Source organism: Vanacampus margaritifer, chromosome 3 (assembly GCF_051991255.1).
Source record: "Vanacampus margaritifer isolate UIUO_Vmar chromosome 3, RoL_Vmar_1.0, whole genome shotgun sequence".
Taxonomy (NCBI): Eukaryota; Metazoa; Chordata; class Actinopteri; order Syngnathiformes; family Syngnathidae; genus Vanacampus; species Vanacampus margaritifer.
Genome location: NC_135434.1, coordinates 29917089 through 29989177, shown reverse-complemented (window position 1 = coordinate 29989177; position 72089 = coordinate 29917089).

Here is a 72089-nt window from a genome sequence, read left to right as displayed (position 1 = left end):
CGAAATCCCCCATTGAAATGAATGGCGGGTGCCCTGGGGTCGAAATCCCGCAATGAAATGAATGGCGGGCTACCAGGGGTCGAAATCCCCCATTGAAATGAATGGCGGGCTACCAGGGATCGAGATTCCCCCATAGAAATGAATATTGGGCTCCCAGTGGTCGAAATCCCCCATTGAAATGAATGGCGGGCTACCAGGGGTCGAATATCCCTATTTAAGTGAATGGTGGGCTCCCAGGGGTCGAAATCGCCCATAGGAATGAATTGCAGGTTACCAGGGGTTGAAATCCCCCATTGAAATGAATGGCGGGCTACCAGGGATAGAGATTCCCCCATAGGAATGAATGGCGGGGGCGCCTAGTGGTCGAAATCCCCCATTGAAATGAATGGCTGGCTCCCAGTGGTCGAAATCCCCCATTGAAATGAATGCCGGGCTCCCAGGGGTCGAATTCCCCCATTGAAATGAATGGCGGGCGCCCAGGAATCAAAATCCCCCAATGAAATGAATGGCGGGCTACCAGAGGTCGAAATCCCCCATTGAAATGAATGGCGGGCGCCCAGGGGTCGAAATCCCGCAATGAAATGAATGGCGGGCAACCAGGGGTCGAATGCCCTTATTGAAATGAATGGCGGGCACCCAGGGATCAAAATCCCCCAATGAAATGAATGGCGGGCTACCAGGGGTCGAATTCCCCCATTGAAATGAATGGCGGGCTACTAGGGATCGAGATTCCCCCATAGAAATGAATATTGGGCTCCCAGTGGTCGAAATCCCCCATTGAAATGAATGGCGGGCACCCAGGGATCAAAATCCCCCAATGAAATGAATGGCGGGCTACCAGGGGTCGAATTCCCCCATTGAAATGAATGGCGGGCTACTAGGGATTGAGATTCCCCCATAGAAATGAATATTGGGCTCCCAGTGGTCGAAATCCCCCATTGAAATGAATGGCGGGCTACCAGGGGTCGAATTCCCCCATTTAAATGAATGGTGGGCTCCCAGGGGTCGAAATCTCCCATAGGAATGAATGGCAGGTTACCAGGGGTTGAAATCCCCCATTGAAATGAATGGCTGGCTCCCAGTGGTCGAAATCCCCCAATGAAATGGATGGCGGGCTACCAGGGGTTGAAATCCCCCATTGAAATGAATGACGGGCGCTGAGGAATCAAAATCCCCCAATGAAATGAATGGCGGGCTACCAGGGGTCGAAATCCCCCATTGAAATGAATGGCGGGGGCACCTAGGGGTCGAAATCCACCATTGAAATGAATGGCTGGCTCCCAGTGGTCAAAATCCCCCATTGAAATGATAAGCGGGCGCCTAGGGGTCGAAATCCCGCAATGAAATGAATGGCGGGCACCCAGGAGTCGAATTCCCCTGTTGAAATGAATGGCGGGCACCCAGGGATCAAAATCCCCCAATGAAATGAATGGCGGGCTACCAGGGGTCGAAATCCCCCATTGAAATGAATGGTGGGCTCCCAGGGGTCGAAATCCCCCATAGGAATGAATGGCGGGTTACCAGGGGTGGAAATCCCCCATTGAAATGAATGGCGGGCTCCCAGTGATCGAAATCCCCCATTGAAATGAATGGTGGGCGCCTAGGGGTCGAAATCCCCCATTGAAATGAATGGCTGGCTCCCAGTGGTCGAAAACCCCCATTGAAATGAATGGCGGGCTACAAGGGGTCGAATTCCCCCATTGAAATGAATGGCGGTTACCCAGGAATCAAAATCCCCCAATGAAATGAATGGCGGGCTACCAGGGGTTGAAATCCCCCATTGAAATGAACGGCGGGCTACCAGGTGTCGAATTCCCCCATTTAAATTAATGGTGGGCTCCCAGTGGTCGAAATCCCCCATTGAAATGAATGGCGGGCTACCAGGGGTCAAATTCCCCCATTTAATTGAATGGTAGGCTCCCAGGGGTCGAAATCCCCCATAGGAATGAATGGCGGGTTACCAGGGGTTGAAATCCCCCATTGAAATGAATGGCGGGCTCCCAGTGGTCGAAATCCCCCATTGAAATGAATGGCGGGCGCCTAGGGGTCAAAATCCCCCATTGAAATGAATGGCTGGCTCCCAGTGGTCGAAATCCCCCATTGAAATGAATGGCGGGCTACCAGGGTTCGAATTCCCCCATTGAAATGAATGGCGGGCGCCCAGGAATCAAAATCCCCCAATGAAATGAATGGCGGGCTACTAGGGGTCGAAATCCCCCATTGAAATGAATGGCTGGCTCCCAGTGGTCGAAAACCCCCATTGAAATGAATGGCAGGCTACCAGGGGTCGAAATCCCCCATTGAAATTAATGGCGGGCGCCCAGGAATCAAAATCCTCCAATGAAATGAATGGCGGGCTACCAGGGGTTGAAATCCCCCTTTGAAATGAATGACGGGCGCTGAGGAATCAAAATCCCCCAATGAAATTAATGGCGGGCTACCAGGGGTCGAAATCCCCCATTGAAATGAATGGCGGGGGCGCCTAGGGGTCGAAATCCCCCATTGAAATCAATGGCTGGCTCCCAGTGGTCAAAATCCCCCATTGAAATGAATGGCGGGCTACCAGGGATAGAGATTCCCCCATAGGAATGAATGGCGGGGGCGCCTAGTGGTCGAAATCCCCCATTGAAATGAATGGCTGGCTCCCAGTGGTCGAAATCCCCCATTGAAATGAATGCCGGGCTCCCAGGGGTCGAATTCCCCCATTGAAATGAATGGCGGGCGCCCAGGAATCAAAATCCCCCAATGAAATGAATGGCGGGCTACCAGAGGTCGAAATCCCCCATTGAAATGAATGGCGGGCGCCAAGGGGTCGAAATCCCGCAATGAAATGAATGGCGGGCACCCAGGGGTCGAATGCCCTTATTGAAATGAATGGCGGGCACCCAGGGATCAAAATCCCCCAATGAAATGAATGGCGGGCTACCAGGGGTCGAATTCCCCCATTGAAATGAATGGCGGGATACTAGGGATCGAGATTCCCCCATAGAAATGAATATTGGGCTCCCAGTGGTCGAAATCCCCCATTGAAATGAATGGCGGGCACCCAGGGATCAAAATCCCCCAATGAAATGAATGGCGGGCTACCAGGGGTCAAATTCCCCCATTGAAATGAATGGCGGGCTACTAGGGATCGAGATTCCCCCATAGAAATGAATATTGGGCTCCCAGTGGTCGAAATCCCCCATTGAAATGAATGGCGGGCTACCAGGGGTCGAATTCCCCCATTTAAATGAATGGTGGGCTCCCAGGGGTCGAAATCTCCCATAGGAATGAATGGCTGGCTCCCAGTGGTCAAAATCCCCCATTGAAATGAATGGCTGGCTCCCAGTGGTCGAAATCCCGCAATGAAATGAATGGCGGGCACCCAGGAGTCGAATTCCCCTGTTGAAATGAATGGCGGGCACCCAGGGATCAAAATCCCCCAATGAAATGAATGGCGGGCTACCAGGGGTCGAAATCCCCCATTGAAATGAATGGCGGGGACCCAGGGGTCGAATTCCCCCATTTAAATGAATGGTGGGCTCCCAGGGGTCGAATCCCCCCATAGGAATGAATGGTGGGTTACCAGGGGTTGAAATCCCCCATTGAAATGAATGGCGGGCTACCAGGGATCGAGATCCCCCCATAGGAATGAATGGCGGGGGCGCCTAGGGGTCGAAATCCCCCATTGAAATGAATTTCTGTCTCCCAGTGGTCGAAATGCCCCATTGAAATGATTGGCGGGCTACCAGGGGTCGAAATCCCCCATTGAAATGAATGGCGGTTACCCAGGGGTCGAAATCCCGCAATGAAATGAATGGCGGGCTACCAGGGGTCGAAATCCCCCATTGAAATGAATGGCGTGCTACCAGGGATCGAGATTCCCCCATTGAAATGAATGGCGGAAGCCCAGGAATCAAAATCCCCCAATGAAATGAATGGCGGGCTACCAGGGGTCGAAATCCCCCATTGAAATGAATGGCGTGTACCCAGGGGTCGAATTCCCCCATTTAAATGAATGGTGGGCTCCCAGGGGTCGAAATCCCCCATAGGAATGAATGGCGGGTTACCAGGGGTGGAAATCCCCCATTGAAATGAATGGCGGGCTCCCAGTGGTCGAAATCCCCCATTGAAATGAATGGCGGGCGCCTAGAGGTCGAAATCCCCCATTGAAATGAATGGCTGGCTCCCAGTGGTCGAAAACCCCCATTGAAATGAATGGCGGGCTACTAGGGGTCGAATTCCCCCATTGAAATGAATGGCGGGCGCCCAGGAATCAAATTCCCCCAATGAAATGAATGGCGGGCTACCAGGGGTTGAAATCCCCCATTGAAATGAACGGCGGGCTACCAGGTGTCGAATTTCCCCATTTAAATTAATGGTGGGCTCCCAGTGGTCGAAATCCCCAATTGAAATGAATGGCGGGCTACCAGGGGTCGAATTCCCCCATTTAATTGAATGGTAGGCTCCCAGGGGTCGAAATCCCCCATAGGAATGAATGGCGGGTTACCAGGGGTTGAAATCCCCCATTGAAATGAATGGCGGGCTCCCAGTGGTCGAAATCCCCCATTGAAATGAATGGCGGGCGCCTAGGGGTCGAAATCCCCCATTGAAATGAATGGCTGGCTCCCAGTGGTCGAAATCCCCCATTGAAATGAATGGCGGGCTACCAGGGTTCGAATTCCCCAATTGAAATGAATGGCGGGCGCCCAGGAATCAAAATCCCCCAATGAAATGAATGGCGGGCTACTAGGGGTCGTAATCCCCCATTGAAATGAATGGCTGGCTCCCAGTGGTCGAAAACCCCCATTGAAATGAATGGCGGGCTACCAGGGGTCGAATTCCCCCATTGAAATGAATGGCGGGCGCCCAGGAATCAAAATCCTCCAATGAAATGAATGGCGGGCTACCAGGGGTTGAAATCCCCCTTTGAAATGATTGACGGGCGCTGAGGAATCAAAATCCCCCAATGAAATGAATGGCGGGCTACCAGGGGTCGAAATCCCCCATTGAAATGAATGGCGGGGGCGCCTAGGGGTCGAAATCCCCCATTGAAATCAATGGCTGGCTCCCAGTGGTCAAAATCCCCCATTGAAATGATAGGCGGGCGCCTAGGGGTCAAAATCCCGCAATGAAATGAATGGCGGGCACCCAGGGGTCGAATTCCCCTGTTGAAATGAATGGCGGGCACCCAGGGGTCGAATTCCCCCATTTAAATGAATGGTGGGCTCCCAGGGGTCGAATCCCCCCATAGGAATGAATGGTGGGTTACCAGGGGTTGAAATCCCCCATTGAAATGAATGGCGGGCTACCAGGGATCGAGATCCCCCCCATAGGAATGAATGGCGGGGGCGCCTAGGGGTCGAAATCCCCCATTGAAATGAATTGCTGGCTCCCAGTGGTCGAAATCCCCCATTGAAATGATTGGCGGGCTACCAGGGGTCGAAATCCCCCATTGAAATGAATGGCGGGTACCCAGGGGTCGAAATCCCGCAATGAAATGAATGGCGGGCTACCAGGGGTCGAAATCCCCCATTGAAATGAATGGCGGGCTACCAGGGATCGAGATTCCCCCATTGAAATGAATGGCGGGCGCCCAGGAATCAAAATCCCCCAATGAAATGAATTGCGGGCTACCAGGGGTCGAAATCCCCCATTGAAATGAATGGCGGGTGCCCTGGGGTCGAAATCCCACAATGAAATGAATGGCGGGCTACCAGGGGTCGAAATCCCCCATTGAAATGAATGGCGGGCTACCAGGGATCGAGATTCCCCCATAGAAATGAATATTGGGCTCCCAGTGGTCGAAATCCCCCATTGAAATGAATGGCGGGCTACCAGGGGTCGAATATCCCTATTTAAGTGAATGGTGGGCTCCCAGGGGTCGAAATCGCCCATAGGAATGAATTGCAGGTTACCAGGGGTTGAAATCCCCCATTGAAATGAATGGCGGGCTACCAGGGATAGAGATTCCCCCATAGGAATGAATGGCGGGGGCGCCTAGTGGTCGAAATCCCCCATTGAAATGAATGGCTGGCTCCCAGTGGTCGAAATCCCCCATTGAAATGAATGCCGGGCTCCCAGGGGTCGAATTCCCCCATTGAAATGAATGGCGGGCGCCCAGGAATCAAAATCCCCCAATGAAATGAATGGCGGGCTACCAGAGGTCGAAATCCCCCATTGAAATGAATGGCGGGCGCCCAGGGGTCGAAATCCCGCAATGAAATGAATGGCGGGCACCCAGGGGTCGATTGCCCTTATTGAAATGAATGGCGGGCACCCAGGGATCAAAATCCCCCAATGAAATGAAAGGCGGGCTACCAGGGGTCGAATTCCCCCATTGAAATGAATGGCGGGCTACTAGGGATCGAGATTCCCCCATAGAAATGAATATTGGGCTCCCAGTGGTCGAAATCCCCCATTGAAATGAATGGCGGGCTACCAGGGGTCGAATTCCCCCATTTAAATGAATGGTGGGCTCCCAGGGGTCGAAATCTCCCATAGGAATGAATGGCAGGTTACCAGGGGTTGAAATCCCCCATTGAAATGAATGGCTGGCTCCCAGTGGTCGAAATCCCCCAATGAAATGAATGGCGGGCTACCAGGGGTTGAAATCCCCCATTGAAATGAATGACGGGCGCTGAGGAATCAAAATCCCCCAATGAAATGAATGGCGGGCTACCAGGGGTCGAAATCCCCCATTGAAATGAATGGCGGGGGCGCCTAGGGGTCGAAATCCCCCATTGAAATGAATGTCGGGCTCCCAGGGGTCGAATTCCCCCATTGAAATGAATGGCGGGCGCCCAGGAATCAAAATCCCCCAATGAAATGAATGGCGTGCTACCAGAGGTCGAAATCCCCCATTGAAATGAATGGCGGGCACCCAGGGGTCGAATTCCCCCATTTAAATGAATGGTGGGCTCCCAGGGGTCGAATCCCCCCATAGGAATGAATGGCGGGTTACCAGGGGTTGAAATCCCCCATTGAAAATAATGGCGGGCTCCCAGTGGTCGAAATCCCCCATTGAAATGAATGGCGGGCGCCTAGGGGTCGAAATCCCCAATTGAAATGAATGGCTGGCTCCCAGTGGTCGAAATCCCCCATTGAAATGAATGGCGGGCTACCAGGGTTCGAATTCCCCCATTGAAATGAATGGCGGGCGCCCAGGAATCAAAATCCCCCAATGAAATGAATGGCGGGCTACTAGGGGTCGAAATCCCCCATTGAAATGAATGGCTGGCTCCCAGTGGTCGAAAACCCCCATTGAAATGAATGGCGGGCTACCAGGGGTTGAAATCCCCCTTTGAAATGAATGACGGGCGCTGAGGAATCAAAATCCCCCAATGAAATGAATGGCGGGCTACCAGGGGTCGAAATCCCCCATTGAAATGAATGGCAGGGGCGCCTAGGGGTCGAAATCCCCCTTTGAAATGAATGGCAGGAGCGCCTAGGGGTCGAAATCCCCCATTGAAATGAATGGCTGGCTCCCAGTGGTCAAAATCCCCCATTGAAATGATAGGCGGGCGCCTAGGGGTCGAAATCCCGCAATGAAATGAATGGCGGGCACCCAGGGGTCGAATTCCCCTGTTGAAATGAATGGCGGGCACCCAGGGATCAAAATCCCCCAATGAAATGAATGGCGGGCTACCAGGGGTCTAAATCCCCCATTGAAATGAATGGCGGGCACCCAGGGGTCGAATTCCCCCATTTAAATGAATGGTGGGCTCCCAGGGGTCTAATCCCCCCATAGGAATGAATGGTGGGTTACCAGGGGTTGAAATCCCCCATTGAAATGAATGGTGGGCTACCAGGGATCGAGATCCCCCCATAGGAATGAATGGCGGGGGCGCCTAGGGGTCGAAATCCCCCATTGAAATGAATTGCTGGCTCCCTGTGGTCGAAATCCCCCATTGAAATGATTGGCGGGCTACCAGGGGTCGAAATCCCCCATTGAAATGAATGGCGGGTACCCAGGAGTCGAAATCCCGCAATGAAATGAATGGCGGGCTACCAGGGGTCGAAATCCCCCATTGAAATGAATGGCGGGCTACCAGGGATCAAGATTCCCCCATTGAAATGAATGGCGGGCGCCCAGGAATCAAAATCCCCCAATGAAATTAATTGCGGGCTACCAGGGATCGAAATCCCCCATTGAAATGAATGGCGGGTGCCCTGGGGTCGAAATCCCGCAATGAAATGAATGGCGGGCTACCAGGGGTCGAAATCCCCCATTGAAATGAATGGCGGGCTACCAGGGATCGAGATTCCCCCATAGAAATGAATATTGGGCTCCCAGTGGTCGAAATCCCCCATTGAAATGAATGGCGGGCTAACAGGGGTCGAATTCCCCTATTTAAGTGAATGGTGGGCTCCCAGGGGTTGAAATCGCACATAGGAATGAATTGCAGGTTACCAGGGGTTGAAATCCCCCATTGAAATGAATGGCGGGCTACCAGGGATAGAGATTCCCCCGTAGGAATGAATGGCGGGGGCGCCTAGGGGTGGAAATCCCCCATTGAAATGAATGGCTGGCTCCCAGTGGTCGAAATCCCCCATTGAAATGAATGGCGGGCTCCCAGGGGTCGAATTCCCCCATTGAAATGAATGGCGGGCGCCCAGGAATCAAAATCCCCCAATGAAATGAATGGCGGGCTACCAGAGGTCGAAATCCCCCATTGAAATGAATGGCGGGCGCCCAGGGGTCAAAATCCCGCAATGAAATGAATGGCGGGCACCCAGGGATCAAAATCCTCCAATGAAATGAATGGCGGGCTACCAGGGGTCGAATTCCCCCATTGAAATGAATGGCGGGCTACTAGGGATCGAGATTTCCCCATAGAAATGAATATTGGGCTCCCAGTGGTCGAAATCCCCCATTGAAATGAATGGTGGGCTACCAGGGGTAGAATTCCCCCATTTAAATGAATGGTGGGCTCCCAGGGGTCGAAATCTCCCATAGGAATGAATGGCAGGTTACCAGGGGTTGAAATCCCCCATTGAAATGAATGGCTGGCTCCCAGTGGTCGAAATCCCCCATTGAAATGAATGGCGGGCGCCCAGGAATCAAAATCCCCCAATGAAATGAATGGCGGGCTACCAGGGGTTGAAATCCCCCATTGAAATGAATGACGGGCGCTGAGGAATCAAAATCCCCCAATGAAATGAATGGCGGGCTACCAGGGGTCGAAATCCCCCATTGAAATGAATGGCGGGGGCGCCTAGGGGTCGAAATCCCCCATTGAAATGAATGGCGGGCTCCCAGGGGTCGAATTCCCCCATTGAAATGAATGGCGGGCGCCCAGGAATCAAAATCCCCAATGAAATGAATGGCGGGCTACCAAAGGTCGAAATCCCCCATTGAAATGAATGGCGGGCACCCAGGGGTCGAATTCCCCCATTTAAATGAATGGTGGGCTCCCAGGGGTCGAGATTCCCCCATAGAAATGAATATTGGGCTCCCAGTGGTCGAAATCCCCCATTGAAATGAATGGCGGGCTAACAGGGGTCGAATTCCCCTATTTAAGTGAATGGTGGGCTCCCAGGGGTTGAAATCGCACATAGGAATGAATTGCAGGTTACCAGGGGTTGAAATCCCCCATTGAAATGAATGGCGGGCTACCAGGGATAGAGATTCCCCCGTAGGAATGAATGGCGGGGGCGCCTAGGGGTGGAAATCCCCCATTGAAATGAATGGCTGGCTCCCAGTGGTCGAAATCCCCCATTGAAATGAATGGCGGGCTCCCAGGGGTCGAATTCCCCCATTGAAATGAATGGCGGGCGCCCAGGAATCAAAATCCCCCAATGAAATGAATGGCGGGCTACCAGAGGTCGAAATCCCCCATTGAAATGAATGGCGGGCGCCCAGGGGTCAAAATCCCGCAATGAAATGAATGGCGGGCACCCAGGGGTCGAATTCCCTTATTGAAATGAATGGCGGGCACCCAGGGATCAAAATCCTCCAATGAAATGAATGGCGGGCTACCAGGGGTCGAATTCCCCCATTGAAATGAATGGCGGGCTACTAGGGATCGAGATTCCCCCATAGAAATGAATATTGGGCTCCCAGTGGTCGAAATCCCCCATTGAAATGAATGGTGGGCTACCAGGGGTAGAATTCCCCCATTTAAATGAATGGTGGGCTCCCAGGGGTCGAAATCTCCCATAGGAATGAATGGCAGGTTACCAGGGGTTGAAATCCCCCATTGAAATGAATGGCTGGCTCCCAGTGGTCGAAATCCCCCATTGAAATGAATGGCGGGCGCCCAGGAATCAAAATCCCCCAATGAAATGAATGGCGGGCTACCAGGGGTTGAAATCCCCCATTGAAATGAATTACGGGCGCTGAGGAATCAAAATCCCCCAATGAAATGAATGGCGGGCTACCAGGGGTCGAAATCCCCCATTGAAATGAATGGGGGGGGGCGCCTAGGGGTCGAAATCCCCCATTGAAATGAATGGCGGGCTCCCAGGGGTCGAATTCCCCCATTGAAATGAATGGCGGGCGCCCAGGAATCAAAATCCCCAATGAAATGAATGGCGGGCTACCAAAGGTCGAAATCCCCCATTGAAATGAATGGCGGGCACCCAGGGGTCGAATTCCCCCATTTAAATGAATGGTGGGCTCCCAGGGGTCGAATCCCCCCATAGGAATGAATGGCGGGTTACAAGTTGTTGAAATCCCCCATTGAAATGAATGGCGGGCTACCAGGGATAGAGATCCCCCCTCAGGAATGAATGGCGGGGGCGCCTAGGGTCAAAATCTCCCATTGAAATGAATGGCTGGCTCCCAGTGGTCGAAATCCCCCATTGAAATGAATGGCGGGCTCCCAGGGGTCAAATTCCCCCATTGAAATGAATGGCGGGCGACCAGGAGTCAAAATCCCCCATTGAAATGAATGGCGGGCGCCTAGGGGTCGAAATACTCCATTGAAATGAATGGCTGGCTCCCAGTGGTCGAAATCCCCCATTGAAATGAATGGCGGGCTACCAGGGGTCGAAATCCCCCATTGAAATGAATGGCGTGGGCGCCTAGGGGTCGAAATCCCCCATTGAAATGAATGGCGGGTACCCAGGAGTCGAAATCCCGCAATGAAATGAATGGCGGGCTACCAGGGGGTCGAAATCCCCCATTGAAATGAATGGCGGGCTACCAGGGATCGAGATTCCCCCATTGAAATGAATGGCGGGCGCCCAGGAATCAAAATCCCCCAATGAAATTAATTGCGGGCTGCCAGGGGTCGAAATCCCCCATTGAAATGAATGGCGGGTGCCCTGGGGTCGAAATCCCGCAATGAAATGAATGGCGGGCTACCAGGGGTCGAAATCCCCCATTGAAATGAATGGCGGGCTACCAGGGATCGAGATTCCCCCATAGAAATGAATATTGGGCTCCCAGTGGTCGAAATCCCCCATTGAAATGAATGGCGGGCTACCAGGGGTCGAATTCCCCTATTTAAGTGAATGGTGGGCTCCCAGGGGTCGAAATCGCACATAGGAATGAATTGCAGGTTACCAGGGGTTGAAATCCCCCATTGAAATGAATGGCGGGCTACCAGGGATAGAGATTCCCCCATAGGAATGAATGGCGGGGGCGCCTCGGGGTCGAAATCCCCCATTGAAATGAATGGCTGGCTCCCAGTGGTCGAAATCCCCCATTGAAATGAATGGCGGGCTCCCAGGGGTCGAATTCCCCCATTGAAATGAATGGCGGGCGCCCAGGAATCAAAATCCCCCAATGAAATGAATGGCGGGCTACCAGAGGTCGAAATCCCCCATTGAAATGAATGGCGGGCGCCCAGGGGTCAAAATCCCATAATGAAATGAATGGCGGGCTACTAGGGATCGAGATTCCCCCATAGAAATGAATATTGGGCTCCCAGTGGTCGAAATCCCCCATTGAAATGAATGGTGGGCTACCAGGGGTAGAATTCCCCCATTTAAATGAATGGTGGGCTCCCAGGGTTTCGAAATCTTGCATAGGAATGAATGGCAGGTTACCAGGGGTTGAAATCCCCCATTGAAATGAATGGCTGGCTCCCAGTGGTCGAAATCCCCCATTGAAATGAATGGCGGGCGCCCAGGAATCAAAATCCCCCAATGAAATGAATGGCGGGCTACCAGGGGTTGAAATCCCCCATTGAAATGAATGACGGGCGCTGAGGAATCAAAATCCCCCAATGAAATGAATGGCGGGCTACCAGGGGTCGAAATCCCCCATTGAAATGAATGGCGGGGGCGCCTAGGGGTCGAAATCCCCCATTGAAATGAATGGCGGGCTCCCAGGGGTCGAATTCCCCCATTGAAATGAATGGCGGGCGCCCAGGAATCAAAATCCCCAATGAAATGAATGGCGGGCTACCAGAGGTCGAAATCCCCCATTGAAATGAATGGCGGGCACCCAGGGGTCGAATTCCCCCATTTAAATGAATGGTGGGCTCCCAGGGGTCGAATCCCCCCATAGGAATGAATGGCGGGTTACAAGTTGTTGAAATCCCCCATTGAAATGAATGGCGGGCTACCAGGGATAGAGATCCCCCCTCAGGAATGAATGGCGGGGGCGCCTAGGGTCAAAATCTCCCATTGAAATGAATGGCTGGCTCCCAGTGGTCGAAATCCCCCATTGAAATGAATAGCGGGCTCCCAGGGGTCAAATTCCCCCATTGAAATGAATGGCGGGCGACCAGGAGTCAAAATCCCCCATTGAAATGAATGGCGAGCGCCTAGGGGTCGAAATCCCCCATTGAAATGAATGGCTGGCTCCCAGTGGTCGAAATCCCCCATTGAAATGAATGGCGGGCTACCAGGGGTTGAATTCCCCCATTGAAATGAATGGCGGGCGCCCAGGAATCAAAATCCCCCAATGAAATGAATGGCGGGCTACCAGGGGTTGAAATCCCCCATTGAAATGAATGACGGGCGCTGAGGAATCAAAATCCCCCAATGAAATGAATGGCGGGCTACCAGGGGTCGAAATCCCCCATTGAAATGAATGGCGGGGGCGCCTAGGGGTCGAAATCCCCCATTGAAATGAATGGCGGGCTCCCAGGGGTCGAATTCCCCCATTGAAATGAATGGCGGGCGCCCAGGAATCAAAATCCCCAATGAAATGAATGGCGGGCTACCAAAGGTCGAAATCCCCCATTGAAATGAATGGCGGGCACCCAGGGGTCGAATTCCCCCATTTAAATGAATGGTGGGCTCCCAGGGGTCGAATCCCCCCATAGGAATGAATGGCGGGTTACAAGTTGTTAAAATCCCCCATTGAAATGAATGGCGGGCTACCAGGGATAGAGATCCCCCCTCAAGAATGAATGGCGGGGGCGCCTAGGGTCAAAATCTCCCATTGAAATGAATGGCTGGCTCCCAGTGGTCGAAATCCCCCATTGAAATGAATGGCGGGCTCCCAGGGGTCAAATTCCCCCATTGAAATGAATGGCGGAGGACCAGGAGTCAAAATCCCCCATTGAAATGAATGGCGGGCGCCTAGGGGTCGAAATCCCCCATTGAAATGAATGGCTGGCTCCCAGTGGTCGAAATCCCCCATTGAAATGAATGGCGGGCTACCAGGGGTTGAATTCCCCCATTGAAATGAATGGCGGGCGCCCAGGAATCAAAATCCCCCAATGAAATGAATGGCGGGCTACCAGGGGTCGAAATCCCCTATTGAAATGAATGGCGGGATACCAGGGATCGAGATTCCCCCATTGAAATGAATGGCGGGGGCGCCTAGGGGTCGAAATCCCCCATTGAAATGAATGGCGGGTACCCAGGAGTCGAAATCCCGCAATGAAATGAATGGCGGGCTACCAGGGGTCGAAATCCCCCATTGAAATGAATGGCGGGCTACCAGGGATCGAGATTCCCCCATTGAAATGAATGGCGGGCGCCCAGGAATCAAAATCCCCCAATGAAATTAATTGCGGGCTACCAGGGGTCGAAATCCCCCATTGAAATGAATGGCGGGTGCCCTGGGGTCGAAATCCCGCAATGAAATGAATGGCGGGCTACCAGGGGTCGAAATCCCCCATTGAAATGAATGGCGGGCTACCAGGGGTCGAAATCCCCCATTGAAATGAATGGCGGGGGCGCCTAGGGGTCGAAATCCCCCATTGAAATGAATGGCGGGCTCCCAGGGGTCGAATTCCCCCATTGAAATGAATGGCGGGCGCCCAGGAATCAAAATCCCCAATGAAATGAATGGCGGGCTACCAAAGGTCGAAATCCCCCATTGAAATGAATGGCGGGCACCCAGGGGTCGAATTCCCCCATTTAAATGAATGGTGGGCTCCCAGGGGTCGAATCCCCCCATAGGAATGAATGGCGGGTTACAAGTTGTTGAAATCCCCCATTGAAATGAATGGCGGGCTACCAGGGATAGAGATCCCCCCTCAGGAATGAATGGCGGGGGCGCCTAGGGTCAAAATCTCCCATTGAAATGAATGGCTGGCTCCCAGTGGTCGAAATCCCCCATTGAAATGAATGGCGGGCTCCCAGGGGTCAAATTCCCCCATTGAAATGAATGGCGGGCGACCAGGAGTCAAAATCCCCCATTGAAATGAATGGCGGGCGCCTAGGGGTCGAAATCCCCCATTGAAATGAATGGCTGGCTCCCAGTGGTCGAAATCCCCCATTGAAATGAATGGCGGGCTACCAGGGGTCGAAATCCCCCATTGAAATGAATGGCGGGGGCGCCTAGGGGTCGAAATCCCCCATTGAAATGAATGGCGGGTACCCAGGAGTCGAAATCCCGCAATGAAATGAATGGCGGGCTACCAGGGGTCGAAATCCCCCATTGAAATGAATGGCGGGCTACCAGGGATCGAGATTCCCCCATTGAAATGAATGGCGGGCGCCCAGGAATCAAAATCCCCCAATGAAATTAATTGCGGGCTGCCAGGGGTCGAAATCCCCCATTGAAATGAATGGCGGGTGCCCTGGGGTCGAAATCCCGCAATGAAATGAATGGCGGGCTACCAGGGGTCGAAATCCCCCATTGAAATGAATGGCGGGCTACCAGGGATCGAGATTCCCCCATAGAAATGAATATTGGGCTCCCAGTGGTCGAAATCCCCCATTGAAATGAATGGCGGGCTACCAGGGGTCGAATTCCCCTATTTAAGTGAATGGTGGGCTCCCAGGGGTCGAAATCGCACATAGGAATGAATTGCAGGTTACCAGGGGTTGAAATCCCCCATTGAAATGAATGGCGGGCTACCAGGGATAGAGATTCCCCCATAGGAATGAATGGCGGGGGCGCCTAGGGGTCGAAATCCCCCATTGAAATGAATGGCTGGCTCCCAGTGGTCGAAATCCCCCATTGAAATGAATGGCGGGCTCCCAGGGGTCGAATTCCCCCATTGAAATGAATGGCGGGCGCCCAGGAATCAAAATCCCCCAATGAAATGAATGGCGGGCTACCAGAGGTCGAAATCCCCCATTGAAATGAATGGCGGGCGCCCAGGGGTCAAAATCCCATAATGAAATGAATGGCGGGCACCCAGGGGTCGAATTCCCTTATTGAAATGAATGGCGGGCACCCAGGGATCAAAATCCCCCAATGAAATGAATGGCGGTCTACCAGGGGTCGAATTCCCCCATTGAAATGAATGGCGGGCTACTAGGGATCGAGATTCCCCCATAGAAATGAATATTGGGCTCCCAGTGGTCGAAATCCCCCATTGAAATGAATGGTGGGCTACCAGGGGTAGAATTCCCCCATTTAAATGAATGGTGGGCTCCCAGGGTTTCGAAATCTTGCATAGGAATGAATGGCAGGTTACCAGGGGTTGAAATCCCCCATTGAAATGAATGGCTGGCTCCCAGTGGTCGAAATCCCCCATTGAAATGAATGGCGGGCGCCCAGGAATCAAAATCCCCCAATGAAATGAATGGCGGGCTACCAGGGGTTGAAATCCCCCATTGAAATGAATGACGGGCTCTGAGGAATCAAAATCCCCCAATGAAATGAATGGCGGGCTACCAGGGGTCGAAATCCCCCATTGAAATGAATGGCGGGGGCGCCTAGGGGTCAAAATCCCCCATTGAAATGAATGGCGGGCTCCCAGGGGTCGAATTCCCCCATTGAAATGAATGGCGGGCGCCCAGGAATCAAAATCCCCAATGAAATGAATGGCGGGCTACCAGAGGTCGAAATCCCCCATTGAAATGAATGGCGGGCACCCAGGGGTCGAATTCCCCCATTTAAATGAATGGTGGGCTCCCAGGGGTCGAATCCCCCCATAGGAATGAATGGCGGGTTACAAGTTGTTGAAATCCCCCATTGAAATGAATGGCGGGCTACCAGGGATAGAGATCCCCCCTCAGGAATGAATGGCGGGGGCGCCTAGGGTCAAAATCTCCCATTGAAATGAATGGCTGGCTCCCAGTGGTCGAAATCCCCCATTGAAATGAATGGCGGGCTCCCAGGGGTCAAATTCCCCCATTGAAATGAATGGCGGGCGACCAGGAGTCAAAATCCCCCATTGAAATGAATGGCGAGCGCCTAGGGGTCGAAATCCCGCATTGAAATGAATGGCTGGCTCCCAGTGGTCGAAATCCCCCATTGAAATGAATGGCGGGCTACCAGGGGTTGAATTCCCCCATTGAAATGAATGGCGGGCGCCCAGGAATCAAAATCCCCCAATGAAATGAATGGCGGGCTACCAGGGGTTGAAATCCCCCATTGAAATGAATGACGGGCGCTGAGGAATAAAAATCCCCCAATGAAATGAATGGCGGGCTACCAGGGGTCGAAATCCCCCATTGAAATGAATGGCGGGGGCGCCTAGGGGTCGAAATCCCCCATTGAAATGAATGGCGGGCTCCCAGGGGTCGAATTCCCCCATTGAAATGAATGGCGGGCGCCCAGGAATCAAAATCCCCAATGAAATGAATGGCGGGCTACCAAAGGTCGAAATCCCCCATTGAAATGAATGGCGGGCACCCAGGGGTCGAATTCCCCCATTTAAATGAATGGTGGGCTCCCAGGGGTCGAATCCCCCCATAGGAATGAATGGCGGGTTACAAGTTGTTGAAATCCCCCATTGAAATGAATGGCGGGCTACCAGGGATAGAGATCCCCCCTCAGGAATGAATGGCGGGGGCGCCTAGGGTCAAAATCTCCCATTGAAATGAATGGCTGGCTCCCAGTGGTCGAAATCCCCCATTGAAATGAATGGCGGGCTCCCAGGGGTCAAATTCCCCCATTGAAATGAATGGCGGAGGACCAGGAGTCAAAATCCCCCATTGAAATGAATGGCGGGCGCCCAGGAATCAAAATCCCCAATGAAATGAATGGCGGGCTACCAAAGGTCGAAATCCCCCATTGAAATGAATGGCGGGCACCCAGGGGTCGAATTCCCCCATTTAAATGAATGGTGGGCTCCCAGGGGTCGAATCCCCCCATAGGAATGAATGGCGGGTTACAAGTTGTTGAAATCCCCCATTGAAATGAATGGCGGGCTACCAGGGATAGAGATCCCCCCTCAGGAATGAATGGCGGGGGCGCCTAGGGTCAAAATCTCCCATTGAAATGAATGGCTGGCTCCCAGTGGTCGAAATCCCCCATTGAAATGAATGGCGGGCTCCCAGGGGTCAAATTCCCCCATTGAAATGAATGGCGGAGGACCAGGAGTCAAAATCCCCCATTGAAATGAATGGCGGGCGCCTAGGGGTCGAAATCCCCCATTGAAATGAATGGCTGGCTCCCAGTGGTCGAAATCCCCCATTGAAATGAATGGCGGGCTACCAGGGGTTGAATTCCCCCATTGAAATGAATGGCGGGCGCCCAGGAATCAAAATCCCCCAATGAAATGAATGGCGGGCTACCAGGGGTCGAAATCCCCCATTGAAATGAATGGCGGGCTACCAGGGATAGAGATTCCCCCATTGAAATGAATGGCGGGGGCGCCTAGGGGTCGAAATCCCCCATTGAAATGAATGGCGGGCTCCCAGGGGTCGAATTCCCCCTTTGAAATGAATGGCGGGCGCCCAGGAATCAAAATCCCCCAATGAAATGAATGGCGGGCTACCAGAGGTCGAAATCCCCCATTGAAATGAATGGCGGGCACCCAGGGGTCGAATTCCCCCATTTAAATGAATGGTGGGCTCCCAGGGGTCGAATCCCCCCATAGGAATGAATGGCGGGTTACCAGGGGTTGAAATCCCCCATTGAAATTAATGGCGGGCTCCCAGTGGTCGAAATCCCCCATTGAAATGAATGGCGGGCGCCTAGGGGTCGAAATCCCCAATTGAAATGAATGGCTGGCTCCCAGTGGTCGAAATCCCCCATTGAAATGAATGGCGGGCTACCAGGGTTCGAATTCCCCCATTGAAATGAATGGCGGGCGCCCAGGAATCAAAATCCCCCAATGAAATGAAAGGCGGGCTACTAGGGGTCGAAATCCCCCATTGAAATGAATGGCTGGCTCCCAGTGGTCGAAAACCCCCATTGAAATGAATGGCGGGCTACCAGGGGTTGAAATCCCCCTTTGAAATGAATGACGGGCGCTGAGGAATCAAAATCCCCCAATGAAATGAATGGCGGGCTACCAGGGGTCGAAATCCCCCATTGAAATGAATGGCAGGGGCGCCTAGGGGTCGAAATCCCCCATTGAAATGAATGGCAGGAGCGCCTAGGGGTCGAAATTCCCCATTGAAATGAATGGCTGGCTCCCAGTGGTCAAAATCCCCCATTGAAATGATAGGCGGGCGCCTAGGGGTCGAAATCCCGCAATGAAATGAATGGCGGGCACCCAGGGGTCGAATTCCCCTGTTGAAATGAATGGCGGGCACCCAGGGATCAAAATCCCCCAATGAAATGAATGGCGGGCTACCAGGGGTCTAAATCCCCCATTGAAATGAATGGCGGGCACCCAGGGGTCGAATTCCCCCATTTAAATGAATGGTGGGCTCCCAGGGGTCTAATCCCCCCATAGGAATGAATGGTGGGTTACCAGGGGTTGAAATCCCCCATTGAAATGAATGGTGGGCTACCAGGGATCGAGATCCCCCCATAGGAATGAATGGCGGGGGCGCCTAGGGGTCGAAATCCCCCATTGAAATGAATTGCTGGCTCCCTGTGGTCGAAATCCCCCATTGAAATGATTGGCGGGCTACCAGGGGTCGAAATCCCCCATTGAAATGAATGGCGGGTACCCAGGAGTCGAAATCCCGCAATGAAATGAATGGCGGGCTACCAGGGGTCGAAATCCCCCATTGAAATGAATGGCGGGCTACCAGGGATCGAGATTCCCCCATTGAAATGAATGGCGGGCGCCCAGGAATCAAAATCCCCCAATGAAATTAATTGCGGGCTACCAGGGGTCGAAATCCCCCATTGAAATGAATGGCAGGTGCCCTGGGGTCGAAATCCCGCAATGAAATGAATGGCAGGCTACCAGGGGTCGAAATCCCCCATTGAAATGAATGGCGGGCTACCAGGGATCGAGATTCCCCCATAGAAATGAATATTGGGCTCCCAGTGGTCGAAATCCCCCATTGAAATGAATGGCGGGCTAACAGGGGTCGAATTCCCCTATTTAAGTGAATGGTGGGCTCCCAGGGGTTGAAATCGCACATAGGAATGAATTGCAGGTTACCAGGGGTTGAAATCCCCCATTGAAATGAATGGCGGGCTACCAGGGATAGAGATTCCCCCATAGGAATGAATGGCGGGGGCGCCTAGGGGTGGAAATCCCCCATTGAAATGAATGGCTGGCTCCCAGTGGTCGAAATCCCCCATTGAAATGAATGGCGGGCTCCCAGGGGTCGAATTCCCCCATTGAAATGAATGGCGGGCGCCCAGGAATCAAAATCCCCCAATGAAATGAATGGCGGGCTACCAGAGGTCGAAAACCCCCATTGAAATGAATGGCGGGCGCCCAGGGGTCAAAATCCCGCAATGAAATGAATGGCGGGCACCCAGGGGTCGAATTCCCTTATTGAAATGAATGGCGGGCACCCAGGGATCAAAATCCTCCAATGAAATGAATGGCGGGCTACCAGGGGTCGAATTCCCCCATTGAAAGGAATGGCGGGCTACTAGGGATCGAGATTCCCCCATAGAAATGAATATTGGGCTCCCAGTGGTCGAAATCCCCCATTGAAATGAATGGTGGGCAACCAGGGGTAGAATTCCCCCATTTAAATGAATGGTGGGCTCCCAGGGGTCGAAATCTCCCATAGGAATGAATGGCAGGTTACCAGGGGTTGAAATCCCCCATTGAAATGAATGGCTGGCTCCCAGTGGTCGAAATCCCCCATTGAAATGAAAGGCGGGCGCCCAGGAATCAAAATCCCCCAATAAAATGAATGGCGGGCTACCAGGGGTCGAAATCCCCCATTGAAATGAATGGCGGGGGCGCCTAGGGGTCGAAATCCCCCATTGAAATGAATGGCGGGCTCCCAGGGGTCGAATTCCCCCATTGAAATGAATGGCGGGCGCCCAGGAATCAAAATCCCCAATGAAATGAATGGCGGGCTACCAAAGGTCGAAATCCCCCATTGAAATGAATGGCGGGCACCCAGGGGTCGAATTCCCCCATTTAAATGAATGGTGGGCTCCCAGGGGTCGAATCCCCCCATAGGAATGAATGGCGGGTTACAAGTTGTTGAAATCCCCCATTGAAATGAATGGCGGGCTACCAGGGATAGAGATCCCCCCTCAGGAATGAATGGCGGGGGCGCCTAGGGTCAAAATCTCCCATTGAAATGAATGGCTGGCTCCCAGTGGTCGAAATCCCCCATTGAAATGAATGGCGGGCTCCCAGGGGTCAAATTCCCCCATTGAAATGAATGGCGGGCGACCAGGAGTCAAAATCCCCCATTGAAATGAATGGCGGGCGCCTAGGGGTCGAAATCCCCAATTGAAATGAATGGCTGGCTCCCAGTGGTCGAAATCCCCCATTGAAATGAATGGCGGGCTACCAGGGGTTGAATTCCCCCATTGAAATGAATGGCGGGCGCCCAGGAATCAAAATCCCCCAATGAAATTAATTGCGGGCTACCAGGGGTCGAAATCCCCCATTGAAATGAATGGCAGGTGCCCTGGGGTCGAAATCCCGCAATGAAATGAATGGCGGGCTACCAGGGGTCGAAATCCCGCATTGAAATGAATGGCGGGCTACCAGGGATCGAGATTCCCCCATAGAAATGAATATTGGGCTCCCAGTGGTCGAAATCCCCCATTGAAATGAATGGCGGGCTAACAGGGGTCGAATTCCCCTATTTAAGTGAATGGTGGGCTCCCAGGGGTTGAAATCGCACATAGGAATGAATTGCAGGTTACCAGGGGTTGAAATCCCCCATTGAAATGAATGGCGGGCTACCAGGGATAGAGATTCCCCCATAGGAATGAATGGCGGGGGCGCCTAGGGGTGGAAATCCCCCATTGAAATGAATGGCTGGCTCCCAGTGGTCGAAATCCCCCATTGAAATGAATGGCGGGCTCCCAGGGGTCGAATTCCCCCATTGAAATGAATGGCGGGCGCCCAGGAATCAAAATCCCCCAATGAAATGAATGGCGGGCTACCAGAGGTCGAAATCCCCCATTGAAATGAATGGCGGGCGCCCAGGGGTCAAAATCCCGCAATGAAATGAATGGCGGGCACCCAGGGGTCGAATTCCCTTATTGAAATGAATGGCGGGCACCCAGGGATCAAAATCCTCCAATGAAATGAATGGCGGGCTACCAGGGGTCGAATTCCCCCATTGAAATGAATGGCGGGCTACTAGGGATCGAGATTCCCCCATAGAAATGAATATTGGGCTCCCAGTGGTCGAAATCCCCCATTGAAATGAATGGTGGGCTACCAGGGGTAGAATTCCCCCATTTAAATGAATGGTGGGCTCCCAGGGGTCGAAATCTCCCATAGGAATGAATGGCAGGTTACCAGGGGTTGAAATCCCCCATTGAAATGAATGGCTGGCTCCCAGTGGTCAAAATCCCCCAATGAAATGAATGGCGGGCTACCAGGGGTCGAAATCCCCCATTGAAATGAATGGCGGGGGCGCCTAGGGGTCGAAATCCCCCATTGAAATGAATGGCGGGCTCCCAGGGGTCGAATTCCCCCATTGAAATGAATGGCGGGCGCCCAGGAATCAAAATCCCCAATGAAATGAATGGCGGGCTACCAAAGGTCGAAATCCCCCATTGAAATGAATGGCGGGCACCCAGGGGTCGAATTCCCCCATTTAAATGAATGGTGGGCTCCCAGGGGTCGAATCCCCCCATAGGAATGAATGGCGGGTTACAAGTTGTTGAAATCCCCCATTGAAATGAATGGCGGGCTACCAGGGATAGAGATCCCCCCTCAGGAATGAATGGCGGGGGCGCCTAGGGTCAAAATCTCCCATTGAAATGAATGGCTGGCTCCCAGTGGTCGAAATCCCCCATTGAAATGAATGGCGGGCTCCTAGGGGTCAAATTCCCCCATTGAAATGAATGGCGGGCGACCAGGAGTCAAAATCCCCCATTGAAATGAATGGCGGGCGCCTAGGGGTCGAAATCCCCCATTGAAATGAATGGCTGGCTCCCAGTGGTCGAAATCCCCCATTGAAATGAATGGCGGGCTACCAGGGGTTGAATTCCCCCATTGAAATGAATGGCGGGCGCCCAGGAATCAAAATCCCCCAATGAAATGAATGGCGGGCTACCAGGGGTCGAAATCCCCCATTGAAATGAATGGCGGGCTACCAGGGATCGAGATTCCCCCATAGAAATGAATATTGGGCTCCCAGTGGTCGAAATCCCCCATTGAAATGAATGGCGGGCTACCAGGGGTCGAATTCCCCTATTTAAGTGAATGGTGGGCTCCCAGGGGTCGAAATCGCACATAGGAATGAATTGCAGGTTACCAGGGGTTGAAATCCCCCATTGAAATGAATGGCGGGCTACCAGGGATAGAGATTCCCCCATAGGAATGAATGGCGGGGGCGCCTAGGGGTCGAAATCCCCCATTGAAATGAATGGCTGGCTCCCAGTGGTCGAAATCCCCCATTGAAATGAATGGCGGGCTCCCAGGGGTCGAATTCCCCCATTGAAATGAATGGCGGGCGCCCAGGAATCAAAATCCCCCAATGAAATGAATGGCGGGCTACCAGAGGTCGAAATCCCCCATTGAAATGAATGGCGGGCGCCCAGGGGTCAAAATCCCATAATGAAATGAATGGCGGGCACCCAGGGGTCGAATTCCCTTATTGAAATGAATGGCGGGCACCCAGGGATCAAAATCCCCCAATGAAATGAATGGCGGGCTACCAGGGGTCGAATTCCCCCATTGAAATGAATGGCGGGCTACTAGGGATCGAGATTCCCCCATAGAAATGAATATTGGGCTCCCAGTGGTCGAAATCCCCCATTGAAATGAATGCCGGGCTCCCAGGGGTCGAATTCCCCCATTGAAATGAATGGCTGGCTCCCAGTGGTCGAAATCCCCCATTGAAATTAATGGCGGGCTACCAGGGGTCGAATTCCCCCATTTAAATGAATGGTGGGCTCCCAGGGGTCGAAATCCCCCATAGGAATGAATGGCGGGTTACCAGGGGTGGAAATCCCCCATTGAAATGAATGGTGGGCTCCCAGTGGTCGAAATCCCCCATTGAAATGAATGGCGGGCGCCTAGGGGTCGAAATCCCCCATTGAAATGAATGGCTGGCTCCCAGTGGTCGAAAACCCCCATTGAAATGAATGGCGGGCTACCAGGGGTCGAATTCCCCCATTGAAATGAATGGCGGGCGCCCAGGAATCAAAATCCCCCAATGAAATGAATGGCGGGCTACCAGGGGTTGAAATCCCCCATTGAAATGAACGGCGGGCTACCAGGTGTCGAATTCCCCCATTTAAATTAATGGTGGGCTCCCAGTGGTCGAAATCCCCCATTGAAATGAATGGCGGGCTACCAGGGGTCGAATTCCCCCATTTAATTGAATGGTAGGCTCCCAGGGGTCGAAATCCCCCATAGGAATGAATGGCGGGTTACCAGGGGTTGAAATCCCCCATTGAAATGAATGGCGGGCTCCCAGTGGTCGAAATCCCCCATTGAAATGAATGGCGGGCGCCTAGGGGTCGAAATCCCCCATTGAAATGAATGGCTGGCTCCCAGTGGTCGAAATCCCCCATTGAAATGAATGGCGGGCGCCCAGGAATCAAAATCCTCCAATGAAATGAATGGCGGGCTACCAGGGGTTGAAATCCCCCTTTGAAATGAATGACGGGCGCTGAGGAATCAAAGTCCCCCAATGAAATGAATGGCGGGCTACTAGGGGTCGAAATCCCCCATTGAAATGAATGGCGGGCTCCCAGTGGTCGAAATCCCCCATTGAAATGAATGGCGGGCGCCTAGGGGTCGAAATCCCCCATTGAAATGAATGGCTGGCTCCCAGTGGTCGAAATCCCCCATTGAAATGAATGGCGGGCGCCCAGGAATCAAAATCCTCCAATGAAATGAATGTCGGGCTACCAGGGGTTGAAATCCCCCATTGAAATGAATGGCGGGCGCCCAGGAATCAAAATCCCCCAATGAAATGAATGGCGGGCTACTAGGGGTCGAAATCCCCCATTGAAATGAATGGCTAACTCCCAGTGGTCAAAAACCCCCATTGAAATGAATGGCGGGCTACCAGGGGTCGAATTCCCCCATTGAAATGAATGGCGGGCGCCCAGGAATCAAAATCCCCCAATAAAATGAATGGCGGGCTACCAGAGTTCGAAATCCCCCATTGAAATGAATGGCGGGCGCCCAGGGGTCGAAATCCCGCAATGAAATGAATGGCGGGCACCCAGGGGTCGAATGCCCTTATTGAAATGAATGGCGGGCACCCAGGGATCAAAATCCCCCAATGAAATGAATGGCGGTCTACCAGGGGTCGAATTCCCCCATTGAAATGAATGGCGGGCTACTAGGGATCGAGATTCCCCCATAGAAATGAATATTGGGCTCCCAGTGGTCGAAATCCCCCATTGAAATGAATGGCGGGCTACCAGGGGTCGAATTCCCCCATTGAAATGAATGGTGGGCTCCCAGGGGTCGAAATCTCCCATAGGAATGAATGGCAGGTTACCAGGGGTTGAAATCCCCCATTGAAATGAATGGCTGGCTCCCAGTGGTTGAAATCCCCCAATGAAATGAATGGCGGGCTACCAGGGGTTGAAATCCCCCATTGAAATGAATGACGGGCGCTGAGGAATCAAAATCCCCCAATGAAATGAATGGCGGGCTACCAGGGGTCGAAATCCCCCATTGAAATGAATGGCGGGGGCGCCTAGGGGTCGAAATCCCCCATTGAAATGAATGTCGGGCTCCCAGGGGTCGAATTCCCCCATTGAAATGAATGGCGGGCGCCCAGGAATCAAAATCCCCCAATGAAATGAATGGCGGGCTACCAGAGGTCGAAATCCCCCATTGAAATGAATGGCGGGCACCCAGGGGTCGAATTCCCCCATTTAAATGAATGGTGGGCTCCCAGGGGTCGAATCCCCCCATAGGAATGAATGGCGGGTTACCAGGGGTTGAAATCCCCCATTGAAATTAATGGCGGGCTCCCAGTGGTCGAAATCCCCCATTGAAATGAATGGCGGGCGCCTAGGGGTCGAAATCCCCAATTGAAATGAATGGCTGGCTCCCAGTGGTCGAAATCCCCCATTGAAATGAATGGCGGGCTACCAGGGTTCGACTTCCCCCATTGAAATGAATGGCGGGCGCCCAGGAATCAAAATCCCCCAATGAAATGAATGGCTGGCTACTAGGGGTCGAAAACCCCCATTGAAATGAATGGCGGGCTACCAGGGTTCGAGATCCCCCTTTGAAATGAATGGCGGGCGCCAAGGAATCAAAATCCCCCAATGAAATGAATAGCGGGCTACCAGGGGTTGAAATCCCCCTTTGAAATGAATGACGGGCGCTGAGGAATCAAAATCCCCCAATGAAATGAATGGCGGGCTACCAGGGGTCGAAATCCCCCATTGAAATGAATGGCAGGGGCGCCTAGGGGTCGAAATCCCCCATTGAAATGAATGGCAGGAGCGCCTAGGGGTCGAAATCCCCCATTGAAATGAATGGCTGGCTCCCAGTGGTCAAAATCCCCCATTGAAATGATAGGCGGGCGCCTAGGGGTCGAAATCCCCCATTGAAATGAATGGCGGGCACCCAGGGGTCGAATTCCCCCATTTAAATGAATGGTGGGCTCCCAGGGGTCGAATGCCCCCATAGGAATGAATGGTGGGTTACCAGGGGTTGAAATCCCCCATTGAAATGAATGGCGGGCTACCAGGGATCGAGATCCCCCCCATAGAAATGAATGGCGGGGGCGCCTAGGGGTCGAAATCCCCCATTGAAATGAATTGCTGGCTCCCAGTGGTCGAAATCCCCCATTGAAATGATTGGCGGGCTACCAGGGGTCGAAATCCCCCATTGAAATGAATGGCGGGTACCCAGGGGTCGAAATCCCGCAATGAAATGAATGGCGGGCTACCAGGGGTCGAAATCCCCCATTGAAATGAATGGCGGGCTACCAGGGATCGAGATTCCCCCATAGAAATGAATATTGGGCTCCCAGTGGTCGAAATCCCCCATTGAAATGAATGGCGGGCTACCAGGGGTCGAATATCCCTATTTAAGTGAATGGTGGGCTCCCAGGGGTCGAAATCGCCCATAGGAATGAATTGCAGGTTACCAGGGGTTGAAATCCCCCATTGAAATGAATGGCGGGCTACCAGGGATAGAGATTCCCCCATAGGAATGAATGGCGGGGGCGCCTAGTGGTCGAAATCCCCCATTGAAATGAATGGCTGGCTCCCAGTGGTCGAAATCCCCCATTGAAATGAATGCCGGGCTCCCAGGGGTCGAATTCCCCCATTGAAATGAATGGCGGGCGCCCAGGAATCAAAATCCCCCAATAAAATGAATGGCGGGCTACCAGAGTTCGAAATCCCCCATTGAAATGAATGGCGGGCGCCCAGGGGTCGAAATCCCGCAATGAAATGAATGGCGGGCACCCAGGGGTCGAATGCCCTTATTGAAATGAATGGCGGGCACCCAGGGATCAAAATCCCCCAATGAAATGAATGGCGGGCTACCAGGGGTCGAATTCCCCCATTGAAATGAATGGCGGGCTACTAGGGATCGAGATTCCCCCATAGAAATGAATATTGGGCTCCCAGTGGTCGAAATCCCCCATTGAAATGAATGGCGGGCTACCAGGGGTCGAATTCCCCCATTGAAATGAATGGTGGGCTCCCAGGGGTCGAAATCTCCCATAGGAATGAATGGCAGGTTACCAGGGGTTGAAATCCCCCATTGAAATGAATGGCTGGCTCCCAGTGGTTGAAATCCCCCAATGAAATGAATGGCGGGCTACCAGGGGTTGAAATCCCCCATTGAAATGAATGACGGGCGCTGAGGAATCAAAATCCCCCAATGAAATGAATGGCGGGCTACCAGGGGTCGAAATCCCCCATTGAAATGAATGGCGGGGGCGCCTAGGGGTCGAAATCCCCCATTGAAATGAATGTCGGGCTCCCAGGGGTCGAATTCCCCCATTGAAATGAATGGCGGGCGCCCAGGAATCAAAATCCCCCAATGAAATGAATGGCGGGCTACCAGAGGTCGAAATCCCCCATTGAAATGAATGGCGGGCACCCAGGGGTCGAATTCCCCCATTTAAATGAATGGTGGGCTCCCAGGGGTCGAATCCCCCCATAGGAATGAATGGCGGGTTACCAGGGGTTGAAATCCCCCATTGAAATTAATGGCGGGCTCCCAGTGGTCGAAATCCCCCATTGAAATGAATGGCGGGCGCCTAGGGGTCGAAATCCCCAATTGAAATGAATGGCTGGCTCCCAGTGGTCGAAATCCCCCATTGAAATGAATGGCGGGCTACCAGGGTTCGAATTCCCCCATTGAAATGAATGGCGGGCGCCCAGGAATCAAAATCCCCCAATGAAATGAATGGCTGGCTACTAGGGGTCGAAATCCCCCATTGAAATGAATGGCTGGCTCCCAGTGGTCGAAAACCCCCATTGAAATGAATGGCGGGCTACCAGGGTTCGAGATCCCCCTTTGAAATGAATGGCGGGCGCCAAGGAATCAAAATCCCCCAATGAAATGAATAGCGGGCTACCAGGGGTTGAAATCCCCCTTTGAAATGAATGACGGGCGCTGAGGAATCAAAATCCCCCAATGAAATGAATGGCGGGCTACCAGGGGTCGAAATCCCCCATTGAAATGAATGGCAGGGGCGCCTAGGGGTCGAAATCCCCCATTGAAATGAATGGCAGGAGCGCCTAGGGGTCGAAATCCCCCATTGAAATGAATGGCTGGCTCCCAGTGGTCAAAATCCCCCATTGAAATGATAGGCGGGCGCCTAGGGGTCGAAATCCCGCAATGAAATGAATGGCGGGCACCCAGGGGTCGAATTCCCCTGTTGAAATGAATGGCGGGCACCCAGGGATCAAAATCCCCCAATGAAATGAATGGCGGGCTACCAGGGGTCAAAATCCCCCATTGAAATGAATGGCGGGCACCCAGGGGTCGAATTCCCCCATTTAAATGAATGGTGGGCTCCCAGGGGTCTAATCCCCCCATAGGAATGAATGGTGGGTTACCAGGGGTTGAAATCCCCCATTGAAATGAATGGTGGGCTACCAGGGATCGAGATCCCCCCATAGGAATGAATGGCGGGGGCGCCTAGGGGTCGAAATCCCCCATTGAAATGAATTGCTGGCTCCCAGTGGTCGAAATCCCCCATTGAAATGATTGGCGGGCTACCAGGGGTCGAAATCCCCCATTGAAATGAATGGCAGGCTCCCAGTGGTCAAAATCCCCCATTGAAATGATAGGCGGGCGCCTAGTGGTCGAAATCCCGCAATGAAATGAATGGCGGGCACCCAGGGGTCGAATTCCCCTGTTGAAATGAATGGCGGGCACCCAGGGATCAAAATCCCCCAATGAAATGAATGGTGGGCTACCAGGGGTCGAAATCCCCCATTGAAATGAATGGCGGGCTACCAGGGGTCGAATTCCCCTATTTAATTGAATGGTGGGCTCCCAGGAGTCGAAATCGCCCATAGGAATGAATTGTAGGTTACCAGGGGTTGAAATCCCCCTTTGAAATGAATGGCGGGCTACCAGGGATAGAGATTCCCCCATAGGAATGAATGGCGGGGGCGCATAGGGGTCGAAATCCCCCATTGAAATGAATGGCTGGATCCCAGTGGTCGAAATCCCCCATTGAAATGAATGGCTGGCTCCCAGTGGTCGAAATCCCCCATTGAAATGAATGGCGGGCTCCCAGGGGTCGAATTCCCCCATTGAAATGAATGGCGGGTGCCCAGGAATCAAAATCCCCCAATGAAATGAATGGCGGGCTACCAGAGGTCGAAATCCCCCATTGAAATGAATGGCGGGCGCCCAGGGGTCGAAATCCCGCAATGAAATGAATGGCGGGCACCCAGGGGTCGAATTCCCTTATTGAAATGAATGGCGGGCACCCAGGGATCAAAATCCCCCAATGAAATGAATGGCGGGCTACCAGGGGTCGAATTCCCCCATTGAAATGAATGGCGGGCTACTAGGGATCGAGATTCCCCCATAGAAATGAATATTGGGCTCCCAGTGGTCGAAATCCCCCATTGAAATGAATGGCGGGCTACCAGGGGTCGAATTCCCCCATTTAAATGAATGGTGGGCTCCCAGGGGTCGAAATCTCCGATAGGAATGAATGGCAGGTTACCAGGGGTTGAAATCCCCCATTGAAATGAATGGCTGGCTCCCAGTGGTCGAAATCCCCCATTGAAATGAATGGCGGGCGCCCAGGAATCAAAATCCCCCAATGAAATGAATGGCGGGCTAACAGGGGTTGAAATCCCCCATTGAAATGAATGACGGGCGCTGAGGAATCAAAATCCCCCAATGAAATGAATGGCGGGCTACCAGGGGTCGAAATCCCCCATTAAAATGAATGGCGGGCTCCCAGGGGTCGAATTCCCCCATTGAAATGAATGGCGGGCGCCCAGGAATCAAAATCCCCCAATGAAATGAATGGCGGGCTACCAGAGGTCGAAATCCCCCATTGAAATGAATGGCGGGCACCCAGGGGTCGAATTCCCCCATTTAAATGAATGGTGGGCTCCCAGGGGTCGAATCCCCCCATAGGAATGAATGGCGGGTTACCAGTTGTTGAAATCCCCCATTGAAATGAATGGCGGGCTACCAGGGATCGAGATCCCCCCTCAGGAATGAATGGCGGGGGCGCCTAGGGGTCGAAATCTCCCATTGAAATGAATGGCTGGCTCCCAGTGGTCGAAATCCCCCATTGAAATGAATGGCGGGCACCCAGGGGTCGAATTCCCTTATTGAAATGAATGGCGGGCACCCAGGGATCAAAATCCCCCAATGAAATGAATGGCGGGCTACCAGGGGTCGAATTCCCCCATTGAAATGAATGGCGGGCTACTAGGGATCGAGATTCCCCCATAGAAATGAATATTGGGCTCCCAGTGGTCGAAATCCCCCATTGAAATGAATGGCGGGCTACCAGGGGTCGAATTCCCCCATTTAAATGAATGGTGGGCTCCCAGGGGTCGAAATCTCCGATAGGAATGAATGGCAGGTTACCAGGGGTTGAAATCCCCCATTGAAATGAATGGCTGGCTCCCAGTGGTCGAAATCCCCCATTGAAATGAATGGCGGGCGCCCAGGAATCAAAATCCCCCAATGAAATGAATGGCGGGCTAACAGGGGTTGAAATCCCCCATTGAAATGAATGACGGGCGCTGAGGAATCAAAATCCCCCAATGAAATGAATGGCGGGCTACCAGGGGTCGAAATCCTCCATTAAAATGAATGGCGGGCTCCCAGGTGTCGAATTCCCCCATTGAAATGAATGGCGGGCGCCCAGGAATCAAAATCCCCCAATGAAATGAATGGCGGGCTACCAGAGGTCGAAATCCCCCATTGAAATGAATGGCGGGCACCCAGGGGTCGAATTCCCCCATTTAAATGAATGGTGGGCTCCCAGGGGTCGAATCCCCCCATAGGAATGAATGGCGGGTTACCAGTTGTTGAAATCCCCCATTGAAATGAATGGCGGGCTACCAGGGATCGAGATCCCCCCTCAGGAATGAATGGCGGGGGCGCCTAGGGGTCGAAATCTCCCATTGAAATGAATGGCTGGCTCCCAGTGGTCGAAATCCCCCATTGAAATGAATGGCGGGCTACCAGGGGTCGAATTCCCCCATTGAAATGAATGGCGGGCGCCCAGGAATCAAAATCCTCCAATGAAATGAATAGCGGGCTACCAGGGGTCGAAATCCCCCATTGAAATGAATGGCTGGCTCCCAGTGGTCGAAATCCCCCATTGAAATGAATGGCGGGCTACCAGGGGTCGAATTCCCCCATTGAAATTAATGGCGGGCACCCAGAAGTCGAATTCCCCTGTTGAAATGAATGGCGGGCACCCAGGGATCAAAATCCCCCAATGAAATGAATGGCGGGCTACCAGGGGTCGAAATCCCCCATTGAAATGAATGGCGGGCACCCAGGGGTCGAATTCCCCCATTTAAATGAATGGTGGGCTCCCAGGGGTCGAATCCCCCCATAGGAATGAATGGTGGGTTACCAGGGGTTGAAATCTCCCATTGAAATGAATGGCGGGCTACCAGGGATCGAGATCCCCCCATAGGAATGAATGGCGGGGGCGCCTAGGGGTCGAAATCCCCCATTGAAATGAATTTCTGGCTCCCAGTGGTCGAAATCCCCCATTGAAATGATTGGCGGGCTACCAGGGGTCGAAATCCCCCATTGAAATGAATGGCGGTTACCCAGGGGTCGAAATCCCGCAATGAAATGAATGGCGGGCTACCAGGGGTCGAAATCCCCCATTGAAATGAATGGCGGGCTACCAGGGATCGAGATTCCCCCATTGAAATGAATGGCGGGCGCCCAGGAATCAAAATCCCCCAATGAAATGAATGGCGGGCTACCAGGGGTCGAAATCCCCCATTGAAATGAATGGCGGGTACCCAGGGGTCGAAATCCCGCAATGAAATGAATGGCGGGCTACCAGGGGTCGAGATTCCCCCATTGAAATGAATGGCTGGCTCCCAGTGGTCGAAATCCCCCATTGAAATTAATGGCGGGCTACCAGGGGTCGAATTCCCCCATTTAAATGAATGGTGGGCTCCCAGGGGTCGAAATCCCCCATAGGAATGAATGGCGGGTTACCAGGGGTGGAAATCCCCCATTGAAATGAATGGTGGGCTCCCAGTGGTCGAAATCCCCCATTGAAATGAATGGCGGGCGCCTAGGGGTCGAAATCCCCCATTGAAATGAATGGCTGGCTCCCAGTGGTCGAAAACCCCCATTGAAATGAATGGCGGGCTACCAGGGGTCGAATTCCCCCATTGAAATGAATTTCTGGCTCCCAGTGGTCGAAATCCCCCATTGAAATGAATGGCGGGCACCCAGGGGTCGAATTCCCTTATTGAAATGAATGGCGGGCACCCAGGGATCAAAATCCCCCAATGAAATGAATGGCGGGCTACCAGGGGTCGAATTCCCCCATTGAAATGAATGGCGGGCTACTAGGGATCGAGATTCCCCCATAGAAATGAATATTGGGCTCCCAGTGGTCGAAATCCCCCATTGAAATGAATGGCGGGCTACCAGGGGTCGAATTCCCCCATTTAAATGAATGGTGGGCTCCCAGGGGTCGAAATCTCCGATAGGAATGAATGGCAGGTTACCAGGGGTTGAAATCCCCCATTGAAATGAATGGCTGGCTCCCAGTGGTCGAAATCCCCCATTGAAATGAATGGCGGGCGCCCAGGAATCAAAATCCCCCAATGAAATGAATGGCGGGCTAACAGGGGTTGAAATCCCCCATTGAAATGAATGACGGGCGCTGAGGAATCAAAATCCCCCAATGAAATGAATGGCGGGCTACCAGGGGTCGAAATCCTCCATTAAAATGAATGGCGGGCTCCCAGGTGTCGAATTCCCCCATTGAAATGAATGGCGGGCGCCCAGGAATCAAAATCCCCCAATGAAATGAATGGCGGGCTACCAGAGGTCGAAATCCCCCATTGAAATGAATGGCGGGCACCCAGGGGTCGAATTCCCCCATTTAAATGAATGGTGGGCTCCCAGGGGTCGAATCCCCCCATAGGAATGAATGGCGGGTTACCAGTTGTTGAAATCCCCCATTGAAATGAATGGCGGGCTACCAGGGATCGAGATCCCCCCTCAGGAATGAATGGCGGGGGCGCCTAGGGGTCGAAATCTCCCATTGAAATGAATGGCTGGCTCCCAGTGGTCGAAATCCCCCATTGAAATGAATGGCGGGCTACCAGGGGTCGAATTCCCCCATTGAAATGAATGGCGGGCGCCCAGGAATCAAAATCCTCCAATGAAATGAATAGCGGGCTACCAGGGGTCGAAATCCCCCATTGAAATGAATGGCTGGCTCCCAGTGGTCGAAATCCCCCATTGAAATGAATGGCGGGCTACCAGGGGTCGAATTCCCCCATTGAAATTAATGGCGGGCACCCAGAAGTCGAATTCCCCTGTTGAAATGAATGGCGGGCACCCAGGGATCAAAATCCCCCAATGAAATGAATGGCGGGCTACCAGGGGTCGAAATCCCCCATTGAAATGAATGGCGGGCACCCAGGGGTCGAATTCCCCCATTTAAATGAATGGTGGGCTCCCAGGGGTCGAATCCCCCCATAGGAATGAATGGTGGGTTACCAGGGGTTGAAATCTCCCATTGAAATGAATGGCGGGCTACCAGGGATCGAGATCCCCCCATAGGAATGAATGGCGGGGGCGCCTAGGGGTCGAAATCCCCCATTGAAATGAATTTCTGGCTCCCAGTGGTCGAAATCCCCCATTGAAATGATTGGCGGGCTACCAGGGGTCGAAATCCCCCATTGAAATGAATGGCGGTTACCCAGGGGTCGAAATCCCGCAATGAAATGAATGGCGGGCTACCAGGGGTCGAAATCCCCCATTGAAATGAATGGCGGGCTACCAGGGATCGAGATTCCCCCATTGAAATGAATGGCGGGCGCCCAGGAATCAAAATCCCCCAATGAAATGAATGGCGGGCTACCAGGGGTCGAAATCCCCCATTGAAATGAATGGCGGGTACCCAGGGGTCGAAATCCCGCAATGAAATGAATGGCGGGCTACCAGGGGTCGAGATTCCCCCATTGAAATGAATGGCTGGCTCCCAGTGGTCGAAATCCCCCATTGAAATTAATGGCGGGCTACCAGGGGTCGAATTCCCCCATTTAAATGAATGGTGGGCTCCCAGGGGTCGAAATCCCCCATAGGAATGAATGGCGGGTTACCAGGGGTGGAAATCCCCCATTGAAATGAATGGTGGGCTCCCAGTGGTCGAAATCCCCCATTGAAATGAATGGCGGGCGCCCAGGGGTCGAAATCCCCCATTGAAATGAATGGCTGGCTCCCAGTGGTCGAAAACCCCCATTGAAATGAATGGCGGGCTACCAGGGGTCGAATTCCCCCATTGAAATGAATTTCTGGCTCCCAGTGGTCGAAATCCCCCATTGAAATGATTGGCGGGCTACCAGGGGTCGAAATCCCCCATTGAAATGAATGGCGGTTACCCAGGGGTCGAAATCCCGCAATGAAATGAATGGCGGGCTACCAGGGGTCGAAATCCCCCATTGAAATGAATGGCGGGCTACCAGGGATCGAGATTCCCCCATTGAAATGAATGGCGGGCGCCCAGGAATCAAAATCCCCCAATGAAATGAATGGCGGGCTACCAGGGGTCGAAATCCCCCATTGAAATGAATGGCGGGTACCCAGGGGTCGAAATCCCGCAATGAAATGAATGGCGGGCTACCAGGGGTCGAGATTCCCCCATTGAAATGAATGGCTGGCTCCCAGTGGTCGAAATCCCCCATTGAAATTAATGGCGGGCTACCAGGGGTCGAATTCCCCCATTTAAATGAATGGTGGGCTCCCAGGGGTCGAAATCCCCCATAGGAATGAATGGCGGGTTACCAGGGGTGGAAATCCCCCATTGAAATGAATGGTGGGCTCCCAGTGGTCGAAATCCCCCATTGAAATGAATGGCGGGCGCCTAGGGGTCGAAATCCCCCATTGAAATGAATGGCTGGCTCCCAGTGGTCGAAAACCCCCATTGAAATGAATGGCGGGCTACCAGGGGTCGAATTCCCCCATTGAAATGAATGGCGGGCGCCCAGGAATCAAAATCCCCCAATGAAATGAATGGCGGGCTACCAGGGGTTGAAATCCCCCATTGAAATGAACGGCGGGCTACCAGGTGTCGAATTCCCCCATTTAAATTAATGGTGGGCTCCCAGTGGTCGAAATCCCCCATTGAAATGAATGGCGGGCTACCAGGGGTCGAATTCCCCCATTTAATTGAATGGTAGGCTCCCAGGGGTCGAAATCCCCCATAGGAATGAACGGCGGGTTACCAGGGGTTGAAATCCCCCATTGAAATGAATGGCGGGCTCCCAGTGGTCGAAATCCCCCATTGAAATGAATGGCGGGCGCCTAGGGGTCGAAATCCCCCATTGAAATGAATGGCTGGCTCCCAGTGGTCGAAATCCCCCATTGAAATGAATGGCGGGCTACCAGGGTTCGAATTCCCCCATTGAAATGAATGGCGGGCGCCCAGGAATCAAAATCCCCCAATGAAATGAATGGCGGGCTACTAGGGGTCGAAATCCCCCATTGAAATGAATGGCTGGCTCCCAGTGGTCAAAAACCCCCATTGAAATGAATGGCGGGCTACCAGGGGTCGAATTCCCCCATTGAAATGAATGGCGGGCGCCCAGGAATCAAAATCCTCCAATGAAATGAATGGCGGGCTACCAGGGGTTGAAATCCCCCTTTGAAATGAATGACGGGCGCTGAGGAATCAAAATCCCCCAATGAAATGAATGGCGGGCTACCAGGGGTCGAAATCCCCCATTGAAATGAATGGCGGGCACCCAGGGGTCGAATTCCCCCATTTAAATGAATGGTGGGCTCCCAGGGGTCGAATCCCCCCATAGGAATGAATGGTGGGTTACCAGGGGTTGAAATCCCCCATTGAAATGAATGGCGGGCTACCAGGGATCGAGATCCCCCCCATAGGAATGAATGGCGGGGGCGCCTAGGGGTCGAAATCCCCCATTGAAATTAATTGCTGGCTCCCAGTGGTCGAAATCCCCCATTGAAATGATTGGCGGGCTACCAGGGGTCGAAATCCCCCATTGAAATGAATGGCGGGTACCCAGGGGTCGAAATCCCGCAATGAAATGAATGGCGGGCTACCAGGGGTCGAAATCCCCCATTGAAATGAATGGCGGGCTACCAGGGATCGAGATTCCCCCATTGAAATGAATGGCGGGCGCCCAGGAATCAAAATCCCCCAATGAAATGAATTGCGGGCTACCAGGGGTCGAAATCCCCCATTGAAATGAATGGCGGGTGCCCTGGGGTCGAAATCCCGCAATGAAATGAATGGCGGGCTACCAGGGGTCGAAATCCCCCATTGAAATGAATGGCGGGCTACCAGGGATCGAGATTCCCCCATAGAAATGAATATTGGGCTCCCAGTGGTCGAAATCCCCCATTGAAATGAATGGCGGGCTACCAGGGGTCGAATATCCCTATTTAAGTGAATGGTGGGCTCCCAGGGGTCGAAATCGCCCATAGGAATGAATTGCAGGTTACCAGGGGTTGAAATCCCCCATTGAAATGAATGGCGGGCTACCAGGGATAGAGATTCCCCAATAGGAATGAATGGCGGGGGCGCCTAGTGGTCGAAATCCCCCATTGAAATGAATGGCTGGCTCCCAGTGGTCGAAATCCCCCATTGAAATGAATGCCGGGCTCCCAGGGGTCGAATTCCCCCATTGAAATGAATGGCGGGCGCCCAGGAATCAAAATCCCCCAATGAAATGAATGGCGGGCACCCAGGGGTCGAATGCCCTTATTGAAATGAATGGCGGGCACCCAGGGATCAAAATCCCCCAATGAAATGAATGGCGGGCTACCAGGGGTCGAATTCCCCCATTGAAATGAATGGCGGGCTACTAGGGATCGAGATTCCCCCATAGAAATGAATATTGGGCTCCCAGTGGTCGAAATCCCCCATTGAAATGAATGGCGGGCTACCAGGGGTCGAATTCCCCCATTTAAATGAATGGTGGGCTCCCAGGGGTCGAAATCTCCCATAGGATTGAATGGCAGGTTACCAGGGGTTGAAATCCCCCATTGAAATGAAAGGCTGGCTCCCAGTGGTCGAAATCCCCCAATGAAATGAATGGCGGGCTACCAGGGGTTGAAATCCCCCATTGAAATGAATCACGGGCGCTGAGGAATCAAAATCCCCCAATGAAATGAATGGCGGGCTACCAGGGGTCGAAATCCCCCATTGAAATGAATGGCGGGGGCGCCTAGGGGTCGAAATCCCCCATTGAAATGAATGTCGGGCTCCCAGGGGTCGAATTCCCCCATTGAAATGAATGGCGGGCGCCCAGGAAACAAAATCCCCCAATGAAATGAATGGCGGGCTACCAGAGGTCGAAATCCCCCATTGAAATGAATGGCGGGCACCCAGGGGTCGAATTCCCCCATTTAAATGAATGGTGGGCTCCCAGGGGTCGAATCCCCCCATAGGAATGAATGGCGGGTTACCAGTTGTTGAAATCCCCCATTGAAATGAATGGCGGGCGCCTAGGGGTCGAAATCCCCCATTGAAATGAATGGCTGGCTCCCAGTGGTCGAAATCCCCCATTGAAATGAATGGCGGGCGCCCAGGAATCAAAATCCTCCAATGAAATGAATGGCGGGCTACCAGGGGTTGAAATCCCCCTTTGAAATGAATGACGGGCGCTGAGGAATCAAAATCCCCCAATGAAATGTATGGCGGGCTACTAGGGGTCGAAATCCCCCATTGAAATGAATGGCGGGCTCCCAGTGGTCGAAATCCCCCATTGAAATGAATGGCGGGCGCCTAGGGGTCTAAATCCCCCATTGAAATGAATGGCTGGCTCCCAGTGGTCGAAATCCCCCATTGAAATGAATGGCGGGCGCCCAGGAATCAAAATCCTCCAATGAAATGAATGGCGGGCTACCAGGGGTTGAAATCCCCCATTGAAATGAATGGCGGGCGCCCAGGAATCAAAATCCCCCAATGAAATGAATGGCGGGCTACTAGGGGTCGAAATCCCCCATTGAAATGAATGGCTGGCTCCCAGTGGTCAAAAACCCCCATTGAAATGAATGGCGGGCTACCAGGGGTCGAATTCCCCCATTGAAATGAATGGCGGGCGCCCAGGAATCAAAATCCTCCAATGAAATGAATGGCGGGCTACCAGGGGTTGAAATCCCCCTTTGAAATGAATGACGGGCGCTGAGGAATCAAAATCCCCCAATGAAATGAATGGCGGGCCACCAGGGGTCGAAATCCCCCATTGAAATGAATGGCGGGCACCCAGGGGTCGAATTCCCCAATTTAAATGAATGGTGGGCTCCCAGGGGTCGAATCCCCCCATAGGAATGAATGGTGGGTTACCAGGGGTTGAAATCCCCCATTGAAATGAATGGCGGGCTACCAGGGATCGAGATCCCCCCCATAGGAATGAATGGCGGGGGCGCCTAGGGGTCGAAATCCCCCATTGAAATGAATTGCTGGCTCCCAGTGGTCGAATTCCCCCATTTAAATGAATGGCGGGTACCCAGGGGTCGAAATCCCGCAATGAAATGAATGGCGGGCTACCAGGGGTCGAAATCCCCCATTGAAATGAATGGCGGGCTACCAGGGATCGAGATTCCCCCATTGAAATGATTGGCGGGCTACCAGGGGTCGAAATCCCCCATTGAAATGAATGGCGGGTACCCAGGGGTCGAAATCCCGCAATGAAATGAATGGCGGGCTACCAGGGGTCGAAATCCCCCATTGAAATGAATGGCGGGCTACCAGGGGTCGAATCCCCCCATAGGAATGAATGGCGGGTTACCAGTTGTTGAAATCCCCCATTGAAATGAATGGCGGGCTACCAGGGATCGAGATCCCCCCTCAGGAATGAATGGCGGGGGCGCCTAGGGGTCGAAATCTCCCATTGAAATGAATGGCTGGCTCCCAGTGGTCGAAATCCCCCATTGAAATGAATGGCGGGCTACCAGGGGTCGAATTCCCCCATTGAAATGAATGGCGGGCGCCCAGGAATCAAAATCCCCCAATGAAATGAATGGCGGGCTACCAGGGGTCGAAATCCCCCATTGAAATGAATGGCGGGGGCGCCTAGGGGTCGAAATCCCCCATTGAAATGAATGGCTGGCTCCCAGTGGTCAAAATCCCCCATTGAAATGATAGGCGGGCGCTTAGGGGTCGAAATCCCGCAATGAAATGAATGGCGGGCACCCAGGAGTCGAATTCCCCTGTTGAAATGAATGGCGGGCACCCAGGGATCAAAATCCCCCAATGAAATGAATGGCGGGCTACCAGGGGTCGAAATCCCCCATTGAAATGAATGGCGGGCACCCAGGGGTCGAATTCCCCCATTTAAATGAATGGTGGGCTCCCAGGGGTCGAATCCCCCCATAGGAATGAATGGTGGGTTACCAGGGGTTGAAATCCCCCATTGAAATGAATGGCGGGCTACCAGGGATCGAGATCCCCCCATAGGAATGAATGGCGGGGGCGCCTAGGGGTCGAAATCCCCCATTGAAATGAATTTCTGGCTCCCAGTGGTCGAAATCCCCCATTGAAATGATTGGCGGGCTACCAGGGGTCGAAATCCCCCATTGAAATGAATGGCGGTTACCCAGGGGTCGAAATCCCGCAATGAAATGAATGGCGGGCTACCAGGGGTCGAAATCCCCCATAGGAATGAATGGCTGAATCCCAGTGGTCGAAAACCCCCATTGAAATGAATGGCGGGCTACCAGGGGTCGAATTCCCCCATTGAAATGAATGGCGGGCGCCCAGGAATCAAAATCCCCCAATGAAATGAATGGCGGGCTACCAGGGGTTGAAATCCCCCATTGAAATGAACGGCGGGCTACCAGGTGTCGAATTCCCCCATTTAAATTAATGGTGGGCTCCCAGTGGTCGAAATCCCCCATTGAAATGAATGGCGGGCTACCAGGGGTCGAATTCCCCCATTTAATTGAATGGTAGGCTCCCAGGGGTCGAAATCCCCCATAGGAATGAATGGCGGGTTACCAGGGGTTGAAATCCCCCATTGAAATGAATGGCGGGCTCCCAGTGGTCGAAATCCCCCATTGAAATGAATGGCGGGCGCCTAGGGGTCGAAATCCCCCATTGAAATGAATGGCTCGCTCCCAGTGGTCGAAATCCCCCATTGAAATGAATGGCGGGCTACCAGGGTTCGAATTCCCCCATTGAAATGAATGGCGGGCGCCCAGGAATCAAAATCCCCCAATGAAATGAATGGCGGGCTACTAGGGGTCGAAATCCCCCATTGAAATGAATGGCTGGCTCCCAGTGGTCGAAAACCCCCATTGAAATGAATGGCGGGCTACCAGGGGTCGAATTCCCCCATTGAAATGAATGGCGGGCGCCCAGGAATCAAAATCCTCCAATGAAATGAATGGCGGGCTACCAGTGGTTGAAATCCCCCTTTGAAATGAATGACGGGCGCTGAGGAATCAAAATCCCCCAATGAAATGAATGGCGGGCTACCAGGGGTCGAAATCCCCCATTGAAATGAATGGCGGGGGCGCCTAGGGGTCGAAATCCCCCATTGAAATCAATGGCTGGCTCCCAGTGGTCAAAATCCCCCATTGAAATGATAGGCGGGCGCCTAGGGGTCAAAATCCCGCAATGAAATGAATGGCGGGCACCCAGGGGTCGAATTCCCCTGTTGAAATGAATGGCGGGCACCCAGGGATCAAAATCCCCCAATGAAATGAATGGCGGGCTACCAGGGGTCGAAATCCCCCATTGAAATGAATGGCGGGCACCCAGGGGTCGAATTCCCCCATTTAAATGAATGGTGGGCTCCCAGGGGTCGAATCCCCCCATAGGAATGAATGGTGGGTTACCAGGGGTTGAAATCCCCCATTGAAATGAATGGCGGGCTACCAGGGATCGAGATCCCCCCATAGGAATGAATGGCGGGGGCGCCTAGGGGTCGAAATCCCCCATTGAAATGAATTTCTGGCTCCCAGTGGTCGAAATCCCCCATTGAAATGATTGGCGGGCTACCAGGGGTCGAAATCCCCCATTGAAATGAATGGCGGTTACCCAGGGGTCGAAATCCCGCAATGAAATGAATGGCGGGCTACCAGGGGTCGAAATCCCCCATTGAAATGAATGGCGGGCTACCAGGGATCGAGATTCCCCCATTGAAATGAATGGCGGGCGCCCAGGAATCAAAATCCCCCAATGAAATGAATGGCGGGCTACCAGGGGTCGAAATCCCCCATTGAAATGAATGGCGGGTACCCAGGGGTCGAAATCCCGCAATGAAATGAATGGCGGGCTTCCAGGGGTCGAGATTCCCCCATTGAAATGAATGGCGGGTTACCAGGGGTGGAAATCCCCCATTGAAATGAATGGCGGGCTCCCAGTGGTCGAAATCCCCTATTGAAATGAATGGCGGGCGCCTAGGGGTCGAAATCCCCCATTGAAATGAATGGCTGGCTCCCAGTGGTCGAAAACCCCCATTGAAATGAATGGCGGGCTACCAGGGGTCGAATTCCCCCATTGAAATGAATGGCGGGCGCCCAGGAATCAAAATCCCCCAATGAAATGAATGGCGGGCTACCAAGGGTTGAAATCCCCCATTGAAATGAACGGCGGGCTACCAGGTGTCGAATTCCCCCATTTAAATTAATGGTGGGCTCCCAGTGGTCGAAATCCCCCATTGAAATTAATGGCGGGCTACCAGGGGTCGAATTCCCCCATTTAAATGAATGGTGGGCTCCCAGGGGTCGAAATCCCCCATAGGAATAAATGGCGGGTTACCAGGGGTGGAAATCCCCCATTGAAATGAATGGCGGGCTCCCAGTGGTCGAAATCCCCCATTGAAATGAATGGCGGGCGCCTAGGGGTCGAAATCCCCCATTGAAATGAATGGCTGGCTCCCAGTGGTCGAAAACCCCCATTGAAATGAATGGCGGGCTACCAGGGGTCGAATTCCCCCATTGAAATGAATGGCGGGCGCCCAGGAATCAAAATCCCCCAATGAAATGAATGGCGGGCTACCAGGGGTTGAAATCCCCCATTGAAATGAACGGCGGGCTACCAGGTGTCGAATTCCCCCATTTAAATTAATGGTGGGCTCCCAGGGGTCGAAATCCCCCATAGGAATGAATGGCGGGTTACCAGGGGTTGAAATCCCCCATTGAAATGAATGGCGGGCTCCCAGTGGTCGAAATCCCCCATTGAAATGAATGGCGGGCGCCTAGGGGTCGAAATCCCCCATTGAAATGAATGGCTGGTTCCCAGTGGTCGAAATCCCCCATTGAAATGAATGGCGGGCTACCAGGGTTCGAATTCCCCCATTGAAATGAATGGCGGGCGCCCAGGAATCAAAATCCCCCAATGAAATGAATGGCGGGCTACTAGGGGTCGAAATCCCCCATTGAAATGAATGGCTGGCTCCCAGTGGTCGAAAACCCCCATTGAAATGAATGGCGGGCTACCAGGGGTCGAATTCCCCCATTGAAATGAATGGCGGGCGCCCAGGAATCAAAATCCTCCAATGAAATGAATGGCGGGCTACCAGGGGTTGAAATCCCCCTTTGAAATGAATGACGGGCGCTGAGGAATCAAAATCCCCCAATGAAATGAATGGCGGGCTACCAGGGGTCGAAATCCCCCATTGAAATGAATGGCGGGGGCGCCTAGGGGTCGAAATCCCCCATTGAAATCAATGGCTGGCTCCCAGTGGTCAAAATCCCCCATTGAAATGATAGGCGGGCGCCTAGGGGTCAAAATCCCGCAATGAAATGAATGGCGGGCACCCAGCGGTCGAATTCCCCTGTTGAAATGAATGGCGGGCACCCAGGGATCAAAATCCCCCAATGAAATGAATGGCGGGCTACCAGGGGTCGAAATCCCCCATTGAAATGAATGGCGGGCACCCAGGGGTCGAATTCCCCCATTTAAATGAATGGTGGGCTCCCAGGGGTCGAATCCCCCCATTGAAATGAATGGCGGGCTACCAGGGATCGAGATCCCCCCATAGGAATGAATGGCGGGGGCGCCTAGGGGTCGAAATCCCCCATTGAAATGAATTTCTGGCTCCCAGTGGTCGAAATCCCCCATTGAAATGATTGGCGGGCTACCAGGGGTCGAAATCCCCCATTGAAATGAATGGCGGTTACCCAGGGGTCGAAATCCCGCAATGAAATGAATGGCGGGCTACCAGGGGTCGAAATCCCCCATTGAAATGAATGGCGGGCTACCAGGGATTGAGATTCCCCCATTGAAATGAATGGCGGGCGCCCAGGAATCAAAATCCCCCAATGAAATGAATGGCGGGCTACCAGGGGTCGAAATCCCCCATTGAAATGAATGGCGGGTACCCAGGGGTCGAAATCCCGCAATGAAATGAATGGCGGGCTTCCAGGGGTCGAGATTCCCCCATTGAAATGAATGGCTGGCTCCCAGTGGTCGAAATCCCCCATTGAAATTAATGGCGGGCTACCAGGGGTCGAATTCCCCCATTTAAATGAATGGTGGGCTCCCAGGGGTCGAAATCCCCCATAGGAATGAATGGCGGGTTACCAGGGGTGGAAATCCCCCATTGAAATGAACGGCGGGCTACCAGGTGTCGAATTCCCCCATTTAAATTAATGGTGGGCTCCCAGTGGTTGAAATCCCCCATTGAAATTAATGGCGGGCTACCAGGGGTCGAATTCCCCCATTTAAATGAATGGTGGGCTCCCAGGGGTTGAAATCCCCCATTGAAATGAACGGCGGGCTACCAGGTGTCGAATTCCCCCATTTAAATTAATGGTGGGCTCCCAGTGGTCGAAATCCCCCATTGAAATTAATGGCGGGCTACCAGGGGTCGAATTCCCCCATTTAAATGAATGGTGGGCTCCCAGGGGTCGAAATCCCCCATAGGAATGAATGGCGGGTTACCAGGGGTGGAAATCCCCCATTGAAATGAATGGCGGGCTCCCAGTGGTCGAAATCCCCCATTGAAATGAAAGGCGGGCGCCTAGGGGTCGAAATCCCCCATTGAAATGAATGGCTGGCTCCCAGTGGTCGAAAACCCCCAATGAAATGAATGGCGGGCTACCAGGGGTCGAAATCCCCCATTGAAATTAATGGCGGGCACCCAGGGGTCGAATTACCCCATTTAAATGAATGGTGGGCTCCCAGGGGTCGAATCCCCCCATAGGAATGAATGGTGGGTTACCAGGGGTTGAAATCCCCCATTGAAATGAATGGCGGGCTACCAGGGATCGAGATCCCCCCATAGGAATGAATGGCGGGGGCGCCTAGGGGTCGAAATCCCCCATTGAAATGAATTTCTGGCTCCCAGTGGTCGAAATCCCCCATTGAAATGATTGGCGGGCTACCAGGGGTCGAAATCCCCCATTGAAATGAATGGCGGTTACCCAGGGGTCGAAATCCCGCAATGAAATGAATGGCGGGCTACCAGGGGTCGAAATCCCCCATTGAAATGAATGGCGGGCTACCAGGGATTGAGATTCCCCCATTGAAATGAATGGCGGGCGCCCAGGAATCAAAATCCCCCAATGGAATGAATGGCGGGCTACCAGGGGTCGAAATCCCCCATTGAAATGAATGGCGGGTACCCAGGGGTCGAAATCCCGCAATGAAATGAATGGCGGGCTTCCAGGGGTCGAGATTCCCCCATTGAAATGAATGGCTGGCTCCCAGTGGTCGAAATCCCCCATTGAAATTAATGGCGGGCTACCAGGGGTTGAATTCCCCCATTTAAATGAATGGTGGGCTCCCAGGGGTCGAAATCCCCCATAGGAATGAATGGCGGGTTACCAGGGGTGGAAATCCCCCATTGAAATGAATGGCGGGCTCCCAGTGGTCGAAATCCCCCATTGAAATGAATGGCGGGCGCCTAGGGGTCGAAATCCCCCATTGAAATGAATGGCTGGCTCCCAGTGGTCGAAAACCCCCATTGAAATGAATGGCGGGCTACCAGGGGTCGAATTCCCCCATTGAAATGAATGGCGGGCGCCCAGGAATCAAAATCCCCCAATGAAATGAATGGCGGGCTACCAGGGGTTGAAATCCCCCATTGAAATGAACGGCGGGCTACCAGGTGTCGAATTCCCCCATTTAAATTAATGGTGGGCTCCCAGTGGTCGAAATCCCCCATTGAAATGAATGGCGGGCTACCAGGGGTCGAATTCCCCCATTTAATTGAATGGTAGGCTCCCAGGGGTCGAAATCCCCCATAGGAATGAATGGCGGCTTACCAGGGGTTGAAATCCCCCATTGAAATGAATGGCGGGCTCCCAGTGGTCGAAATCCCCCATTGAAATGAATGGCGGGCGCCTAGGTGTCGAAATCCCCCATTGAAATGAATGGCTGGCTCCCAGTGGTCGAAATCCTGCATTGAAATGAATGGCGGGCTACCAGGGTTCGAATTCCCCCATTGAAATGAATGGCGGGCGCCCAGGAATCAAAATCCCCCAATAAAATGAATGGCGGGCTACTAGGGGTCGAAATCCCCCATTGAAATGAATGGCTGGCTCCCAGTGGTCGAAAACCCCCATTGAAATGAATGGCGGGCTACCAGGGGTCGAATTCCCCCATTGAAATGAATGGCGGGCGCCCAGGAATCAAAATCCTCCAATGAAATGAATGGCGGGCTACCAGTGGTTGAAATCCCACTTTGAAATGAATGACGGGCGCTGAGGAATCAAAATCCCCCAATAAAATGAATGGCGGGCTACCAGGGGTCGAAATCCCCCATTGAAATGAATGGCGGGGGCGCCTAGGGGTCGAAATCCCCCATTGAAATCAATGGCTGGCTCCCAGTGGTCAAAATCCCCCATTGAAATGATAGGCGGGCGCCTAGGGGTCAAAATCCCGCAATGAAATGAATGGCGGGCACCCAGGGGTCGAATTCCCCTGTTGAAATGAATGGCGGGCACCCAGGGATCAAAATCCCCCAATGAAATGAATGGCGGGCTACCAGGGGTCGAAATCCCCCATTGAAATGAATGGCGGGCACCCAGGGGTCGAATTCCCCCATTTAAATGAATGGTGGGCTCCCAGGGGTCGAATCCCCCCATAGGAATGAATGGTGGGTTACCAGGGGTTGAAATCCCCCATTGAAATGAATGGCGGGCTACCAGGGATCGAGATCCCCCCATAGGAATGAATGGCGGGGGCGCCTAGGGGTCGAAATCCCCCATTGAAATGAATTTCTGGCTCCCAGTGGTCGAAATCCCCCATTGAAATGATTGGCGGGCTACCAGGGGTCGAAATCCCCCATTGAAATGAATGGCGGTTACCCAGGGGTCGAAATCCCGCAATGAAATGAATGGCGGGCAACCAGGGGTCGAAATCCCCCATTGAAATGAATGGCGGGCTACCAGGGATCGAGATTCCCCCATTGAAATGAATGGCGGGCGCCCAGGAATCAAAATCCCCCAATGAAATGAATGGCGGGCTACCAGGGGTCGAAATCCCCCATTGAAATGAATGGCGGGTACCCAGGGGTCGAAATCCCGCAATGAAATGAATGGCGGGCTTCCAGGGGTCGAGATTCCCCCATTGAAATGAATGGCTGGCTCCCAGTGGTCGAAATCCCCCATTGAAATTAATGGCGGGCTACCAGGGGTCGAATTCCCCCATTTAAATGAATGGTGGGCTCCCAGGGTTCGAAATCCCCCATAGGAATGAATGGCGGGTTACCAGGGGTGGAAATCCCCCATTGAAATGAATGGCGGGCTCCCAGTGGTCGAAATCCCCCATTGAAATGAATGGCGGGCGCCTAGGGGTCGAAATCCCCCATTGAAATGAATGGCTGGCTCCCAGTGGTCGAAAACCCCCATTGAAATGAATGGCGGGCTACCAGGGGTCGAATTCCCCCATTGAAATGAATGGCGGGCGCCCAGGAATCAAAATCCCCCAATGAAATGAATGGCGGGCTACCAGGGGTTGAAATCCCCCATTGAAATGAACGGCGGGCTACCAGGTGTCGAATTCCCCCATTTAAATTAATGGTGGGCTACCAGGGGTCGAATTCCCCCATTGAAATGAATGGCGGGCGCCCAGGAATCTAAATCCTCCAATGAAATGAATGGCGGGCTACCAGTGGTTGAAATCCCCCTTTGAAATGAATGACGGGCGCTGAGGAATCAAAATCCCACAATGAAATGAATGGCGGGCTACCAGGGGTCGAAATCCCCCATTGAAATGAATGGCGGGGGCGCCTAGGGGTCGAAATCCCCCATTGAAATCAATGGCTGGCTCCCAGTGGTCAAAATCCCCCATTGAAATGATAGGCGGGCGCCTAGGGGTCAAAATCCCGCAATGAAATGAATGGCGGGCACCCAGGGGTCGAATTCCCCTGTTGAAATGAATGGCGGGCACCCAGGGATCAAAATCCCCCAATGAAATGAATGGCGGGCTACCAGGGGTCGAAATCCCCCATTGAAATGAATGGCGGGCACCCAGGGGTCGAATTCCCCCATTTAAATGAATGGTGGGCTCCCAGGGGTCGAATCCCCCCATAGGAATGAATGGTGGGTTACCAGGGGTTGAAATCCCCCATTGAAATGAATGGCGGGCTACCAGGGATCGAGATCCCCCCATAGGAATGAATGGCGGGGGCGCCTAGGGGTCGAAATCCCCCATTGAAATGAATTTCTTGCTCCCAGTGGTCGAAATCCCCCATTGAAATGATTGGCGGGCTACCAGGGGTCGAAATCCCCCATTGAAATGAATGGCGGTTACCCAGGGGTCGAAATCCCGCAATGAAATGAATGGCGGGCTACCAGGGGTCGAAATCCCCCATTGAAATGAATGGCGGGCTACCAGGGATCGAGATTCCCCCATTGAAATGAATGGCGGGCGCCCAGGAATCAAACTCCCCCAATGAAATGAATGGCGGGCTACCAGGGGTCGAAATCCCCCATTGAAATGAATGGCGGGTACCCAGGGGTCGAAATCCCGCAATGAAATGAATGGCGGGCTTCCAGGGGTCGAGATTCCCCCATTGAAATGAATGGCTGGCTCCCAGTGGTCGAAATCCCCCATTGAAATTAATGGCGGGCTACCAGGGGTCGAATTCCCCCATTTAAATGAATGGTGGGCTCCCAGGGGTCGAAATCCCCCATAGGAATGAATGGCGGGTTACCAGGGGTGGAAATCCCCCATTGAAATGAATGGCGGGCTCCCAGTGGTCGAAATCCCCCATTGAAATGAATGGCGGGCGCCTAGGGGTCGAAATCCCCCATTGAAATGAATGGCTGGCTCCCAGTGGTCGAAAACCCCCATTGAAATGAATGGCGGGCTACCAGGGGTCGAATTCCCCCATTGAAATGAATGGCGGGCGCCCAGGAATCAAAATCCCCCAATGAAATGAATGGCGGGCTACCAGGGGTTGAAATCCCCCATTGAAATGAACGGCGGGCTACCAGGTGTCGAATTCCCCCATTTAAATTAATGGTGGGCTCCCAGTGGTCGAAATCCCCCATTGAAATTAATGGCGGGCTACCAGGGGTCGAATTCCCCCATTTAAATGAATGGTGGGCTCCCAGGGGTCGAAATCCCCCATAGGAATGAATGGCGGGTTACCAGTGGTCGAAATCCCCCATTGAAATGAATGGCGGGCGCCTAGGGGTCGAAATCCCCCATTGAAATGAATGGCTGGCTCCCAGTGGTCGAAAACCCCCATTGAAATGAATGGCGGGCTACCAGGGGTCGAATTCCCCCATTGAAATGAATGGCGGGCGCCCAGGAATCAAAATCCCCCAATGAAATGAATGGCGGGCTACCAGGGGTTGAAATCCCCCATTGAAATGAACGGCGGGCTACCAGGTGTCGAATTCCCCCATTTAAATTAATGGTGGGCTCCCAGGGGTCGAAATCCCCCATAGGAATGAATGGCGGGTTACCAGGGGTTGAAATCCCCCATTGAAATGAATGGCGGGCTCCCAGTGGTCGAAATCCCCCATTGAAATGAATGGCGGGCGCCTAGGGGTCGAAATCCCCCATTGAAATGAATGGCTGGCTCCCAGTGGTCGAAATCCCCCATTGAAATGAATGGCGGGATACCAGGGTTCGAATTCCCCCATTGAAATGAATGGCGGGCGCCCAGGAATCAAAATCCCCCAATGAAATGAATGGCGGGCTCCTAGGGGTCGAAATCCCCCATTGAAATGAATGGCTGGCTCCCAGTGGTCGAAAACCCCCATTGAAATGAATGGCGGGCTACCAGGGGTCGAATTCCCCCATTGAAATGAATGGCGGGAGCCCAGGAATCAAAATCCTCCAATGAAATGAATGGCGGGCTACCAGGGGTTGAAATCCCCCTTTGAAATGAATGACGGGCGCTGAGGAATCAAAATCCCCCAATGAAATGAATGGCGGGCTACCAGGGGTCGAAATCCCCCATTGAAATGAATGGCGGGGGCGCCTAGGGGTCGAAATCCCCCATTGAAATCAATGGCTGGCTCCCAGTGGTCAAAATCCCCCATTGAAATGATAGGCGGGCGCCTAGGGGTCAAAATCCCGCAATGAAATGAATGGCGGGCACCCAGGGGTCGAATTCCCCTGTTGAAATGAATGGCGGGCACCCAGGGATCAAAATCCCCCAATGAAATGAATGGCGGGCTACCAGGGGTCGAAATCCCCCATTGAAATGAATGGCGGGCACCCAGGGGTCGAATTCCCCCATTTAAATGAATGATGGGCTCCCAGGGGTCGAATCCCCCCATAGGAATGAATGGTGGGTTACCAGGGGTTGAAATCCCCCATTGAAATGAATGGCGGGCTACCAGGGATCGAGATCCCCCCATAGGAATGAATGGTGGGGGCGCCTAGGGGTCGAAATCCCCCATTGAAATGAATTTCTGGCTCCCAGTGGTCGAAATCCCCCATTGAAATGATTGGCGGGCTACCAGGGGTCGAAATCCCCCATTGAAATGAATGGCGGTTACCCAGGGGTCGAAATCCCGCAATGAAATGAATGGCGGGCTACCAGGGGTCGAAATCCCCCATTGAAATGAATGGCGGGCTACCAGGGATCGAGATTCCCCCATTGAAATGAATGGCGGGCGCCCAGGAATCAAAATCCCCCAATGAAATGAATGGCGGGCTACCAGGGGTCGAAATCCCCCATTGAAATGAATGGCGGGTACCCAGGGGTCGAAATCCCGCAATGAAATGAATGGCGGGCTTCCAGGGGTCGAGATTCCCCCATTGAAATGAATGGCTGGCTCCCAGTGGTCGAAATCCCCCATTGAAATTAATGGCGGGCTACCAGGGGTCGAATTCCCCCATTTAAATGAATGGTGGGCTCCCAGGGGTCGAAATCCCCCATAGGAATGAATGGCGGGTTACCAGGGGTGGAAATCCCCCATTGAAATGAATGGCGGGCTCCCAGTGGTCGAAATCCCCCATTGAAATGAATGGCGGGCGCCTAGGGGTCGAAATCCCCCATTGAAATGAATGGCTGGCTCCCAGTGGTCGAAAACCCCCATTGAAATGAATGGCGGGCTACCAGGGGTCGAATTCCCCCATTGAAATGAATGGCGGGCGCCCAGGAATCAAAATCCCCCAATGAAATGAATGGCGGTCTACCAGGGGTTGAAATCCCCCATTGAAATGAACGGCGGGCTACCAGGTGTCGAATTCCCCCATTTAAATTAATGGTGGGCTCCCAGTGGTCGAAATCCCCCATTGAAATTAATGGCGGGCTCCCAGGGGTCGAATTCCCCCATTTAAATGAATGGTGGGCTCCCAGGGGTCGAAATCCCCCATAGGAATGAATGGCGGGTTACCAGGGGTGGAAATCCCCCATTGAAATGAATGGCGGGCTCCCAGTGGTCGAAATCCCCCATTGAAATGAATGGCGGGCGCCTAGGGGTCGAAATCCCCCATTGAAATGAATGGCTGGCTCCCAGTGGTCGAAAACCCCCATTGAAATGAATGGCGGGCTACCAGGGGTCGAATTCCCCCATTGAAATGAATGGCGGGCGCCCAGGAATCAAAATCCCCCAATGAAATGAATGGCGGGCTACCAGGGGTTGAAATCCCCCATTGAAATGAACGGCGGGCTACCAGGTGTCGAATTCCCCCATTTAAATTAATGGTGGGCTCCCAGGGGTCGAAATCCCCCATAGGAATGAATGGCGGGTTACCAGGGGTTGAAATCCCCCATTGAAATGAATGGCGGGCTCCCAGTGGTCGAAATCCCCCATTGAAATGAATGGCGGGCGCCTAGGGGTCGAAATCCCCCATTGAAATGAATGGCTGGCTCCCAGTGGTCGAAATCCCCCATTGAAATGAATGGCGGGCTACCAGGGTTCGAATTCCCCCATTGAAATGAATGGCGGGCGCCCAGGTATCAAAATCCCCCAATGAAATGAATGGCGGGCTACTAGGGGTCGAAATCCCCCATTGAAATGAATGGCTGGCTCCCAGTGGTCGAAAACCCCCATTGAAATGAATGGCGGGCTACCAGGGGTCGAATTCCCCCATTGAAATGAATGGCGGGCGCCCAGGAATCAAAATCCTCCAATGAAATGAATAGCGGGCTACCAGGGGTTGAAATCCCCCTTTGAAATGAATGACGGGCGCTGAGGAATCAAAATCCCCCAATGAAAAGAATGGCGGGCTACCAGGGGTCGAAATCCCCCATTGAAATGAATGGCGGGGGCGCCTAGGGGTCGAAATCCCCCATTGAAATCAATGGCTGGCTCCCAGTGGTCAAAATCCCCCATTGAAATGATAGGCGGGCGCCTAGGGGTCAAAATCCCGCAATGAAATGAATGGCGGGCACCCAGGGGTCGAATTCCCCTGTTGAAATGAATGGCGGGCACCCAGGGATCAAAATCCCCCAATGAAATGAATGGCGGGCTACCAGGGGTCGAAATCCCCCATTGAAATGAATGGCGGGCACCCAGGGGTCGAATTCCCCCGTTTAAATGAATGGTGGGCTCCCAGGGGTCGAATCCCCCCATAGGAATGAATGGTGGGTTACCAGGGGTTGAAATCCCCCATTGAAATGAATGGCGGGCTACCAGGGATCGAGATCCTCCCCATAGGAATGAATGGCGGGGGCGCCTAGGGGTCGAAATCCCCCATTGAAATGATTGGCGGGCTACCAGGGGTCGAAATCCCCCATTGAAATGAATGGCGGGTACCCAGGGGTCGAAATCCCGCAATGAAATGAATGGCGGGCTACCAGGGGTCGAAATCCCCCATTGAAATGAATGGCGGGCTACCAGGGATCGAGATTCCCCCATTGAAATGAATGGCGGGCGCCCAGGAATCAAAATCCCCCAATGAAATGAATTGCGGGCTACCAGGGGTCGAAATCCCCCATTGAAATGAATGTCGAGTGCCCTGGGGTCGAAATCCCGCAATGAAATGAATGGCGGGCTACCAGGGGTCGAAATCCCCCATTGAAATGAATGGCGGGCTACCAGGGATCGAGATTCCCCCATAGAAATGAATATTGGGCTCCCAGTGGTCGAAATCCCCCATTGAAATGAATGGCGGGCTACCAGGGGTCGAATATCCCTATTTAAGTGAATGGTGGGCTCTCAGGGGTCGAAATCGCCCATAGGAATGAATTGCAGGTTACCAGGGGTTGAAATCCCCCATTGAAATGAATGGCGGGCTCCCAGTGGTCGAAATCCCCCATTGAAATGAATGGCGGGCGCCGAGGGGTCGAAATCCCCCATTGAAATGAATGGCTGGCTCCCAGTGGTCGAAATCCCCCATTGAAATGAATGGCGGGCTACCAGGGTTCGAATTCCCCCATTGAAATGAATGGCGGGCGCCCAGGAATCAAAATCCCCCAATGAAATGAATGGCGGGCTACTAGGGGTCGAAATCCCCCATTGAAATGAATGGCTGGCTCCCAGTGGTCGAAAACCCCCATTGAAATGAATGGCGGGCTACCAGGGGTCGAATTCCCCCATTGAAATGAATGGCGGGCGCCCAGGAATCAAAATCCTCCAATGAAATGAATGGCGGGCTACCAGGGGTTGAAATCCCCCTTTGAAATGAATGACGGGCGCTGAGGAATCAAAATCCCCCAATGAAAAGAATGGCGGGTTACCAGGGGTCGAAATCCCCCATTGAAATGAATGGCGGGGGCGCCTAGGGGTCGAAATCCCCCATTGAAATCAATGGCTGGCTCCCAGTGGTCAAAATCCCCCATTGAAATGATAGGCGGGCGCCTAGGGGTCAAAATCCCGCAATGAAATGAATGGCGGGCACCCAGGGGTCGAATTCCCCTGTTGAAATGAATGGCGGGCACCCAGGGATCAAAATCCCCCAATGAAATGAATGGCGGGCTACCAGGGGTCGAAATCCCCCATTGAAATGAATGGCGGGCACCCAGGGGTCGAATTCCCCCATTTAAATGAATGATGGGCTCCCAGGGGTCGAATCCCCCCATAGGAATGAATGGTGGGTTACCAGGGGTTGAAATCCCCCATTGAAATGAATGGCGGGCTACCAGGGATCGAGATCCCCCCCATAGGAATGAATGGCGGGGGCGCCTAGGGGTCGAAATCCCCCATTGAAATGATTGGCGGGCTACCAGGGGTCGAAATCCCCCATTGAAATGAATGGCGGGTACCCAGGGGTCGAAATCCCGCAATGAAATGAATGGCGGGCTACCAGGGGTCGAAATCCCCCATTGAAATGAATGGCGGGCTACCAGGGATCGAGATTCCCCCATTGAAATGAATGGCGGGCGCCCAGGAATCAAAATCCCCCAATGAAATGAATTGCGGGCTACCAGGGGTCGAAATCCCCCATTGAAATGAATGGCGGGTGCCCTGGGGTCGAAATCCCGCAATGAAATGAATGGCGGGCTACCAGGGGTCGAAATCCCCCATTGAAATGAATGGCGGGCTACCAGGGATCGAGATTCCCCCATAGAAATGAATATTGGGCTCCCAGTGGTCGAAATCCCCCATTGAAATGAATGGCGGGCTACCAGGGGTCGAATATCCCTATTTAAGTGAATGGTGGGCTCCCAGGGGTCGAAATCGCCCATAGGAATGAATTGCAGGTTACCAGGGGTTGAAATCCCCCATTGAAATGAATGGCGGGCTCCCAGTGGTCGAAATCCCCCATTGAAATGAATGGCGGGCGCCTAGGGGTCGAAATCCCCCATTGAAATGAATGGCTGGCTCCCAGTGGTCGAAATCCCCCATTGAAATGAATGGCGGGCTACCAGGGTTCGAATTCCCCCATTGAAATGAATGGCGGGCGCCCAGGAATCAAAATCCCCCAATGAAATGAATGGCGGGCTACTAGGGGTCGAAATCCCCCATTGAAATGAATGGCTGGCTCCCAGTGGTCGAAAACCCCCATTGAAATGAATGGCGGGCTACCAGGGGTCGAATTCCCCCATTGAAATGAATGGCGGGCGCCCAGGAATCAAAATCCTCCAATGAAATGAATGGCGGGCTACCAGGGGTTGAAATCCCCCTTTGAAATGAATGACGGGCGCTGAGGAATCAAAATCCCCCAATGAAAAGAATGGCGGGCTACCAGGGGTCGAAATCCCCCATTGAAATGAATGGCGGGGGCGCCTAGGGGTCGAAATCCCCCATTGAAATGATTGGCGGGCTACCAGGGGTCGAAATCCCCCATTGAAATGAATGGCGGGTACCCAGGGGTCGAAATCCCGCAATGAAATGAATGGCGGGCTACCAGGGGTCGAAATCCCCCATTGAAATGAATGGCGGGCTACCAGGGATCGAGATTCCCCCATTGAAATGAATGGCGGGCGCCCAGGAATAAAAATCCCCCAATGAAATGAATTGCGGGCTACCAGGGGTCGAAATCCCCCATTGAAATGAATGTCGAGTGCCCTGGGGTCGAAATCCCGCAATGAAATGAATGGCGGGCTACCAGGGGTCGAAATCCCCCATTGAAATGAATGGCGGGCTACCAGGGATCGAGATTCCCCCATAGAAATGAATATTGGGCTCCCAGTGGTCGAAATCCCCCATTGAAATGAATGGCGGGCTACCAGGGGTCGAATATCCCTATTTAAGTGAATGGTGGGCTCTCAGGGGTCGAAATCGCCCATAGGAATGAATTGCAGGTTACCAGGGGTTGAAATCCCCCATTGAAATGAATGGCGGGCTCCCAGTGGTCGAAATCCCCCATTGAAATGAATGGCGGGCGCCTAGGGGTCGAAATCCCCCATTGAAATGAATGGCTGGCTCCCAGTGGTCGAAATCCCCCATTGAAATGAATGGCGGGCTACCAGGGTTCGAATTCCCCCATTGAAATGAATGGCGGGCGCCCAGGAATCAAAATCCCCCAATGAAATGAATGGCGGGCTACTAGGGGTCGAAATCCCCCATTGAAATGAATGGCTGGCTCCCAGTGGTCGAAAACCCCCATTGAAATGAATGGCGGGCTACCAGGGGTCGAATTCCCCCATTGAAATGAATGGCGGGCGCCCAGGAATCAAAATCCTCCAATGAAATGAATGGCGGGCTACCAGGGGTTGAAATCCCCCTTTGAAATGAATGACGGGCGCTGAGGAATCAAAATCCCCCAATGAAAAGAATGGCGGGCTACCAGGGGTCGAAATCCCCCATTGAAATGAATGGCGGGGGCGCCTAGGGGTCGAAATCCCCCATTGAAATCAATGGCTGGCTCCCAGTGGTCAAAATCCCCCATTGAAATGATAGGCGGGCGCCTAGGGGTCAAAATCCCGCAATGAAATGAATGGCGGGCACCCAGGGGTCGAATTCCCCTGTTGAAATGAATGGCGGGCACCCAGGGATCAAAATCCCCCAATGAAATGAATGGCGGGCTACCAGGGGTCGAAATCCCCCATTGAAATGAATGGCGGGCACCCAGGGGTCGAATTCCCCCATTTAAATGAATGGTGGGCTCCCAGGGGTCGAATCCCCCCATAGGAATGAATGGTGGGTTACCAGGGGTTGAAATCCCCCATTGAAATGAATGGCGGGCTACCAGGGATCGAGATCCCCCCCATAGGAATGAATGGCGGGGGCGCCTAGGGGTCGAAATCCCCCATTGAAATGATTGGCGGGCTACCAGGGGTCGAAATCCCCCATTGAAATGAATGGCGGGTACCCAGGGGTCGAAATCCCGCAATGAAATGAATGGCGGGCTACCAGGGGTCGAAATCCCCCATTGAAATGAATGGCGGGCTACCAGGGATCGAGATTCCCCCATTGAAATGAATGGCGGTCGCCCAGGAATCAAAATCCCCCAATGAAATGAATTGCGGGCTACCAGGGGTCGAAATCCCCCATTGAAATGAATGGCGGGTGCCCTGGGGTCGAAATCCCGCAATGAAATGAATGGCGGGCTACCAGGGGTCGAAATCCCCCATTGAAATGAATGGCGGGCTACCAGGGATCGAGATTCCCCCATAGAAATGAATATTGGGCTCCCAGTGGTCGAAATCCCCCATTGAAATGAATGGCGGGCTACCAGGGGTCGAATATCCCTATTTAAGTGAATGGTGGGCTCCCAGGGGTCGAAATCGCCCATAGGAATGAATTGCAGGTTACCAGGGGTTGAAATCCCCCATTGAAATGAATGGCGGGCTCCCAGTGGTCGAAATCCCCCATTGAAATGAATGGCGGGCGCCTAGGGGTCGAAATCCCCCATTGAAATGAATGGCTGGCTCCCAGTGGTCGAAATCCCCCATTGAAATGAATGGCGGGCTACCAGGGTTCGAATTCCCCCATTGAAATGAATGGCGGGCGCCCAGGAATCAAAATCCCCCAATGAAATGAATGGCGGGCTACTAGGGGTCGAAATCCCCCATTGAAATGAATGGCTGGCTCCCAGTGGTCGAAAACCCCCATTGAAATGAATGGCGGGCTACCAGGGGTCGAATTCCCCCATTGAAATGAATGGCGGGCGCCCAGGAATCAAAATCCTCCAATGAAATGAATGGCGGGCTACCAGGGGTTGAAATCCCCCTTTGAAATGAATGACGGGCGCTGAGGAATCAAAATCCCCCAATGAAAAGAATGGCGGGCTACCAGGGGTCGAAATCCCCCATTGAAATGAATGGCGGGGGCGCCTAGGGGTCGAAATCCCCCATTGAAATGATTGGCGGGCTACCAGGGGTCGAAATCCCCCATTGAAATGAATGGCGGGTACCCAGGGGTCGAAATCCCGCAATGAAATGAATGGCGGGCTACCAGGGGTCGAAATCCCCCATTGAAATGAATGGCGGGCTACCAGGGATCGAGATTCCCCCATTGAAATGAATGGCGGGCGCCCAGGAATAAAAATCCCCCAATGAAATGAATTGCGGGCTACCAGGGGTCGAAATCCCCCATTGAAATGAATGTCGAGTGCCCTGGGGTCGAAATCCCGCAATGAAATGAATGGCGGGCTACCAGGGGTCGAAATCCCCCATTGAAATGAATGGCGGGCTACCAGGGATCGAGATTCCCCCATAGAAATGAATATTGGGCTCCCAGTGGTCGAAATCCCCCATTGAAATGAATGGCGGGCTACCAGGGGTCGAATATCCCTATTTAAGTGAATGGTGGGCTCTCAGGGGTCGAAATCGCCCATAGGAATGAATTGCAGGTTACCAGGGGTTGAAATCCCCCATTGAAATGAATGGCGGGCTCCCAGTGGTCGAAATCCCCCATTGAAATGAATGGCGGGCGCCTAGGGGTCGAAATCCCCCATTGAAATGAATGGCTGGCTCCCAGTGGTCGAAATCCCCCATTGAAATGAATGGCGGGCTACCAGGGTTCGAATTCCCCCATTGAAATGAATGGCGGGCGCCCAGGAATCAAAATCCCCCAATGAAATGAATGGCGGGCTACTAGGGGTCGAAATCCCCCATTGAAATGAATGGCTGGCTCCCAGTGGTCGAAAACCCCCATTGAAATGAATGGCGGGCTACCAGGGGTCGAATTCCCCCATTGAAATGAATGGCGGGCGCCCAGGAATCAAAATCCTCCAATGAAATGAATGGCGGGCTACCAGGGGTTGAAATCCCCCTTTGAAATGAATGACGGGCGCTGAGGAATCAAAATCCCCCAATGAAAAGAATGGCGGGCTACCAGGGGTCGAAATCCCCCATTGAAATGAATGGCGGGGGCGCCTAGGGGTCGAAATCCCCCATTGAAATCAATGGCTGGCTCCCAGTGGTCAAAATCCCCCATTGAAATGATAGGCGGGCGCCTAGGGGTCAAAATCCCGCAATGAAATGAATGGCGGGCACCCAGGGGTCGAATTCCCCTGTTGAAATGAATGGCGGGCACCCAGGGATCAAAATCCCCCAATGAAATGAATGGCGGGCTACCAGGGGTCGAAATCCCCCATTGAAATGAATGGCGGGCACCCAGGGGTCGAATTCCCCCATTTAAATGAATGGTGGGCTCCCAGGGGTCGAATCCCCCCATAGGAATGAATGGTGGGTTACCAGGGGTTGAAATCCCCCATTGAAATGAATGGCGGGCTACCAGGGATCGAGATCCCCCCCATAGGAATGAATGGCGGGGGCGCCTAGGGGTCGAAATCCCCCATTGAAATGATTGGCGGGCTACCAGGGGTCGAAATCCCCCATTGAAATGAATGGCGGGTACCCAGGGGTCGAAATCCCGCAATGAAATGAATGGCGGGCTACCAGGGGTCGAAATCCCCCATTGAAATGAATGGCGGGCTACCAGGGATCGAGATTCCCCCATTGAAATGAATGGCGGTCGCCCAGGAATCAAAATCCCCCAATGAAATGAATTGCGGGCTACCAGGGGTCGAAATCCCCCATTGAAATGAATGGCGGGTGCCCTGGGGTCGAAATCCCGCAATGAAATGAATGGCGGGCTACCAGGGGTCGAAATCCCCCATTGAAATGAATGGCGGGCTACCAGGGATCGAGATTCCCCCATAGAAATGAATATTGGGCTCCCAGTGGTCGAAATCCCCCATTGAAATGAATGGCGGGCTACCAGGGGTCGAATATCCCTATTTAAGTGAATGGTGGGCTCCCAGGGGTCGAAATCGCCCATAGGAATGAATTGCAGGTTACCAGGGGTTGAAATCCCCCATTGAAATGAATGGCGGGCTCCCAGTGGTCGAAATCCCCCATTGAAATGAATGGCGGGCGCCTAGGGGTCGAAATCCCCCATTGAAATGAATGGCTGGCTCCCAGTGGTCGAAATCCCCCATTGAAATGAATGGCGGGCTACCAGGGTTCGAATTCCCCCATTGAAATGAATGGCGGGCGCCCAGGAATCAAAATCCCCCAATGAAATGAATGGCGGGCTACTAGGGGTCGAAATCCCCCATTGAAATGAATGGCTGGCTCCCAGTGGTCGAAAACCCCCATTGAAATGAATGGCGGGCTACCAGGGGTCGAATTCCCCCATTGAAATGAATGGCGGGCGCCCAGGAATCAAAATCCTCCAATGAAATGAATGGCGGGCTACCAGGGGTTGAAATCCCCCTTTGAAATGAATGACGGGCGCTGAGGAATCAAAATCCCCCAATGAAAAGAATGGCGGGCTACCAGGGGTCGAAATCCCCCATTGAAATGAATGGCGGGGGCGCCTTGGGGTCGAAATCCCCCATTGAAATCAATGGCTGGCTCCCAGTGGTCAAAATCCCCCATTGAAATGATAGGCGGGCGCCTAGGGGTCAAAATCCCGCAATGAAATGAATGGCGGGCACCCAGGGGTCGAATTCCCCTGTTGAAATGAATGGCGGGCACCCAGGGATCAAAATCCCCCAATGAAATGAATGGCGGGCTACCAGGGGTCGAAATCCCCCATTGAAATGAATGGCGGGCACCCAGGGGTCGAATTCCCCCATTTAAATGAATGTTGGGCTCCCAGGGGTCGAATCCCCCCATAGGAATGAATGGTGGGTTACCAGGGGTTGAAATCCCCCATTGAAATGAATGGCGGGCTACCAGGGATCGAGATCCCCCCCATAGGAATGAATGGCGGGGGCGCCTAGGGGTCAAAATCCCGCAATGAAATGAATGGCGGGCACCCAGGGGTCGAATTCCCCTGTTGAAATGAATGGCGGGCACCCAGGGATCAAAATCCCCCAATGAAATGAATGGCGGGCTACCAGGGGTCGAAATCCCCCATTGAAATGAATGGCGGGCACCCAGGGGTCGAATTCCCCCATTTAAATGAATGGTGGGCTCCCAGGGGTCGAATCCCCCCATAGGAATGAATGGTGGGTTACCAGGGGTTGAAATCCCCCATTGAAATGAATGGCGGGCTACCAGGGATCGAGATCCCCCCCATAGGAATGAATGGCGGGGGTGCCTAGGGGTCGAAATCCCCCATTGAAATGATTGGCGGGCTACCAGGGGTCGAAATCCCCCATTGAAATGAATGGCGGGTACCCAGGGGTCGAAATCCCGCAATGAAATGAATGGCGGGCTACCAGGGGTCGAAATCCCCCATTGAAATGAATGGCGGGCTACCAGGGATCGAGATTCCCCCATTGAAATGAATGGCGGGCGCCCAGGAATCAAAATCCCCCAATGAAATGAATTGCGGGCTACCAGGGGTCGAAATCCCCCATTGAAATGAATGGCGGGTGCCCTGGGGTCGAAATCCCGCAATGAAATGAATGGCGGGCTACCAGGGGTCGAAATCCCCCATTGAAATGAATGGCGGGCTACCAGGGATCGAGATTCCCCCATAGAAATGAATATTGGGCTCCCAGTGGTCGAAATCCCCCATTGAAATGAATGGCGGGCTACCAGGGGTCGAATATCCCTATTTAAGTGAATGGTGGGCTCCCAGGGGTCGAAATCGCCCATAGGAATGAATTGCAGGTTACCAGGGGTTGAAATCCCCCATTGAAATGAATGGCGGGCTCCCAGTGGTCGAAATCCCCCATTGAAATGAATGGCGGGCGCCTAGGGGTCGAAATCCCCCATTGAAATGAATGGCTGGCTCCCAGTGGTCGAAATCCCCCATTGAAATGAATGGCGGGCTACCAGGGTTCGAATTCCCCCATTGAAATGAATGGCGGGCGCCCAGGAATCAAAATCCCCCAATGAAATGAATGGCGGGCTACTAGGGGTCGAAATCCCCCATTGAAATGAATGGCTGGCTCCCAGTGGTCGAAAACCCCCATTGTAATGAATGGCGGGCTACCAGGGGTCGAATTCCCCCATTGAAATGAATGGCGGGCGCCCAGGAATCAAAATCCTCCAATGAAATGAATGGCGGGCTACCAGGGGTTGAAATCCCCCTTTGAAATGAATGACGGGCGCTGAGGAATCAAAATCCCCCAATGAAAAGAATGGCGGGCTACCAGGGGTCGAAATCCCCCATTGAAATGAATGGCGGGGGCGCCTAGGGGTCGAAATCCCCCATTGAAATCAATGGCTGGCTCCCAGTGGTCAAAATCCCCCATTGAAATGATAGGCGGGCGCCTAGGGGTCAAAATCCCGCAATGAAATGAATGGCGGGCACCCAGGGGTCGAATTCCCCTGTTGAAATGAATGGCGGGCACCCAGGGATCAAAATCCCGCAATGAAATGAATGGCGGGCACCCAGGGGTCGAATTCCCCTGTTGAAATGAATGGCGGGCACCCAGGGATCAAAATCCCCCAATGAAATGAATGGCGGGCTACCAGGGGTCGAAATCCCCCATTGAAATGAATGGCGGGCACCCAGGGGTCGAATTCCCCCGTTTAAATGAATGGTGGGCTCCCAGGGGTCGAATCCCCCCATAGGAATGAATGGTGGGTTACCAGGGGTTGAAATCCCCCATTGAAATGAATGGCGGGCTACCAGGGATCGAGATCCTCCCCATAGGAATGAATGGCGGGGGCGCCTAGGGGTCGAAATCCCCCATTGAAATGATTGGCGGGCTACCAGGGGTCGAAATCCCCCATTGAAATGAATGGCGGGTACCCAGGGGTCGAAATCCCGCAATGAAATGAATGGCGGGCTACCAGGGGTCGAAATCCCCCATTGAAATGAATGGCGGGCTACCAGGGATCGAGATTCCCCCATTGAAATGAATGGCGGGCGCCCAGGAATCAAAATCCCCCAATGAAATGAATTGCGGGCTACCAGGGGTCGAAATCCCCCATTGAAATGAATGTCGAGTGCCCTGGGGTCGAAATCCCGCAATGAAATGAATGGCGGGCTACCAGGGGTCGAAATCCCCCATTGAAATGAATGGCGGGCTACCAGGGATCGAGATTCCCCCATAGAAATGAATATTGGGCTCCCAGTGGTCGAAATCCCCCATTGAAATGAATGGCGGGCTACCAGGGGTCGAATATCCCTATTTAAGTGAATGGTGGGCTCTCAGGGGTCGAAATCGCCCATAGGAATGAATTGCAGGTTACCAGGGGTTGAAATCCCCCATTGAAATGAATGGCGGGCTCCCAGTGGTCGAAATCCCCCATTGAAATGAATGGCGGGCGCCTAGGGGTCGAAATCCCCCATTGAAATGAATGGCTGGCTCCCAGTGGTCGAAATCCCCCATTGAAATGAATGGCGGGCTACCAGGGTTCGAATTCCCCCATTGAAATGAATGGCGGGCGCCCAGGAATCAAAATCCCCCAATGAAATGAATGGCGGGCTACTAGGGGTCGAAATCCCCCATTGAAATGAATGGCTGGCTCCCAGTGGTCGAAAACCCCCATTGAAATGAATGGCGGGCTACCAGGGGTCGAATTCCCCCATTGAAATGAATGGCGGGCGCCCAGGAATCAAAATCCTCCAATGAAATGAATGGCGGGCTACCAGGGGTTGAAATCCCCCTTTGAAATGAATGACGGGCGCTGAGGAATCAAAATCCCCCAATGAAAAGAATGGCGGGCTACCAGGGGTCGAAATCCCCCATTGAAATGAATGGCGGGGGCGCCTAGGGGTCGAAATCCCCCATTGAAATCAATGGCTGGCTCCCAGTGGTCAAAATCCCCCATTGAAATGATAGGCGGGCGCCTAGGGGTCAAAATCCCGCAATGAAATGAATGGCGGGCACCCAGGGGTCGAATTCCCCTGTTGAAATGAATGGCGGGCACCCAGGGATCAAAATCCCCCAATGAAATGAATGGCGGGCTACCAGGGGTCGAAATCCCCCATTGAAATGAATGGCGGGCACCCAGGGGTCGAATTCCCCCATTTAAATGAATGGTGGGCTCCCAGGGGTCGAATCCCCCCATAGGAATGAATGGTGGGTTACCAGGGGTTGAAATCCCCCATTGAAATGAATGGCGGGCTACCAGGGATCGAGATCCCCCCCATAGGAATGAATGGCGGGGGCGCCTAGGGGTCGAAATCCCCCATTGAAATGATTGGCGGGCTACCAGGGGTCGAAATCCCCCATTGAAATGAATGGCGGGTACCCAGGGGTCGAAATCCCGCAATGAAATGAATGGCGGGCTACCAGGGGTCGAAATCCCCCATTGAAATGAATGGCGGGCTACCAGGGATCGAGATTCCCCCATTGAAATGAATGGCGGGCGCCCAGGAATCAAAATCCCCCAATGAAATGAATTGCGGGCTACCAGGGGTCGAAATCCCCCATTGAAATGAATGGCGGGTGCCCTGGGGTCGAAATCCCGCAATGAAATGAATGGCGGGCTACCAGGGGTCGAAATCCCCCATTGAAATGAATGGCGGGCTACCAGGGATCGAGATTCCCCCATAGAAATGAATATTGGGCTCCCAGTGGTCGAAATCCCCCATTGAAATGAATGGCGGGCTACCAGGGGTCGAATATCCCTATTTAAGTGAATGGTGGGCTCCCAGGGGTCGAAATCGCCCATAGGAATGAATTGCAGGTTACCAGGGGTTGAAATCCCCCATTGAAATGAATGGCGGGCTCCCAGTGGTCGAAATCCCCCATTGAAATGAATGGCGGGCGCCTAGGGGTCAAAATCCCCCATTGAAATGAATGGCTGGCTCCCAGTGGTCGAAATCCCCCATTGAAATGAATGGCGGGCTACCAGGGTTCGAATTCCCCCATTGAAATGAATGGCGGGCGCCCAGGAATCAAAATCCCCCAATGAAATGAATGGCGGGCTACTAGGGGTCGAAATCCCCCATTGAAATGAATGGCTGGCTCCCAGTGGTCGAAAACCCCCATTGAAATGAATGGCGGGCTACCAGGGGTCGAATTCCCCCATTGAAATGAATGGCGGGCGCCCAGGAATAAAAATCCTCCAATGAAATGAATGGCGGGCTACCAGGGGTTGAAATCCCCCTTTGAAATGAATGACGGGCGCTGAGGAATCAAAATCCCCCAATGAAAAGAATGGCGGGCTACCAGGGGTCGAAATCCCCCATTGAAATGAATGGCGGGGGCGCCTAGGGGTCGAAATCCCCCATTGAAATCAATGGCTGGCTCCCAGTGGTCAAAATCCCCCATTGAAATGATAGGCGGGCGCCTAGGGGTCAAAATCCCGCAATGAAATGAATGGCGGGCACCCAGGGGTCGAATTCCCCTGTTGAAATGAATGGCGGGCACCCAGGGATCAAAATCCCCCAATGAAATGAATGGCGGGCTACCAGGGGTCGAAATCCCCCATTGAAATGAATGGCGGGCACCCAGGGGTCGAATTCCCCCATTTAAATGAATGGTGGGCTCCCAGGGGTCGAATCCCCCCATAGGAATGAATGGTGGGTTACCAGGGGTTGAAATCCCCCATTGAAATGAATGGCGGGCTACCAGGGATCGAGATCCCCCCCATAGGAATGAATGGCGGGGGCGCCTAGGGGTCAAAATCCCGCAATGAAATGAATGGCGGGCACCCAGGGGTCGAATTCCCCTGTTGAAATGAATGGCGGGCACCCAGGGATCAAAATCCCCCAATGAAATGAATGGCGGGCTACCAGGGGTCGAAATCCCCCATTGAAATGAATGGCGGGCACCCAGGGGTCGAATTCCCCCATTTAAATGAATGGTGGGCTCCCAGGGGTCGAATCCCCCCATAGGAATGAATGGTGGGTTACCAGGGGTTGAAATCCCCCATTGAAATGAATGGCGGGCTACCAGGGATCGAGATCCCCCCCATAGGAATGAATGGCGGGGGCGCCTAGGGGTCGAAATCCCCCATTGAAATGATTGGCGGGCTACCAGGGGTCGAAATCCCCCATTGAAATGAATGGCGGGTACCCAGGGGTCGAAATCCCGCAATGAAATGAATGGCGGGCTACCAGGGGTCGAAATCCCCCATTGAAATGAATGGCGGGCTACCAGGGATCGAGATTCCCCCATTGAAATGAATGGCGGGCGCCCAGGAATCAAAATCCCCCAATGAAATGAATTGCGGGCTACCAGGGGTCGAAATCCCCCATTGAAATGAATGGCGGGTGCCCTGGGGTCGAAATCCCGCAATGAAATGAATGGCGGGCTACCAGGGGTCGAAATCCCCCATTGAAATGAATGGCGGGCTACCAGGGATCGAGATTCCCCCATAGAAATGAATATTGGGCTCCCAGTGGTCGAAATCTTCCATTGAAATGAATGGCGGGCTACCAGGGGTCGAATATCCCTATTTAAGTGAATGGTGGGCTCCCAGGGGTCGAAATCGCCCATAGGAATGAATTGCAGGTTACCAGGGGTTGAAATCCCCCATTGAAATGAATGGCGGGCTCCCAGTGGTCGAAATCCCCCATTGAAATGAATGGCGGGCGCCTAGGGGTCGAAATCCCCCATTGAAATGAATGGCTGGCTCCCAGTGGTCGAAATCCCCCATTGAAATGAATGGCGGGCTACCAGGGTTCGAATTCCCCCATTGAAATGAATGGCGGGCGCCCAGGAATCAAAATCCCCCAATGAAATGAATGGCGGGCTACTAGGGGTCGAAATCCCCCATTGAAATGAATGGCTGGCTCCCAGTGGTCGAAAACCCCCATTGTAATGAATGGCGGGCTACCAGGGGTCGAATTCCCCCATTGAAATGAATGGCGGGCGCCCAGGAATCAAAATCCTCCAATGAAATGAATGGCGGGCTACCAGGGGTTGAAATCCCCCTTTGAAATGAATGACGGGCGCTGAGGAATCAAAATCCCCCAATGAAAAGAATGGCGGGCTACCAGGGGTCGAAATCCCCCATTGAAATGAATGGCGGGGGCGCCTAGGGGTCGAAATCCCCCATTGAAATCAATGGCTGGCTCCCAGTGGTCAAAATCCCCCATTGAAATGATAGGCGGGCGCCTAGGGGTCAAAATCCCGCAATGAAATGAATGGCGGGCACCCAGGGGTCGAATTCCCCTGTTGAAATGAATGGCGGGCACCCAGGGATCAAAATCCCCCAATGAAATGAATGGCGGGCTACCAGGGGTCGAAATCCCCCATTGAAATGAATGGCGGGCACCCAGGGGTCGAATTCCCCCATTTAAATGAATGGTGGGCTCCCAGGGGTCGAATCCCCCCATAGGAATGAATGGTGGGTTACCAGGGGTTGAAATCCCCCATTGAAATGAATGGCGGGCTACCAGGGATCGAGATCCCCCCCATAGGAATGAATGGCGGGGGCGCCTAGGGGTCGAAATCCCCCATTGAAATGATTGGCGGGCTACCAGGGGTCGAAATCCCCCATTGAAATGAATGGCGGGTACCCAGGGGTCGAAATCCCGCAATGAAATGAATGGCGGGCTACCAGGGGTCGAAATCCCCCATTGAAATGAATGGCGGGCTACCAGGGATCGAGATTCCCCCATTGAAATGAATGGCGGGCGCCCAGGAATCAAAATCCCCCAATGAAATGAATTGCGGGCTACCAGGGGTCGAAATCCCCCATTGAAATGAACGGCGGGTGCCCTGGGGTCGAAATCCCGCAATGAAATGAATGGCGGGCTACCAGGGGTCGAAATCCCCCATTGAAATGAATGGCGGGCTACCAGGGATCGAGATTCCCCCATAGAAATGAATATTGGGCTCCCAGTGGTCGAAATCCCCCATTGAAATGAATGGCGGGCTACCAGGGGTCGAATATCCCTATTTAAGTGAATGGTGGGCTCCCAGGGGTCGAAATTGCCCATAGGAATGAATTGCAGGTTACCAGGGGTTGAAATCCCCCATTGAAATGAATGGCGGGCTACCAGGGATAAAGATTCCCCCATAGGAATGAATGGCGGGGGCGCCTAGTGGTCGAAATCCCCCATTGAAATGAATGGCTGGCTCCCAGTGGTCGAAATCCCCCATTGAAATGAATGCCGGGCTCCCAGGGGTCGAATTCCCCCATTGAAATGAATGGCGGGCGCCCAGGAATCAAAATCCCCCAATGAAATGAATGGCGGGCTACCAGAGGTCGAAATCCCCCATTGAAATGAATGGCGGGCGCCCAGGGGTCGAAATCCCGCAATGAAATGAATGGCGGGCACCCAGGGGTCGAATGCCCTTATTGAAATGAATGGCGGGCACCCAGGGATCAAAATCCCCCAATGAAATGAATGGCGGGCTACCAGGGGTCGAATTCCCCCATTGAAATGAATGGCGGGCTACTAGGGATCGAGATTCCCCCATAGAAATGAATATTGGGCTCCCAGTGGTCGAAATCCCCCATTGAAATGAATGGCGGGCTACCAGGGGTCGAATTCCCCCATTTAAATGAATGGTGGGCTCCCAGGGGTCGAAATCTCCCATAGGAATGAATGGCAGGTTACCAGGGGTTGAAATCCCCCATTGAAATGAATGGCTGGCTCCCAGTGGTCGAAATCCCCCAATGAAATGAATGGCGGGCACCCAGGGGTCGAATTCCCCCATTTAAATGAATGGTGGGCTCCCAGGGGTCGAATCCCCCCATAGGAATGAATGGCGGGTTACCAGGGGTTGAAATCCCCCATTGAAATTAATGGCGGGCTCCCAATGGTCGAAATCCCCCATTGAAATGAATGGCGGGCGCCTAGGGGTCGAAATCCCCAATTGAAATGAATGGCTGGCTCCCAGTGGTCGAAATCCCCCATTGAAATGAATGGCGGGCTACCAGGGTTCGAATTCCCCCATTGAAATGAATGGCGGGCGCCCAGGAATCAAAATCCCCCAATGAAATGAATGGCGGGCTACTAGGGGTCGAAATCCCCCATTGAAATGAATGGCTGGCTCCCAGTGGTCGAAAACCCCCATTGAAATGAATGGCGGGCTACCAGGGGTCGAGATCCCCCTTTGAAATGAATGGCGGGCGCCAAGGAATCAAAATCCCCCAATGAAATGAATAGCGGGCTACCAGGGGTTGAAATCCCCCTTTGAAATGAATGACGGGCGCTGAGGAATCAAAATCCCCCAATGAAATGAATGGCGGGCTACCAGGGGTCGAAATCCCCCATTGAAATGAATGGCAGGGGCGCCTAGGGGTCGAAATCCCCCATTGAAATGAATGGCAGGAGCGCCTAGGGGTCGAAATCCCCCATTGAAATGAATGGCTGGCTCCCAGTGGTCAAAATCCCCCATTGAAATGATAGGCGGGCGCCTAGGGGTCGAAATCCCGCAATGAAATGAATGGCGGGCACCCAGGGGTCGAATTCCCCTGTTGAAATGAATGGCGGGCACCCAGGGATCAAAATCCCCCAATGAAATGAATGGCGGGCTACCAGTGGTGGAAATCCCCCATTGAAATGAATGGCGGGCACCCAGGGGTCGAATTCCCCCATTTAAATGAATGGTGGGCTCCCAGGGGTCTAATCCCCCCATAGGAATGAATGGTGGGTTACCAGGGGTTGAAATCCCCCATTGAAATGAATGGTGGGCTACCAGGGATCGAGATCCCCCCATAGGAATGAATGGCGGGGGTGCCTAGGGGTCGAAATTCCCCATTGAAATGAATTGCTTGCTCCCAGTGGTCGAAATCCCCCATTGAAATGATTGGCGGGCTACCAGGAGTCGAAATCCCGCAATGAAATGAATGGCGGGCTACCAGGGGTCGAAATCCCCCATTGAAATGAATGGCGGGCTACCAGGGATCGAGATTCCCCCATTGAAATGAATGGCGGGCGCCCAGGAATCAAAATCCCCCAATGAAATTAATTGCGGGCTACCAGGGGTCGAAATCCCCCATTGAAATGAATGGCGGGTGCCCTGGGGTCGAAATCCCGCAATGAAATGAATGGCGGGCTACCAGGGGTCGAAATCCCCCATTGAAATGAATGGCGGGCTACCAGGGATCGAGATTCCCCCATAGAAATGAATATTGGGCTCCCAGTGGTCGAAATCCCCCATTGAAATGAATGGCGGGCTACCAGGGGTCGAATTCCCCTATTTAAGTGAATGGTGGGCTCCCAGGGGTCGAAATCGCACATAGGAATGAATTGCAGGTTACCAGGGGTTGAAATCCCCCATTGAAATGAATAGCGTGCTACCAGGGATAGAGATTCCCCCATAGGAAGGAATGGCGGGGGCGCCTAGGGGTCGAAATCCCCCATTGAAATGAATGGCTGGCTCCCAGTGGTCGAAATCCCCCAATGAAATGAATGGCGGGCTACCAGAGGTCGAAATCCCCCATTGAAATGAATGGCGGGCGCCCAGGGGTCAAAATCCCGCAATGAAATGAATGGCGGGCACCCAGGGGTCGAATTCCCTTATTGAAATGAATGGCGGGCACCCAGGGATCAAAATCCCCCAATGAAATGAATGGCGGGCTACCAGGGGTCGAATTCCCCCATTGAAATGAATGGCGGGCTACTAGGGATCCAGATTCCCCCATAGAAATGAATATTGGGCTCCCAGTGGTTGAAATCCCCCATTGAAATGAATGGCTGGCTCCCAGTGGTCGAAATCCCCCATTGAAATGAATGGCGGGCGCCCAGGAATCAAAATCCCCCAATGAAATGAATGGCGGGCTACCGGGGGTTGAAATCCCCCATTGAAATGAATGACGGGCGCTGAGGAATCAAAATCCCCCAATGAAATGAATGGCGGGCTACCAGGGGTCGAAATCCCCCATTGAAATGAATGGCGGGGGCGCCTAGGGGTCGAAATCCCCCATTGAAATGAATGGCGGGCTCCCAGGGGTCGAATTCCCCCATTGAAATGAATGGCGGGCGCCCAGGAATCAAAATCCCCAATGAAATGAATGGCGGGCTACCAGAGGTCGAAAACCCCCATTGAAATGAATGGCGGGCACCCAGGGGTCGAATTCCCCCATTTAAATGAATGGTGGGCTCCCAGGGGTCGATTCCCCCCATAGGAATGAATGGCGGGTTACAAGTTGTTGAAATCCCCCATTGAAATGAATTGCGGGCTACCAGGGATAGAGATCCCCCCTCAGGAATGAATGGCGGGGGCGCCTAGGGTCAAAATCTCCCATTGAAATGAATGGCTGGCTCCCAGTGGTCGAAATCCCCCATTGAAATGAATGGCGGGCTCCCAGGGGTCAAATTCCCCCATTGAAATGAATGGCGGGCGACCAGGAGTCAAAATCCCCCATTGAAATGAATGGCGGGCGCCTAGGGGTCGAAATCCCCCATTGAAATGAATGGCTGGCTCCCAGTGGTCGAAATCCCCCATTGAAATGAATGGCGGGCTACCAGGGGTTGAATTCCCCCATTGAAATGAATGGCGGGCGCCCAGGAATCAAAATCCCCCATGAAATGAATGGCGGGCTACCAGGGGTCGAAATCCCCCATTGAAATGAATGGCGGGGGCGCCTAGGGGTCGAAATCCCCCATTGAAATGAATGGCTGGCTCCCAGTGGTCAAAATCCCCCATTGAAATGATAGGCGGGCGCCTAGGGGTCGAAATCCCGCAATGAAATGAATGGCGGGCACCCAGGGGTCGAATTCCCCTGTTGAAATGAATGGCGGGCACCCAGGGATCAAAATCCCCCAATGAAATGAATGGTGGGCTACCAGGGGTCGAAATCCCCCATTGAAATAAATGGCGGGCTACCAGGGGTCGAATTCCCCTATTTAAGTGAATGGTGGGCTCCCAGGGGTCGAAATCGCCCATAGGAATGAATTGCAGGTTACCAGGGGTTGAAATCCCCCTTTGAAATGAATGGCGGGCTACCAGGGATAGAGATTCCCCAATAGGAATGAATGGCGGGGGCGCCTAGGGGTCGAAATCCCCCATTGAAATGAATGGCTGGATCCCAGGGGTCGAAATCCCCCATTGAAATGAATGGCGGGCTCCCAGGGGTCGAATTCCCCCATTGAAATGAATGGCGGGCGCCCAGGAATCAAATCCCCCCAATGAAATGAATGGCGGGCTACCAGAGGTCGAAATCCCCCATTGAAATGAATAGCGGGCGCCCAGGGGTCGAAATCCCGCAATGAAATGAATGGCGGGCACCCAGGGGTCGAATTCCCTTATTGAAATGAATGGCGGGCACCCAGGGATCACAATCCCCCAATGAAATGAATGGCGGGCTACCAGGGGTTCAAATCCCCCATTGAAATGAATGACGGGCGCTGAGGAATCAAAATCCCCCAATGAAATGAATGGCGGGCTACCAGGGGTCGAAATCCCCCATTGAAATGAATGGCGGGGGCGCCTAGGGGTCGAAATCCCCCATTGAAATGAATGGCGGGCTACCAGAGGTCGAAAACCCCCATTGAAATGAATGGCGGGCACCCAGGGGTCGAATTCCCCCATTTAAATGAATGGTGGGCTCCCAGGGGTCGAATCCCCCCATAGGAATGAATGGCGGGTTACCAGGGGTTGAAATCCCCCATTGAAATGAATGGCGGGCTCCCAGTGGTCGAAATCCCCCATTGAAATGAATGGCGGGCGCCTAGGGGTCGAAATCCCCCATTGAAATGAATGGCGGGCGCCCAGGAATCAAAATCCCCCAATGAAATGAATGGCGGGCTACCAGAGGTCGAAAACCCCCATTGAAATGAATGGCGGGCACCCAGGGGTCGAATTCCCCCATTTAAATGAATGGTGGGCTCCCAGGGGTCGAATCCCCCCATAGGAATGAATGGCGGGTTACCAGGGGTTGAAATCCCCCATTGAAATGAATGGCGGGCTCCCAGTGGTCGAAATCCCCC